This window comes from Erythranthe guttata, chromosome 1 (genome assembly GCF_056151865.1).
Source record: "Erythranthe guttata isolate IM_541 chromosome 1, IM_541, whole genome shotgun sequence".
In the NCBI taxonomy this organism is placed as follows: Eukaryota; Viridiplantae; Streptophyta; class Magnoliopsida; order Lamiales; family Phrymaceae; genus Erythranthe; species Erythranthe guttata.
The window spans coordinates 9,615,786-9,687,874 of NC_142533.1; the positions used below are offsets into that span (position 1 = coordinate 9,615,786).

General features: G+C 37.7%; 1 protein-coding gene, 1 long non-coding RNA gene and 1 pseudogene across 2 annotated transcripts; 1 reads left to right on the forward strand and 2 right to left on the reverse strand.

The window, feature by feature from the left end:
* Positions 1 to 13,756: 13,756 nt before the first annotated feature.
* On the reverse strand, positions 13,757 to 40,410 carry LOC148772810 (uncharacterized; annotated as a pseudogene).
* A 614-nt stretch (positions 40,411 to 41,024) lies between these two features.
* On the reverse strand, positions 41,025 to 41,899 carry LOC148772811 (uncharacterized). The gene is made up of 2 exons (XR_016032912.1): positions 41,417 to 41,899; positions 41,025 to 41,277 (listed from the first exon to the last, which is right to left on the reverse strand). It is a non-coding gene; the product is annotated as an uncharacterized LOC148772811 (long non-coding RNA).
* Positions 41,900 to 43,359: 1,460 nt separating this feature from the next.
* Positions 43,360 to 44,014, forward strand: LOC105954319 (3'-5' exonuclease). The gene has a single exon (XM_012977992.2). The coding sequence runs from the start codon at positions 43,382 to 43,384 to the stop codon at positions 44,012 to 44,014; it is 633 nt and encodes a 210-aa protein (XP_012833446.2). The 5' UTR covers positions 43,360 to 43,381.
* Positions 44,015 to 72,089: the final 28,075 nt, after the last annotated feature.

A 72,089-nucleotide genomic window follows, 5' to 3' on the forward strand; every position in this document is an offset into this window, starting at 1 on the left:
TCCTACCTCACGCTTCAAGAGGTAAATATACGAAACCCTAGTTTCGATTCGTTTATGTTTAAACTATGAATTCATGTTTGCTATCGTATGATTTTATGTGGTTATGTGTAATCGATTTAATCTTTGCAAGCATTTTAATTGGTTTAAACGCGAGCATGTTAATTGATTTAAATTCGGTTAAATTATTTAGCATGTATGTTGTTTTTAATTTCGCTGGAAGCGCAAAGGTACGCAATTAATTGATTTAATTGTTCGGGCATGTACTTGTGTGCTTTAAACTCGTTTAAATCGCATTAAATTTTTGTTTTCCGCTGCGTATGCGTGCCTGAAACCAAACAGTGGTATCAGAGCTCGTTGCGTAATTAATTGCGTTATATAATATGCTATGATTTTATGCATGTTCGATTTATTAAAGTAGTAATTGTTGTGTTATGTAATTGGGAGTTTTCGTAAGTTTAAAATATTTTTGAAATATTGTTTAGAATTTTTCCAGCTTTAAAATTGTTTAAAATGGGAAAATCGGATCTGAAATTATTTTTAAAACGTCGGTTTTTAATTGTTCGGATCGAACCGGTCGAACCGGTCGAACCGGCCGGTTCGATGGTTGTGTGCGATTTAGTTGACCGAATCCACGTGGATTCGGGTCGGTCAGACCGGTTCCCGGTCCGACTGACCCGGCCCACTGATTTGGGTCAGCTGGACCGGACAGAACCGGACCGCTTCGGTCCGAACCGGTCAGACCGGTTGGGCCGAACCGGTTCACTGAAAATAAAATAAAAAAAAAAAAAAAAAAAAAAAAAAAAAAAAAAAAAAATATTTCAGATTTCTAAAATTAAACTTAAAACAAATTGATTTTAATTTTTGGAAAATTATTTTCAATTAATCCCAATTAGATAATTGGATCAACAATCATCTATTTTAGTAAATAGGTGTTGGATTAATTAATTAATTTAAATTGTTAAATTGATTTCAATTAATAGAACACATATATAATATTGATTATAGTTCAACTTAATTAGTAGTACCTCAACATTATTTGAATGATTTATGCTAGTTGAGGTTCTATAATTATTTTGAAAACCCGATAATTAATTAATGTAATTAATTATGAAATTAGGTCGTATGTTCCTCTTAGGACAATATGCGTTTCCATATACCTTTAGAGAACATAGATGTAGGAATCACATAGACCAATCCAAAACCTTCTGATGAGATAAAACATTATAATAAAAATCCCTCATTCTTAATTTACTTAAGAATCATTTCAAGCTATAAAGAAAAACCCAATCTGTTGAGTTATTTCTTTCCTTCTGCCAACGGTTGGATTATGTGTAGCCCTTTACTGTAGTGCAGTAAGCCGTGTTAGCGGGGAGTGCTATGGTAGAGTAAGCTGTAATTCAATTGACATATTGATGAAGGTAGCCATAGAAAAGGGTTATGTTGGATTAACGTGGTCGGCTAGATTAACTAGGGACTGCATTAGTTTGGCATAATCAAGTTTTATGAGCATCTTTGATTGGTAGGTTAGACTTGACACACGACGATTTTGATATTCGCGAGATTAACTTAGGTCATTATCAAGTGTGAGGAAAATTAATTTAGGGTCATATTGTGGATATGATTGATTGTGATCTACCTTTGGGAAAATATAATCGGGCTAGATTAACTACGGGTTATATTTGTCTATTGGACCTAAAGCCCATTAAGAAAAATCAGTTTTCTCGTTTGTCTACTAGAGGGAAGTGGAACTCGATAAAATTAGTGGGAGAACAATTAAATAACATAAGTCCAAACATTTAATTGTAAACAATCATTTAACGCGAATCTCTAATAATCCTCTTCTCTATATGTCTCAGATAATCATGTCTAAGAATCCCATAATGTCAATCCTCGACAATAAACTCAATGGCCCTAATTACCTAGATTGGTTGCGTAGTCTTAAGCTTGTGCTAACTGTTGAGGGGCGTCTCTATGTTTTGAACGAGAGGCTTCCCGCCACTATACCTGCCACAGCGACTGATGCTGAAAAGGAAACTTATGAAGTTTGGAAGAAAGATGACACTCATGCTAGGTGCTATATGATAGCCGCCATGGAGCCCGCGCTTGCGAGGAAATATGAGTCTCACTTGCATGCTTTCGATATAAAGGCTCATCTCGATAGCATGTATAGTGAGAATATTAGGGCATCGAGGTACGCTGCTACAAAGGAGTTGATCACAGCGAGACTGCGCGAAGGGACTTCGGTCCACGAGCACTGTCTCAAAATGATCACTCTCCTTGAAAAGCTAGTGAATCTTGATGTCACCCTCCCGGCCGAGCTCTCGTTGGATTTGATCCTGTTGTCTCTTCCTAGTTCCTATGAATCGTTCATAGTGAACTTCAACATGAACAAACTAGATCCTCCCTTGGATGAGTTAATGAACATGTTGGTCAGCTTCGAGTCCACCATTAAGAAAGAGAAGTCTGTTCTCATTGCTGCTACTTCTGGAAAGAAGAGTTCTTTCCAAAAGAAGAGAAAGGAAAGAGTTCCCTTCCCAAACAGCAAGTTCCAAGTGGGTGAAAGTAGTAGGGGCCCCAAAGCAAAGGTTAGCAAGCAAGTTGATGATGCTTGCCATCACTGTGGAAAGAAATGACATTGGCGCCGCAACTGCAAGGCTTACCTAAAGCAGAAAGGTTCTGAAAAGGGTACGTATTTCATTGACGTAAATTTGTCTATTAACTCTTCTTCTTGGGTATTAGATACGGGCTGTGGCTCACATTTGTGCAATGATTTGCAGCTAATGACAAGAAGTCGAAGACTTAGAGCGGGTGAGACCTACCTAAGGATGGGGAATGGAGCAAGAGTTGCTGCTGAAGCCATCGGCACAATTTACTTAAATGTTTTGGATTCTAGTTTTCCTATTGTTTTGAACGATTGTTTATTTGTTCCGTCGCTCATTAGAAACCTTATTTCTATTCCTGTATTAGATATTGAAGGTTTTACTTTTGTTTTTGGAAATTCGATTTGCATTATACAAAAGAATGAAAATTTAATTTGCAAAGGACGACTATTAAACAACTTATATGAACTGAATCCAAATGAAATACCTATTAATGTTATATCAGCAAAACGTAAGGAGATAGATCAAAACCCCGCACAACTTTGGCACGCTAGATTAGGTCATGTCTCTTTAAGAAGGATGAACGATTTTGTCAGTGAAGGATTGTTCTCTTTGGAGGACGTGAAATCGCTACAAACTTGTGAATCTTGCCTTAAAGGGAAAATGACCAAGTCACCCTACAAAGGGAAAATGGAATGAGCCGAGGGTCTTTTGGATTTGATCCATACAGACGTATGTGGTCCACTAAGTGTTAGTGCGAAGGGTGGATATAACTACTTCGCTACCTTTACCGACGATTATTCTAGGTATGGGTATGTGTACTTGATGAAGTACAAGTCTGAAACATTTGAAAAGTTCAAAGATTTTAGACACGAAGTGGAAAAGCAACTCGGACGAAGTATTAAGAAGCTACGATCCGATCGTGGTGGAGAATACTTGAGCATCGAGTTCATTGACTATCTAAAAGAGAATGGGATACAATCCCAATGGACTCCACCGGGAACTCCTCAACTTAATGGAGTCTCCGAACGTTGGAATCGAACTTTATTAGATATGGTTCGATCCATGATGGGGTTCACAAACTTACCGGCATACTTATGGGGTCATGCACTTCGTACTGCCGCGTATTTGCTGAATAGAGTTAACACCAAAGCAGTTAAGTCCACACCTTATGAACTTTGGCATTCCCGGAAACCCAACTACAAACATATTAGGATATGGGGTTGTCCCGCTTATGTGAAGCGATTAGTGGGAGATAAGTTGGATAGTAAATCCGACTTGTGCTATTTTGTGGGGTATCCCGAAGACTCGATGGGATACGAGTTCTACTATGTCAAAGAAGCAAAGACGTTTGTTTCGAGAAATGCCAACTTTTTGGAAAGGGAGTTTCTATCCGATAGAAAGGGCAGCATGATAGAACTTGAAGTAGTTCAAGAACCACAAAGTGAAGTTCAAACGCAAGAACAAGTAATCGAACCAATACAACAAACCACTAATATACCTCCTGAACCTACGGTACGTAGATCCGAAAGAGTTCGGAAAATGCCGGATAGGTTATTCCTCCTCGAAAATGATGAAGATCATGTTGATCTTGGACGAGATCCAAGAACATACAATGAGGCCGTATCGGATGCGGACATGGGACATTGGCTAACTGCCATGAAATCCGAAATGGACTCCATGTACTCCAACAAGGTATGGACCTTGGTAGATCCACCCAAAGGAATTGTTCCTATAGGCTGCAAGTGGATCTATAAGAAGAAAATTGGAGTGGATGGAAAGGTGTCGACCTATAAAGCTAGATTGGTAGCGAAAGGATACACCCAAAGGCAAGGTGTTGACTATGAGGATACCTTTTCGCCAGTCGCGATGCTGAAGTCCATTAGGATTTTGCTGGCCATAGCTGCGTGGTACGACTACGAGATATGGCAAATGGATGTGAAGACCGCCTTCCTTAATGGAGATATTGAGGAAGAAATTTACATGGCGCAGCCGGAAGGCTTCATATCTTCTGGAAGTGAGCAAAAGGTTTGCAAGCTCCAGCGATCCATTTATGGATTGAAGCAAGCATCCCGTAGTTGGAACATTAGGTTCGACTCAACTATCAAAGAGTTTGATTTTGAGAAGAATCCGGAGGAACCTTGTGTATACAAGAAGGTTAGTGGGAGGGCAGTGATATTTTTAGTGCTTTACGTTGATGACATTCTACTCATTGGGAATGACGTAGGAATGTTACAGCAAACGAAAGCATGGTTGTCCACACGTTTCTCAATGAAGGATTTGGGAGAAGCATCTTACGTATTAGGAATACGCATCTATAGAGATAGAGCGAGGAAGATGCTTGGCTTATCCCAAAGCCTGTACATAGACACCGTTATGAAACGGTTTAGCATGGAAGAATCCAAGAAGGGATTCTTGCCAATGTCCCATGGGGTTCGTCTCTCGAAATCTATGTGTCCGCAAACACCTAGTGAAATCGAGGAGATGAAAAGGACGCCCTATGCTTCTGCCATAGGAAGCATAATGTATGGCATGCTATGTACGAGACCCGATATTGCGTATGCTGTGAGTGTCACAAGCAGATATCAGTCTAACCCCGGCCCGGCTCACTGGAAAGCCGTGAAAGATATCCTCAAGTACTTGCGAAGAACTAAGGATATATTTTTGGTCTATGGGGGTGCCGAGTTGAAATTAGAGGGTTTTACTGACTCTAGTTTTCAATCGGATGTGGACGACTCAAAGTCGAATTCTGGATTTATATTCACGCTTAATGGTGGTGCCGTGTGTTGGAAGAGTTCCAAGCAAAGCACGACGGCCGATTCCACTACCGAAGCGGAATACATTGCAGCGTCCGAAGCTGCAAAAGAAGGGACTTGGATAAGGAAATTCATCCAAGAGTTGGGTGTCATTCCTGATGCTAGTGATCCAGTACCGTTGTACTGTGATAACACCGGGGCCGTGGCGCAAGCTAAGGAGCCACGATCTCATCAGAAGTCGAAGCATATTCTGAGGAAGTATCACGTGATCCGAGAGATCATTGATAGAGGTGAAGTCAAGGTTGAACGAGTCACCTCGGAAGAGAACGTTGCAGACCCCTTCACGAAGCCTTTACCGAGATCGGTCCATGAGAAACATCGAGAGTCGATGGGATTGCGATTTATGGGTAGTTGGCTTTAGGTCAAGTGGGAGATTGTTAGAGTAGGTGACCAACAAGCCAACTTGTGGCTGTGGTCTTTCGTATTTATTATTGTAATAAACGAACCTTTATTCGTATTAATGATAAAACACATTGGCATTCTATATCCTTGTCCCTTTTGTCACAAGCCTAGATATAGTCCTTACAGTTATTACAAGTACTAGTAATTGATCGTTAGGATCGTGAGATATTTACTCAAGTATTATAACTGTTAAACGTGTTCCTAGTCGAAGGGTTACGCCACTAATGAGGATATCGGCCTTTCCCATTAAGACTAGCACTTAGTGTATGTGTACTGCATCTCATCAGTAAACGGTATTGTGATATCGGCATGCATAAGTGGGTGCTCGTAAGTTGACGAGTTCACTGAACTCCCTCACCCTAGAAATCTCTAAGTGGTTCCCAATAATCGAGTAGAGAAATCTATGGTATAGTTGTACACCATTAGTCCTTATGACCTAGACATCACCGTGACTTCACTAGAGGACCAGCTGTATCGTGACCTGTCCCTGAGTTCCACCGAGGACCATCCCAAGGGCCAGTGTTCGTGCAGTCCGAAATCTAGTGGGAGGTCTGTGCATTGTAGTCGGGGATTCGATCGCTAGAATAGTCTTGGATGTCCTGTGTGTTCTGAAAGTTTGTAATCATTCTAAGTCTCTGGCCAGAGCTGACTAAGTGATGATTAGAGAATTCGATTCTCTAAGTCATGCACGTGACGATTACAACACTTGGAACGATCGCACCGTCATCAAACATATAAAGAGGTCTCGATGAACCAATGCCTCTTGTTCGATCGGGACATATGAATCGAAGGGACCGTACTGTACGTTAACTATATCTGAAGGTTCTTGCAGGCACTTCATTTGTATCTAGGGAATCATGACGCGTAGTTGCTAGACGCCAATCTTGATTCGTTGGGTGATTAAGGTGAAACGAGCTTCGTCTTAATCGTAACTCTAAGGGACGAGTTTTGACCACAAAGAGTTGTGGGCCCACGGCTAGCTTACACCTGAACCATCGAGGGTCACACTGCTCGTGCACATGAGATCTTTGAATAAACGGTCAGAGATAAAATAGTTTATCTTTGCATGATTGGAAGTCAATATGATTGAGTCCAACATTCGTAATTTGGAATTATGAATGAGAATAAGAAAAGGAAAAGAATAGGCGAACGTATTAGTGAACTTTCTAAATCGGGAAGTTTCCAAATTTAGAAAGTGCACTGAACTAGGGTTTCCACTTTTGGAAAGTTGGAAAATGAGAGATGGCACTCGTAATGACGAGGAAGTTATAATGAATCCGAAAATGTAATCGTTGCAATTTTTCGGTCATTGAATTAAGAGAGACGAGCAAGTAAAGATGCTAACGGACTTAAGTTGTTGGGCCCGGTCCAACTTAAGCCCGCTAGGGTTTTATGCAAGACATATAAATACTTGATTTATAGGTCTTGCACAAACACACAACACAACCCTAACCCTAGCCGTCCACCCCTCTCTCTCGGCCTCTCTCTCCCACGGCCAACACCGCCGCCCACTCCGCCGTTTCGCCGGAATCGGCCGTTGATCGGCCGATTGGCTTGGTAGTCTCTTTCCTTCTCTTTTTCTTCCGTTTTTCTAACTATTACGTGTCTAGTGCCACGTGTTTAGTAGATCGAAGTATACGAGGTGAAATCCAAGAGGAGGAAGATCGAACATCGAGGAATCGAAGAGCAGCGCACGAGCCGAAGCCGCACGCTGCCCCACGCGCCGCCCCGGAAGACCGCGCGTGTAACTCACGCGCCGCCGTGGCCGATTTGCTGCTGCTACCGCTGCACCGCTGCTGCCCCGATTGTACGGATTGGTTTCCGTAGCAATCTCGACTTGCTAAACGCTCCTACCTCACGCTTTAAGAGGTAAATATACGAAACCCTAGTTTCGATTCGTTTATGTTTAAACTATGAATTCATGTTTGCTATCGTATGATTTTATGTGGTTATGTGTAATCGATTTAATCTTTGCAAGCATGTTAATTGGTTTAAACGCGAGCATGTTAATTGATTTAAATTCGGTTAAATTATTTAGCATGTATGTTGTTTTTAATTTCGCTGGAAGCGCAAAGGTACGCAATTAATTGATTTAATTGTTCGGGCATGTACTTGTGTGCTTTAAACTCGTTTAAATCGCATTAACTTTTTGTTTTCCGCTGCGTATGCGTGCCCGAAACCAAACATTCTTCCTGTAATGAATTGTGGAGGTTGAGTTTATTAACTCTTAATGAACATCTATAGCTCTTACGAGTGGGGTGTTAAAAATTACAGGTACGCCCTTGATAGAGTTCACCTATATGAGTGTGGAAGTAGGCCGCTTCCTATGAGAATGAGGCTTATTCTCAAAAAACACTTACGAAACCGGGATAACACAAGGCCATAATGTGCTGGCTAGTAAAGCTTATGTCAACACCTTGATTATTATGTGTGAGCAACTGTTCTTTATTTCCCTCAAGTAGTCATAGTTCAAGTCTGAGACTACTACAGACTCTGGAGTAAATATGGTTATTTTGCTAAATGGAGGTTCAATGCAGAGCACACCTTCACTATGCGTAATAGTCTCCCTTCAATTGGTAAACTCTCTTCACGTTTAATATTAAAATGAGTGGGGGATTGTTAGTGTGTGGGCATTTTAATATTAAATTAATTATTTGTGGCCTTTGGATAGCTCCTCCATACAATATGTTTGGCAGCCATTACATATAACCGTAGGATTAATATTGCCATAAATCTTGGAGTTATTGCCACATTTAAATTAGTAACGTATAATCTTAATTGCCCCACTAATTCTTATTAATTAAGAATTGAATCGTTTAGTCCTATAAATAGGTGCTAAAGCCTTGCTGTGAGGAACAGATTTTTCTCCATACACACATATACACACACAAAGAGAGTTTTGCTATTTGAAGGAAGGTGTTCTTGTGGTGAAGCTTTGGACTCAACAACTTGTCCAGAGTTCGTTTGAGTCATACGACGTTGTCGGGCTGTTGTATCCTGGAGGGGACAAGTCGAGAGATTACTGCTGGACCGGTGAAAATTACTTGCTGCAGTGGGCTTGAATCTCCTTAAAGAGAGCGAGATATCCGCGCCTCAGCCTGAGTTTTATTTCCTTGTTTTTTCAACTATAATTGTATTATCACCAACACATTTAACCACCATTTTTATATTCCAAAATAGTAATTTTTAATTCTAATAGAGTTATGAAATGAAGGATTTTGATATTTCATCTTTCAGAATGTAAAAATACATTATGCAATCATGCAGAATAAAATATCAAACATGAGCTATGAATTTAACCAGCTCAGTGTCCATTTAGAAAATAACATGTGGCAATTAGATATATTTAATTAACAACTATTTAATACCTATGGTTGGAGCAAATACATTTAGATAAATATCAAAATAAAATATTAAATAGCACATAAATATTTGCAAACTCATTTTGATACTTTTGGGTTGGAGTTGCTCTAGATATTTACTTAATTATATTTATTGGAGTTATAATGAAATACTTATTAGTGGAATACAATATATAGTATATACGATCATTATACATTTTAAACAAAACAATTGATATTCTTAATATTAGGCATTAAATAAAGTGGATAAACGAATATAATACCAAAGACTTGGAATAACATTATATTTTGAAATATATAAAATCAATTCGTTTTTTTATCAAGATTAAACTTAACTTAGGTTATTCAATTTATTAGCATAATCATGATAAAATTTGTATTTTAATTAGTATATAATTTAAAAACTTAAATCAATCGTAAAATATATTGTCAGTGGATTCAGTGAAGAAAAAATTATTGTTTACATAATAACATGAAATTCATATAGTATAATTTTCAATATGGTAAATAATTTGGAGTACATTACTCTACACATGGCATAACAAATAGTGTCAATTTTCGTAAGATAGTAAATTCAAACATGTATCTTTCTTTTTTTTACAGATAATATTAATATATAATATTAAATTAGTAAAAAAATACATATTCTCTAGACATGTTCATGTATAATATCAAATAATTTATTCTGAAAATCTTTTTTTAATATAAATCCAAGTTTATAAATTAAAATAAAAAAAATTCCGTAACACCACCAATCATGCAATTATAATAATGGAAGATTTTAAATCGAATTTAACTGAATTCAAATTAAATTAATTAATAAAATAAATTAAAAAATAAATTTATTTTGGGTTTCCAAGAAAATTGATATATTTAGAGCATTTTATAAATGGTAGGATATAAATATATTAATAAAATAATAAAATATATTTAATTACCTTTAATTTTGGAAAATGATGACATGTTTTTTGATGATTTATTTCCACCAATCAATTCGCCACATGGGATGAAATTGAATACACATCACCAATTGAAATTGCCAAATGTCAATCAATTAGGTGGAATTCAACTTTTATATATTATATAGATTAGATTTAATTGGTGTAGGACTAAATTAAAGAAAGATAATAAAAAAAAGTTGTTTGTATAAAAATGAAATGACAAATATACACATTAGTTAAATTATCTTTTGCTAATTCATGCAAGATCAAATAATAGAAAAAATATTTTGCAAAACTAAAAGAAAAATAGAAAAAAGAAAATTAAGAAAATCCTTCCCAGCGCCCAAACTCGTCGTCCAAGAACCACCACCGCCGCAAGCTTATCGCCTGACCGCCGTCGCTCACAGTACAACCATGAGCGACCTAATTCCTTATTTTGTTCAACCTTCAAAAAAAGAGGGGAAAATTAAAATTGAAATTGGTAATCGACATCAAGATGTCGAAAATATATGCTAAAAATCGATACTTAAGAGTCGAAATAAAGCACAAAAGATCGACATTAAGAATATGTTGAATTTTGCTGGAAAAAATTAACGTCGCAGTGTCGAATTTTGCAATATTACTATCTCAAACAGTAGTATAGTCGTTAACACAGTAAAATTACTGTTCGAGACATATGTACAAAATTGTTTTTGGTTTGAGCATATGTCCATTTGAGTCTGCACCTAAGCTTATACCCCTATTTGCCCATTTTAGTTATAACTTGTTATTTACAAAACATAACTAATATCAAAAAATTATATATTTAATATTTTCTCCCTCTCTTTCACCATGAACCCACCCGCCTTTACATCTGAACGTGGCATCATCCTTGGTTTTCATAAGAAAAGAAATCTCGTTTTTCTTCCATGTCCATTTTTTGTCTTCTTCTTCCTCTCACTTGTAGGCATTCAACATGAAATTTTTATTTACCTTGAAAAATATAGTATATTACAATTACGGTGCATTTAATATTCGATTTAATTGCATACAACCCCTGTGAAAATGTCTAATTGCCACAAAAGCCCCCATGTTAAAACAATTAGCTTTAACTCCCCTATAATGGGTTTTATTTAGCCCACAGCTCCTATTCAAATAAAATTCGTTGACTGACATGAAATGACTATAATGCCCTTGTCAAAAACCACTATTCTCCTAAATTATGAAACATACCAAAATTTTTTTTTTTTTACTAATTAATAAAAATAAAACATATACAAGAGAAACTTAATATTTGAAAAAACATAATTCAAATAATATATACTGAATAAGAAGTTTATATTTTTTACTTTTCAGAATTTTAATTTTTGTTTTAATAAAATATATAAAATACTGAAAAGAAAAGAAAAAAAGAAAATAAAAACTTTAAAAAATCCATTTTCTTCCCCTAACGAGCCAGCCAAACCCCAACCCCAACCACCCCCCACCCCACCCAAAATCCGTCCTCTTCTCCGCCATTCACCATCAACAATCCACCATTTCCGCCACCTTTCTCCACCGACCAAGAATTGAAGTCTGGAGATGGAAAGGGATGAGGCTGTCAATCGGTTGCATTAACGCAGCTGGCATGTGAGGGATGTTGGCAAGCTCTTGGCCGGTTTTACACCTCTGTACTAATTTTTCGCGTCTTCATGCATCGTTGGCCAGTAGTAACCTTGTCTCAATAGTTTGAGAGCCAAGATTCGACTGCTCAAATTATTTCCGCAAATGCCTTCATGTACCTCTCGAAGTACGTAATTTGTTGTAGTTGGGTCGAGGCATTTGATATAGGGGAATGAGAATCCTCGTCTGTAAAGTTCTTCTCCCACCATTACGAAGCGAGCGGCTCTCATTTTTAACTTACGTGATTGGGTGATGTCGGTTGGAAGTTCTCCCTCCTTGAGATAATTTATGATATGAGTGAACCAACATGGTTCCTCCTCCTCATTGTAATGCACTTCATCGATAGAAGTTATCTCTGGTTGAGGCAAGGTGAGAAGAGTAACTTTCCGACTGCCAATTCTTGCCATGGAGCTTCTGAGCCTAGCTAATTTATTTGCGTGGATGTTGTTGGAGCAAGGTACTTGTTTTATTTCGTAGCTCTAGAGCTTGGATAACAGAGTATGTGTGAGGGTTAAGTATTTGGCCATGGAGTCTCCTTTGGCCTCATAGGTTCCGAGTATTTGTTTAACGACGAGCTGAGAGTCGCTTTGTATTAGGAGCTTACGTGCTCCGGCTGCTAGGGCGAGGCGGATTCCACAATCAATGCTTCATATTCACCTATATTGTTTGAGGCTGTGAATTCGAATCGCTTAGCATATTCGAATTCATCTCCGTTGAGGTTCGTTAATACGATACCCGCGCCACCTCATGTGGCTGTGGAAGATCCATCAACGCTGACGGACCAAGTAGGTAGGGAGGTGCTCTCTTCGGCCGAGGTCATTTCTAGTAAGAAATCGGCCAATAATGCGCCTTCATGGCAGGGCGGGGTTTGAATTCTACCCCGTATTCACTCAGTTCTATTGTCCATTAGGCTAACCGCCCGGATGTCTCGGGACTCTTTAATATCTGCTTCAGGGGGTAGTTGGTGAGAACCACTACTTGATGTGATTGGAAGTAAGGTCGGAGCTTCCGAGCTGCATTGATGAGGGCGAGGGCGAGTTTTTCCATGTTGGTATAGCGCTGTTCAGCTCCTTGAAGGGCGCGACTTATATAGTATATTGGCTGGTGACCTTTCTCTCCATTGCGGATGAGGACCGTGCTGGTGGCATCAACTGAGGTCGCTAAGTATAGGAGGATGGTGTCTCGAGGTTGAGGTTTCGTGAGTAAGGGTGGATATGCGAGATATGACTTCAATTCGATGAAATATTTTTGACAAGATTCATCCCACTCAAACTTTTTTCCACCCCTTAGAATCTTGAAGAAGGGGAGACCTCTGTCCGCCGACCGAGAGATAAATCGGTTCAAAGATGACAAACAACCGTTAAGCTGTTAGACTTTCTCGATTGATGTTGGTAGGGCCATGGAGGTGATGGCTTCGATTTTGGTGGGATTAGCTTCGATTCCTCTCTGTGATATCATGTATCCCAATAATTTGCCTCCTCGAACGCCAAACAAAAATTTGAGGGGATTGAGTTTCATCTCATATTTTCGTAGCATGGCAAAGCATTGTCCTAAATCGGCTAGGTGGTCCGAGATCTTGATACTTTTTACGAGCATGTCGTCATGTATATCTCCATATTCATGTTGATTAGGTCTGCGAACATTGTGTTCACTAGACGTTGGTATGTAGCAGCCCCCGCATTTTTGAGGCCAAAAGGCATGACTTGGTAGCAGTAGACGCCTTGGTCTGTGACAAAACTGGCCCTCTCTTGATCTTCTTGGGCGAGCAAGATATGATTGTATCCTTGATACGCGTCAAGGAAGCTGAGGAGCTCGCATCCCGAGGCCGAGTCAATGAGTTGGTCAATCCTAGGCAAAGGAAAAGGGTCCTTCGGGCAAGCTCTGTTGAGGTCGGTGAAGTCCACGCACAACCTCTACTTGCCCCCGGGCTTGGAAACAAGTACTACGTTTTGACAACCATTCAGGATACTGAACTGGTCGGATATGACCTGCCTCTAGAAGTTTTGCAACTTCCGCTTGATGTGTTTGTTGCGTTCGGGACCAAATGTCCGCTTCCGTTGCTTGACCGGTTTCATCATTTTATCGATGTTGAGCCGATGTAGAGCCACCTTAGGGGGGATTCCCGACAAATCTTGGGCTTTCCAAGCGAACACGTCTCCATTGTGTCGCAGAAAGTTGGTTAGCTGATGTTCCATCTCTGGATCTAAAACGGATCCAATGCGTCGGAGTTTGGAATCATCTTCAGGTGTGAGCTCTATGAGCTTAAGCTCTTCGACGGCTGCTAGTTTGATGCTGTCATCTGGTACGCTGATGAGGATTTCTCTATCGGCCTTGATGACCGCGTTGACCCATTTTCGTTTGTCGGTTTTTTGGGTGTCATCTCCCCTTCCGGATGACTTGGGATTCTTAGATGTTTCACATAGGGCTCTCGCGTAGCATTCTCTCGTGAGTCTTCTGTCTCCAAGTACCTTTCCCATCCCATAGGGAGTAGGGAACTTCAATTTTTGGTGACAGATGGACAGAACTCCCTCCAAAGAGTGTATCGTAGGTCTTCCCAAGATGATGTTGTACGAAAATGGTGTATTAACTATTAGGAATTTCACCATATTCGTCACTCGGCATGGGCTATCTCCGAGTGATATGAGAAGTTCTACTTTACCATTTGAGTATATATCTTCTCTTGTGAATTCTTTCAGTGGAGTACTCACGGGGCAGAATCTGGCGTTGTCGATCCCCAACTGCTTGAACGCGTGAGTGTACATGATGTCGGTCGAGATCCCGTTGTCGACCAGTGTCTTCTTGACTAAAAAGTTGGCCACTGAGGCCGTGATCACTAGAGCGTCGTTACGAGCCTCAATTGGACCCTCTAAGTCTGATGAATTGAAGACGATGCTTGTGTCTTTGTTTGATTAGCCTCTCAATGGCTATCTTAAGTTGTGCATGTTCCTCGGTGTTGTGCCCTTTGTCCTTATGAAAACGACAGTATCGATCGGATTTCTCCCGTTTTGCGTTAGGGTGCATGGGGCGTGGAGGCTCCGTCAAATATTTTTGCTCTTTACGTGAAGGATTTCAGTGAGACGAGTGTTTAGTGGAGTGAATCGATTATAAGAGGAAGATGGTTGGATTTGAGGTGGGGGTGGACGTCGATCATCCCGTCTCCTAATGTCCTGTCGATCATCTTCCCTCTTCCTCTTGGGAGGGGCATGGGTAGAGGCTTCCTCTATGCGCACGTACTTCTCGTCTCGATTCAACAACTCATCTAGGTTGCCAGGAGGCCTTCCGGCGATAGATTCTTTGAACCTATCTGACTTCAAGTTTTGTTGCATGATCCCTGAGAGCATGTCTTGTCCTACGCTTGAAACTTCGTGGACAGCTTCCACAAAACGCCTGATACAATTTCGGAGTGTTTCGTTGTCTCTCTGTATGATAGAAAAATGGTGTGCCGGGGTTTTGGCTTATTTCTTGTCAATGGCAAATTGGTTGGTGAAGCGTTGCGATAATCGAGAGAAGGTGTCGATTGATCGTGTAGGTAAAGATTTGAACCAATTCATGGCCCTCTTGAAGAGAGTGGTGTGGAATATCTTGTACATTGATGCATCTGTCAGGCCATATAAATATGCCATGGCATGGAACTTCTCTATGTGTTCTTGTGTGTCGGTGGTTCTTTCGAATTGAGGTAAACCTGATATTTTCACTCCTTGAGGCAATACGTCGTTGAGGATGTCCATGGTGAAAGGATTGCGTCTGGCGGGGACTGACGCTCTTCCGCCATTTGGGTTGTTTGTCTCGTCTTCTCGTTCAATAAGGAGATGAGCTCTCTATAGCGACGCATTACCCCGTTGGGGTGAGCGTTGGCGTTGCTGTCTAGAATAGAGGCTTCTGCAATCATACGTAGGAGTGCTTCCTCGGTTATCTGAACCGTACAAGGAGCATGGAGTGGCGGATCCCGAGGGGGATTCACTTGGACATCGCGAGGGGGATCTGAGCACGGGGAGGAGGTGGAAAGCCAGAGCCTCCGCGGATTGGGAGGTTATTAGCTGTGTCATTTTCTCTTCGAGTGGATGATTCATGAGGATCTTGCTGGCTACGTGATCTGGTTTGCATTCTCACAGACGGCGCCAAAATGATGATGATAATTACTTAGATCACCTGGGGTAGTTTGATAAACGGGTTGGGAGAGCAAAGTGGATCACAAACTTGACAATCTGATGGTCCTGAGGTCTCTGCGAAAATAACACACGTGAACTAAGCCGGGGTTGATCCGGCGGAAACCCCTCCGACGCTCAAGTCAGATGTACGGATCGTGGAGATAGTTGTTAAGTGTATATTTTTACACTTAAGCATACCTTTTAATTGGATCTTTTGGTGTGTTTTAATGAAAATTGATGCTTAAAATGTTGATTTATTGTATTTTGGGTACAAAATGAAGAATTGGAAAAGTATGGGGTTAAAAAATTGCAATTTTGGAGAAAATATGGGCCAAAAGTGAAGAAGTAAAAAATCTGAAGATTTATAGCCCAGACTGCCGTTCGAGTTCTAATACAAAATTCAGGACGGTCGACCGAGATTATGAAGAGGCGCATTAAAGGGATTCTATTTGCACAAGGAAACTGTCTTCTTCTCCAAGTTTTCCACCCTATATAAAACCAAGCCAAGCACACAATTCAGAATCCATCTTCTACGCAATTTCAAGAGCAACGAAGCAATAACGAAGACGAAGAATTCGAAGATTACAAGCATAATTCATCTTTTTATGAATTATTATTTTGTTTTCACTTTAATCATGAGTAGCTAATTTACTTATTTCTAGGATTTTATTTTGAACCCTATGTGAGATTTATGAACCCAATTTTATGATTTTATGCAAGTTTTAATTCCGGATTATTTCTTCTAGTAGTTTTATTAAGTGCGTGAACTTGATCACCTTATGTGCTTTTATGTTATTGTTGATCGCATGAATCGGAAGATCGGGTTAATAATTAGACACTACAAGAAATTGTCAAATTGGCAACAATATATTTTGTTGACAAAAGACTTTAATTTCGTTGCCAATTCCTCTTGCAACAAAATTATTTTGTTGCCACCTTCGTTGCCATTTCCTTGTCACCAATAATGCATTATAGACAACATGGTTATGTCGTTGCTACATATTAATCGTTGCCAATGCATTAAGTAATAACAACAAGTCTATTTTGTTGCCATACATTTATCGTTGCAAATTCTTTTATTACTACCAACGAATTTATTTTGTTGCCACAAATCTATCGTTGCCAATACATTTATTAATAACAACGAATTTATGTCGTTGCAACACATAAATCGTTGCCAATACATTAATCATTAAGAACAAAATTGTATTTCGTTGCAACATATTTATTGTTGCCAATACATGACTTATTTTCGACCGCACCGGCCAGCCCGACCTTTGGACTACCGAACCGCATCTGCCGACCCGACCTTTGAACCGCCAACCCGCATTTGCGGACCCGACCTTTAGACCGCCGAACCGCTTCAGAGTCAGAATTGTTGGGTTAAACTCATGATTAGCCCAATAGGCTAAGCCGCTTGATAAATGTCAAATATATGGAGACATGACAATGGTAAGAGTCCAACTCTGGTTGATTTGAAGTTAGACACCCTTCTAACCGCTGGGGCAACACTACATTTGTGAAAACTGACTGAAAATAAATTTATAAAAACTAAATACACAAGATCAAATGATTAAAATAACTACATAAATAAATAATATGTCATAACAAATAATTTACTATATTTTATGTTCAAAAAATAATTTACAATAAAATTTAATTATAAATATAACATCTACCATTAATTATATATATAGTATTTTTTTAAAATCATATCAACAATTGACTTAACAAAAAAATTATGAGTTATTGTAGTTAATATAAACAAATAAGATTTTTCTTATCATATTATTATATAATATATATATATATATATATATATATATATATATATATATATATATATATATATATATAAAATAAAAATCAAGAAAAAGAGTTGGTTTTTAAATTTACAACGATTATATTTTGTTGTCAAATCACTTGGAGCATTTACAACAAAATATTTCGTTGTCTTTCGTCACTTACTCACAACAAAAATAAATTTGTTGCCATTGTAAATGTATTTACTACAATTTTATATCGTAGCAAAAAGAAATACTTTTTTGCAACAATAAAGTTGTTGTCTTACATTAAATTCGTTGTAAAATATATACGATACTATTCACGACAATATGTTTCGTTGCCTACGAGATTCAATGGCAACAAAAATATCTTGTTACAAAAACGTTATTCTTTAGCCACAAATACTATATTTCGTTGCTAAAATATAACTATTGGCAACGGAATTCATTTCCTCGATAAAGAAATCGTTGCCTATTTTGCATTTTCTTGTAGTGAGAACTGTGATAGAAGAACCTTTGTGGTATTAACATAGGAATATAGTTAATCTCTTAGGTAGCCATTATTGAGATTTGTGCTTAATGTTGTGTTCTAGAATTAATTGCGTAGGAATACAGTAATTGAATCTAGAGTATTAGAATCGTAATACACGCTGAAGCGGGTTATGATTAATTTAGCATCTCGGGTTAATAATCCGGGTTAATTGTTTAATTATCACATAGGGGGGGAGAATAAAATCCTAGGCTTGTTTACTTTGATTAATCTTCGTGTTTAAATTGTTTTCTTGTTTTGTCCTTTTAATTTTCTTTAATTTAGTTAATTCTCTCTAAAGTCGACTGTGTAGGGTGGACTTGATAGCAATTGTTAGGATTTAGTGTCTAGAATTAAATAGTTAAATATTATCTGTAGGATCGATATTCGGACTTTTCGTCCACTATATTACTTTTACGATACGTGTACTTGCGTGTAGGTATTACCACCAACAATAGTAGAGAGAATATGAATTCTAGATTTCTTGTGAATAAGAAAACATACCTTAACAAATGAGTAAAATACTATTTATATGTCGTTGATTGAGTTGGGTTTATTTTATTGGGCACAAACCTTATTTTAAAGGTATTTGGGCTTTCTTATAGTGGACCCAATTATTCGATAAATTATTGGTCCATTGAGTTGCTCCAATTAGGTATATAATATGTGAATCCTACTTTAATTCTTGGATAAATATTTTAATTATATTCCAAAATTATCGAAGGGTTCGCATGTTGGAAAAGTTTAATCAATACATAAATCTGATTCCAATTTATCACTAGCTCCTGGATACATATCCTAACAATAACATGGCTAATAACTTGATGATAATAATGATGTTTGATGGATATTTTTGTTGGGATTTACATGCATACGCAGCGAAAGGTTAAAAAAAATTTATCATGCGAATTTTATGAACAATAAATTCATCGCATCCAGTAATCAAATAATTATAATTAATCTAATTAATTATCGAGATTCGATTACATACACATTGAACGCGCGTAAGCTCCTTAGAACGCCGTCTCTCTGTCTCAATTACATATTTGTTTTGTTATGTTGGATTTTTTGATGGATATGTTATGTATGTTTGTTTCACTTGTAACATATTAATGTTCGTTTTATACCAAGCTATCTCAAATTTAGTGTGCATCAGGTACAGTCATAATTAGCAAACAATAGTCCTCGATTAAAGTTAAAGTAAAAACCAATGTTTTGAAAATCGGACCGGACATCGAACCGGACGCACCATCGGGTCACGGTTCGACCGGTTCAACCGGGGTTCAACCAGGTTTTTTACTTTTTTTACTTTTTTTTTCAAATATAATTATTTTATTAATTTAATACTTTAAATATAATATCTTACGTATACTTCACATTTTCTTCCAACTTTCTTCACTTCATTATACAACTTTAGTCCACTTTCTTTTTATAAAAAAAGAATTTATTCATTTCTTTCTTCTCTCTCCTATCCTCTCTCTCTCCCCTCTCCCCTCTCTCTTTCTTCTTCATTGTCAATTTTGACGCAGAAGCCTCCCATTCCTCTTCTATTCCTCTTCTTCCCTTCTTCTTTTCTTTTTCTTTGTCTTTCTCCCAAGTTTATCGTTTCTTCTCTACATCTCCACGCAAACATATAGTTTATTTTCTCCACTTCTTTTTTCTTTCTTTTCTTCAATCGAGAAATATGGCTGCCACCACTTGGATTGGGTGACATACGACCCAGATCCGTTCACCCACAGCCCTATCCGACAAGATTCAGTCACCCACTGCCCTTTTGTGCTAAAAACCGGTTCTCGGACCGGTTCGCGGGTTTCCCGGTTCTTACCGGTCCAACCGGTTTTTTGGTGATTAACCCGGGTTTTTGACCATTTTGGGTTTTCAGATCTAACCGGACCGGACATGGCCGCGGTTCGCGGTTGAACCGGTCGGACCGGCCGGTCCGGTCCGGTTTTCAAAACATTGGTAAAAACCATTGTACTAGAACCACACATTATTGAAGTTCGTCACTTGTTACTATGGATAGTGTTACAGCGGTTAATTTATAACCGAAAATTTTCCCACCGTACGGCCTGATTTACGCACTAAATCAGTCAGTCCACTCAACAATTCTTCACACAAACGTATGGCACCATTGTTGTATCAAATGAACATCAATAATCACAAGTATGCAGCGGAAATCGAACAACACAAGCAATTTACGAGCAAAGCTCAGCCTTTATTGATTCACTCATGCACAATACAAGGAAAGCCCTTGGTGCACACAAATAATCCTCACAACAGATACTAACAATTGCAATCTGAGTCCCTGTATCTGAATGGGTCGGATTTGTGTACACAAGGGCCTATAAATACAAGGTACAATGCAGTTTACACACTAAACTACCAAGGGACACATGGCGGCACGCAGACCAGCCACTTGGCTCACTAATACAACATAAAGGGATGGTTTTCTAAGCCATTGCTGATGCCAAACGCTCCGCAACTACCTTCCTGAACTTTCCGAGTCAATTAGCTGCCCGGCTTGCCCAATCGGCGCGCGCGCGCGCCCAAGGATCGAATCTGCCCGCACGCGTGCTATTCAGCCCGCTTGCCTTGCCCACACTTGCCATGCCTTTCTCGACCAAGCACCCCAATGCTTGCCCATCACTCGAAACCCTTGCCTTGTAATTCTCGGCCAAGCACCTCAATACTTGCCCAACTCTCGGCCACCGTTCGGCCCATGTATAGCTTGCCTTGTGCCAACATTTCTTGGCACCACTTCAACTATAACTCGGCCCCACTCGAGTTATAGTCGATATCACCGTCTAAGGGTGTAACAGACATCCCCCACCAACGTTGTTCGACGCCCTCGTCGAACTGTTCACCCGCTTCAGATTGTCCTAATACTTTGCCAACTCGTCTTCAAACTGCCACAGATTTACTGCCTTCTCCCAAGTAGCTGTTAGAGTAGGTGACAAACAAGCCAACATGTGGCTGCGGTCTTTCGTATTTATTATTGTAATAAACGAACCTTTATTCGTATTAATGATAAAAGATCTTGGCATTCTATATCTTTGTCCATTTGTCACAAGCATAGATATAGTCCTTACAGTTATTACAAGTACTAGTAATTGATCGTTAGGATCGTGAGATATTTACTCAAGTATTATAACTGTTAAACGTGTTCCTAGTCGAAGGGTTACGCCACTAATGAGGATATCGGCCTTTCCCATTAAGACTAGCACTTAGTGTATGTGTACTGCATCTCATCAGTAAACGGTATTGTGATATCGGCATGCATAAGTGGGTGCTCGTAAGTTGACGAGTTCACTGAACTCCCTCACCCTAGAAATCTCTAAGTGGTTCCCAATAATCGAGTAGAGAAATCTATGGTATAGTTGTACACCATTAGTCCTTATGACCTAGACATCACCGTGACTTCACTAGAGGACCAGCTGTATCGTGACCTGTCCCTGAGTTCCACCGAGGACCATCCCAAGGGCCAGTGTTCGTGCAATCTGAAATCTAGTGGGAGGTCTGTGCATTGTAGTCGGGGATTTGATCGCTCGAATAGTCTTGGATGTCCTCTGTGTTCTGAAAGTTTGTAATCATACTAAGTCTCTGGCCAGAGCTGACTAAGTGATGATTAGAGAATTTGATTCTCTAAGTCATGCACGTAACGATTACAACACTTAGAACGATCGCACGGTCATTGAACATATAAAGAGGTCTCGACGAACCAATGCCTCTAGTTCAATCGGGACATCTGTATCGTAGGGACCGTACTGTACGTTAACTATATGAAGGTTCTTGCAGGCACTTCATTTGTATCTAGGGAATCATGACGCGTAGTTGCTAGACGTCAATCTTGATTCGTTGGGTGATTAAGGTGAAACGAGCTTCATCTTAATCGTAACTTTAAGGGACGAGTTTTGACCACAAAGGGTTGTGGGGCCACGGCTAGCTTACACCTGAACCATCGAGGGTCACACTGCTCGTGCACATGAGATCTTTGAATAAACGGTCAAAGGTAAAATTGGTTTATCTTTGTATGATTGGAAGTCAATATGATTGGGTCCAACATTCGTAATTTAGAATTATGAATGAGAATAAGAAAAAGGAAAAGAATAGGCGAACATCGTAGTGGACTTTCTAAATCGGGAAGTTTCCAAATTTAGAAAATGCACTGAATTAGGGTTTCCACTTTTCGAAAGTTGGAAATCGAGAGTTGGCACTCGTAATGACGAGGACATTATAATGATTCCGAAAATGTAATCGTTACAATTTTCCGATCATTGAATTGAGAGAGACGAGCAAGTAAAAGAACTAACGAACTTAAGCTGTTGGGCCCGGTCCAACTTAAGCCCGTTAGGGTTTTATGCAAGACACTATAAATACTTGATTTATAGGTCTTGCACACACAACACAGAACCTAACCCTAACCCTAGCCGCTCTCTCTCTCCCTCTCGCTCGGCCGTCTCCACTCGGCCACCGCGCCGTCGCCGGAAAATCGTCGGAATCGGCCATCCGTTGGCCGATCCTTTTCCGTATCTCTTTCCTTCTTTCTTTTATTCCGTTTTTCTAACTATTACGTGTTTAGTGCCACGTGTTTAGTGGATCGAAGTATACGAGGTGAAATCGGAGAGGAGGAAGATCGAAGAATCGAGGAGCAGCACACGAGCCGAAGCCGCACGCATCCCCATGCGCCGCCTGAAGACCGCGCGTGAGTCACACGAGCCGCCGTGGCCCGTCTTGCCGCTGCTGCCGCTCCACCGCTGCTGCTGCGGATTGTACGGATTGGTTTCCGTAGCAATCCCGTCTTGCTTAGTGCGTCTACCTCACGCTTCAAGAGGTGAACCCTCGAATCAATTATCGATAGATTCGTTTACGTTTAAATTGAATATGTATGTTCGTTCTTGTATGATTTAATGTGATTACATGGAATCAATTATTTGTTGCAAGCATGTTATTTGATTTAAACGCGAGCATGCTAATTGATTTAAATTCGGTTAAATAATTAAGCATGTATGTTGTTTTTCAATTCGCCGGAAGCGCAAAGGTACGCAATTAATTGTTTTCAATTATCGGGCATGTGTTTATGTGTTTTAAATTGTTTAAATCGCATAAAATTTTTGTTTTCCGCTGCGTACATGTGCCTGTTGCCCAACAGTGGTATCAGAGCTCGTTGCGCAATTAATTGCGTTCGTTTTAATATGCTATGATTTTATGCATGTTCGATTTATTAAAGTAGTGATTGTTATTATGTAATTGGGAGTTTTCGTAAGTTTAAAATATTTTTGAAATATTGTTTAGAATTTTTCCAACTATAAAATTGTTTAAAATTGGAAAATCGGATCTGAAATAATTTTTAAAACGTCGGTTTTTAATTGTTCGGATCGAACCGGTCGAACCGGCCGGTTCGATGGTTGTGCACGATACCATTGACCGAATCCAAGTGGATTCGGGTCGGTCAGACTGGTTCTCGGTCCGACTGACCCGGCCCACTGATTTGGGTCAACTGGACCGGACAGAACCGGACCGCTTTGGTCCAAACCGGTCAGACCGGTTGGGCCGAACCGGTTGACTGAAAAAAAAAAAAAAAAAAAAATATTTCAGATTTCTAAAATTAAATTTTAAACAAATTGATTTTAATTTTTGGAAAATTATTTTCAATTAATCCCAATTAGATAATCGAGTCAACAATCATATGTTTTAGTAATTAGGTGTTGGATTAATTAATTAATTTAAATTGTTAAATTGATTTCCATTAATAGAACACAAATATGATATTGATTATAAGTTCAACTTAATTAGTAGTACCTCAACATTATATGAATGATTTATGCTAGTTGAGGTTCTATAATTATTTTGAAAAACCCGATGATTAATTAATGTAATTAATTATATAGGTAGGTCATATGTTCCTCTTAGGACAATATGTGTTTCCATATACCTTTAGAGAACATAGATGTAGGAATCACATAGACCAATCCGAACCTTCTGATGAGATAAAACTTTTTAATAAAAATCCCTCATTCTTAATCTAATTAAGAATCATTTCAAGCTATAAAGAAAAACCCAATATGTTGAATTTTTTCTTTCCTTCTGCCAACGGATGGATTATGTGTAGCCCTCAACTGTAGTGCAGTAAGCCGTGCTAGCGGGGAGTGCTATGGTAAAGTAAGCTGTAATTCAATTGACATTGCGATGAAGGTAGCCATAGAAAAGGGTTATGCTAGATTAACGTGGTCGGCTAGATTAACTAGGGACTGCATTAGTTTGGCATAATCAAGTTCTATGAGCATCTTTGATTGGTAGGTTAGACTTGACACACGACGATTTCGATATTCACGAGATTAACTTAGGTCATTATCAAGTGTGAGGAAAATTAATTTAGGGTCATATTGTGGATATGATTGATTGTGATCTACCTTTGGGCAAATATAATTGGGCTAGATTAACTGCGGGTTATATTTGTCTATTGGACCTAAAGCCCATTAAGAAAAATCATTTTTCTCGTTTGTCTACTAGAGGGAAGTGGAACTCGATAAAATTAGTGGGAGAAAAATTAAATAACATAAGGCCAAACATTTAATTGTAAACAATCATTTAACGCGAATCTCTAATAATCCTCTTCTTTATACCTCTCAGATAATCATGTCTAAGAATCCCATAATGTCAATCCTCGACAATAAACTCAATGGCCCTAATTACCTAGATTGGATGCTTGTCTTAAGCTTGTGCTAACCGTTGAGAGGCATCTCTATGTTTTGAACGAGAGACTTCCCGCCACTATACCTGCCACAGCGACTGATGTTGAAAAGGAAACTTATGAAGCATGGAAGAAAGATGACACACATGCTAGGTCCTATATGATAGCCGCCATGGAGCCCGCGCTTGCGAGGAAATATGAGTCTCACATGCATGCTTTCGATATAAAGGCTCATCTCGATAGCATGTACAGTGAGAATATTAGGGCATCGAGGTACGCTGCTACAAAGGAGTTGATCACAGCGAGACTGCGCGAAGGGACTTCGGTCCACGAGCACTGTCTCAAAATGATCAATCTCCTTGAAAAGCAAGTGAATCTCGATGTCACCCTCCCGGCCGAGCTCTCGTTGGATTTGATCATGTTGTCTCTTCCTAGTTCATATGAATCGTTCATAGTGAACTTCAACATGAACAAACAAGATCCTCCCTTTGATGAGTTGATGAACATGTTGGTCAGTTTCGAGTCCACCATTAAGAAAGAGAAGTCTGTTCTCATTGCTGCTACTTCTGGTAAGAAGAGTTCATCCCAAAAGAAGAGAAAGGAAAGAGTTCCCTTCCCAAACAGCAAGTTCGAAGTGGGTGAAGGTAGTGGGGGCCCCAAGGCAAAGGTCAGCAAGCAAGTTGATGATGCTTGCCATCATTGTGGAAAGAAAGGACATTGGCGCCGCAACTGCAAGGCTTACCTAAAGCAGAAAAGTTCTGAAAAGGGTACGTATTTCATTGACGTAAATTTATCTGTCAACTCTTCTTCTTGGGTATTGGATACGGGATGTGGCTCACATTTGTGCAATGATTTGCAGCTAATGACAAGAAGTCGAAAGTTTAGAGCGGGTGAGACCTACCTAAGGATGGGGAATGGAGCAAGAGTTGCTGCTGAAGCCATTGGCACGATTTACTTAAATGTTTTGGATTCTAGTTTTCCTATTATTTTGAACGATTGTTCATTTGCTCCGTCCCTCATTAGAAACCTTATTTCTATTCCTGTATTAGATATTGAAGGTTTTACTTTTGTTTTTGGAAATTCGATTTGCATTATACAAAAGAATGAGAATTTGATTTGCAAAGGACGACTGTTAAACAACTTGTATGAACTAAATCCAAATGAAATACCCATTAATGTTATATCAGCAAAACGTAAGGAGATAGAACAAAACCCCGCACAACTTTGGCACGCTAGATTAGGTCAAGTCTCTTTAAGAATGATGAACGATTTTGTTAGTGAAGGATTGTTCTCTTTGGAGGACGTGAAATCACTACAAACTTGTGAATCTTGCCTTAAAGGGAAAATGACCAAGTCACCCTACAAAGGGAAAATGGAACGAGCCGAGGGTCTTTTGGATTTGATCCATACAGACGTATGTGGTCCACTAAGTGTTAGTGCAAAGGGTGGATACAACTACTTCGCTACCTTTACCGACGATTATTCTATGTATGTGTATGTGTACTTGATGAAGTAAAAGTCCGAAACATTTGAAAGGTTCAAAGATTTTAGACACGAAGTAGAGAAGCAACTCGGACGAAGTATTAAGAAGCTGCGATCCGATCGTGGTGGAGAGTACTTGAGCATCGAGTTCATTGACTATCTAAAAGAGAATGGGATACAATCCCAATGGACTCCACCGGGAACTCCTCAACTTAATGGAGTTTCCGAACTTCGGAATCGAACTTTATTAGATATGGTTCGATCTATGATGGGGTTCACGAACTTACTGGCGTACTTGTGGGGTCATGCACTTCGCACTGCGGCGTATTTGCTGAATAGAGTTAACACCAAAGCAGTTAAATCCACACCTTATGAACTTTGGCATTCCCGGAAACCCAACTACAAACATATTAGGATATGGGGTTGTCTCGCTTATGTGAAGCGATTAGTGGGAGACAAGTTGGATAGTAAATCCGACTTATGCTATTTTGTGGGATATCCCATAGACTCGATGGGATACGAATTCTATTATGTCAAGGATGCAAAGACGTTTGTTTCGAGAAATGCCACCTTTTTGGAAAGGGAGTTTATATCCGATAGAAAAGGCAGCATGATAGAACTTGAAGTAGTTCAAGAACCACAAAGTGAAGTTCAAACGCAAGAACAAGCAATCGAACCAATACAACAATCCACTAATATACCTCATGAGCCTACGGTACGCAGATCCGAAAGAGTTTGGAAAATGCCGGATAGGTTATTCCTCCTCGAGAATGATGAAGATCATGTTGATCTTGGACGAGATCCAAGAACATACAATGAGGCCGTATCGGATGCGGACATGGGACATTGGCTAACTGCCATGAAATCCGAAATGGACTCCATGTACTCCAACAAGGTGTGGACCTTGGTAGATCCACCTAAGGGAATTGTTCTTATAGGCTGCAAGTGGATCTATAAGAAGAAAATTGGAGTTGATGGAAAGGTATCGACCTACAAAGCTAGATTGGTAGCGAAAGGATACACTCAAAGGCAAGGTGTTGACTATGAGGAAACCTTTTCGCCAGTCGCGATGCTGAAGTCCATTAGGATTTTGCTGGCCATAGCTGCGTGGTACGACTACGAGATATGGCAAATGGATGTGAAGACCGCCTTCCTTAATGGAGATATTGAGGAAGAAATTTACATGGCGCAGCCGGAAGGCTTCATATCTTCTGGAAGTGAGCAAAAGGTTTGCAAGCTCCAGCGATCCATTTATGGATTGAAACAAGCATCCCGAAGTTGGAACATTAGGTTCGACTCAACTATCAAAGAGTTTGATTTTGAGAAGAATCCGGAGGAACCTTGTGTATACAAGAAGGTTAGTGGGAGGGCAGTGATATTTTTAGTGCTTTACGTTGATGACATTCTACTCATTGGGAATGACGTAGGAATGCTGCAACAAACGAAAGCATGGTTGTCCACACGTTTCTCAATGAAGGATTTGGGAGAAGCATCTTATGTATTAGGAATACGCATCTATAGAGATAGAGCAAGAAAGATGCTTGGCTTATCCTAAAGCCTGTACATAGACACCGTTATGAAACGGTTTAGCATGGAAGAATCGAAGAAAGGATTCTTGCCAATGTCCCATGGGGTTCGTCTCTCGAAATCTATGTGTCCGCAATCACCTAGTGAAATCGAGGAGATGAAAAGGACGCCTTATGCTTCTGCCATAGGAAGCATAATGTATGGCATGCTATGTACGAGACCCGATATTGCGTATGTTGTGAGTGTCACAAGCAGATATCAGTCTAACCCCGGCCCGGCTCACTGGAAAGCCGTGAAAGATATCCTCAAGTACTTACGAATGACTAAGGATATATTTTTGGTCTATGGGGGTGCCGAGTTGAAATTATAGGGTTTTACCGACTCTAGTTTTCAATCGGATGTGGACGACTCAAAGTCGAATTCTGGATTTATATTCACGCTTAATGGTGGTGCCGTGTGTTGGAAGAGTTCCAAGCAAAGCACGACGGCTGATTCTACTACCGAAGCGGAATACATTGCAGCGTCCGAAGCTGCAAAAGAAGGGACTTGGATAAGGAAGTTCATCCAAGAGTTGGGTGTCGTTCCTAATGCTAGTGATCCAGTACCGTTGTACTATGATAACACCGGAGCCGTGGCGTAAGCTAAGGAGCCGCGATCTCATCAGAAGTCGAAGCATATTCTGAGGAAGTATCATGTGATCCGAGAGATCATTGATAGAGCTGAAGTTAAACTAGAACGAGTCACCTCAGAAGAGAACGTCGCAGACCCCTTCACGAAGCCTTTACCGAGATCGGTCCATGAGAAACATCGAGAGTCGATGGGATTGCGATTCATGGGTAGTTGGCTTTAGGTCAAGTGGGAGATTGTTAGAGTAGGCGACCAACAAGCCAACATGTGGCTGTGGTCTTTCGTATTTATTATTGTAATAAACGAACCTTTATTCGTATTAATGATAAAAGACCTTGGCATTCTATATCTTTGTCCCTTTGTCACAAGCATAGATATAGTCCTTACAGTTATGACAAGTACTAGTAATTGATCGTTAGGATCGTGAGATATTTACTCAAGTATTATAAGTGTTAAACGTGTTCCTAGTCGAAGGGTTACGCCACCAATGAGGATATCGGCCTTTCCCGTTAAGAGACTAGCACTTAGTGTATGTGTACTGCATCTCATCAGTAAACGGTATTGTGATATCGGCATGCATAAGTGGGTGCTCGTAAGTTGACGAGTTCACTGAACTCCCTCACCCTAGAAATCTCTAAGTGGTTCCCAATAATCGAGTAGAGATATCTACGGTATGGTTGTACACCATTAGTCCTTATGACCTAGACATCACCGTGACTTCACTAGAGGACCATCTGTATCGTGACCTGTCCCTAAGTTCCACCGAGGACCATCCCAAGGGTCAGTGTTCGTACAGTCCGAAATCTAATGGGAGGTCTGTGCATTGTAGTCGGGGATTTGATCGCTCGAATAGTCTTGGATGTCCTCTGTGTTCTGAAAGTTTGTAATCACACTAAGTCTCTGGCCAGAGCTGACTAAGTGATGATTAGAGAATTCGATTCTCTAAGTCATGCACGTAACGATTACAACACTTAGAACGATCGCACGGTCATTGAACATATAAAGAGGTCTCGACGAACCAATGCCTCTAGTTCAATCGGGACATATGTATCGAAGGGACCGTACTGTACCTTAACTATATCTGAAGGTTCTTGCAGGCACTTCATTTGTATCTAGGGAATCATGACGCGTAGTTGCTAGACGTCAATCTTGATTCGTTGGGTGATTAAGGTGAAACGAGCTTCATCTTAATCGTAACTTTAAGGGACGAGTTTTGACCACAAAGGGTTGTGGGGCCACGGCTAGCTTACACCTGAACCATCGAGGGTCACACTGCTCGTGCACATGAGATCTTTGAATAAACGGTCAAAGGTAAAATTGGTTTATCTTTGTATGATTGGAAGTCAATATGATTGGGTCCAACATTCGTAATTTAGAATTATGAATGAGAATAAGAAAAAGGAAAAGAATAGGCGAACATCGTAGTGGACTTTCTAAATCGGGAAGTTTCCAAATTTAGAAAGTGCACTGAATTAGGGTTTCCACTTTTGGAAAGTTGGAAATCGAGAGTTGGCACTCGTAATGACGAGGACATTATAATGATTCCGAAAATGTAATCGTTACAATTTTCCGATCATTGAATTGAGAGAGACGAGCAAGTAAAAGAACTAAGGAACTTAGGTTGTTAGGCCCGGTCCAACTTAAGCCCGTTAGGGTTTTATGCAAGACACTATAAATACTTGATTTATAGGTCTTGCACACACAACACAAAACATAACCCTAACCCTAGCCGCTCTCTCTCTCCCTCTCGCTCGGTCTTCTCCACTCGGCCACCGCGCCGTCGCCGGAAATCGCCGGTATCGGCCATCCGTTGGCCGATCCTTTTTGGTATCTCTTTCCTTCTTTTTTTCCTTCCGTTTTTCTAACTATTACGTTTCTAGTTCCACGTGTTTAGTGGATCAAATTATACGAGGTGAAATTCGAGAGGAGGAAGATCGAAGATCAAAGAATCGAGGAGCAGCACACGAGCCGAAGCCGCACGCATCCCCACGCGCTGCCCGAAGACCACGCGTGAGTCACACGCGCCGCCGTGGCCCCTCTTGCCGCTGCTGCCGCTCCACCACTGCTGCCCCGGATTGTACGGATTGGTTTCCGTAGCAATCCCGTGTTGCTTAGTGCGTCTACCTCACGCTTCAAGAGGTAAACCCTCGAATCAATTATCGATAGATTCGTTTACGTTTAAATTGAATATGTATGTTCGTTCTTGTATGATTTTATGTGATTACATGGAATCAATTTATTTGTTGCGAGCATATTATTTGATTTAAACGTGAGCATTCTAATTGATTTAAATTCGGTTAAATAATTAACTATGTATGTTGTTTTTAATTTCGCTGGAAGCGCAAAGGTACGCAATTAATTGTTTTCAATAATCGGGCATGTGCTTATGTGTTTTAAATTGTTTAAATCGCATAAAATTTTTGTTTTCCGTTGCGTACACGTGCCTGTTGCCCAACATTAGCATCGGCCACCTCTGAATTTTTCCAATGTATTAAAAATTCAGTCCGCCGATTCTTCTTGCTTTGACCTTGGGTCTTGTGGTCCAGAATTTGTTGAATTTCTCTCTCAAATTCCTTTCGGACCACGCGGGTGGGGCTCTCTTCGTTTGCTTCCGACTTTCATCGAGCAAATCTTGGTTGAAATTCTTCAAAAAGCTCACATGAAACGTAGGATGCACTTTCAATCTGTCGGGCAACTTCAAACGATAGGCAACTCGACCAACTTTTGACACCACTTTAAAAGGATCGACCGTCGTATTTTGGCACCAGCCCACGCTGCACTGATTTGGAACTGATCTTCTTCCAAATTTGAGGCGTTAATTTCAGCAACACGTGATCACCAACTTGAAATTCCACGTCTCTACGATGAGCATCAGCTTACTTCTTCATCCTCGCTTGTGCTTTCATCAAACTATCCTTTGCCTCGTCTAGCAATTCTTGTCTAGCACGAGCAAAGCGATATGCAGCAGGACACTTCCCTCTGGTTCGCTGCAATGCCACCTCATGCGGCACCGTTGGTTGCTTTATGTACACCAACTCAAACGAGCTCATCCCCGTAGCTGAAGACTTGTGAAGATTGTAGCAGAATTGGGCTATATCAAGCAAACCGACCCAATCCTTCTGGCTCGCGTTAACATAATGCCGAAGATAATCTTCCAACACGGCATTCATTCGCTCCGTCTTTCCATCCGTCTACGGATGATTTGCCGTAGAAAACTTCAACTCAGTCCCCAACATGTTGAAGAGCGCTGTCCAGAAACGGCCCGTAAACCGAGTGTCCCGATCGCTGATAATGTCTTCGGGAATTCCAAAATACTTCACAACGTTCTTAAAAAATAACTCAACAGCTAGTTCGGCCGGACAAGCCATTGGTGCAGCAATAAAAATCCCATACTTTGAGAAACGGTCAACGATCACAAAGATGGAAGCGTTACCGTTCACTTTCGAAAATCCCGACACAAAGTTGTAAAGTGTATATTTTTACACTTTATCGAATCTTTTTATTTGAGCTTTTGGTGTGTTTTAACGATAATTGGTGCTTAAAAAGTTGTTTTATTGTATTTTAGGTACAAATTGAAGAATTGGAAAAGTATGGGGTCAAAACTGCAATTTTAGCGTAAATATGGGTCAAAAGTGAAAATATCAAAATTCTGAAGATTTAAGGCTCGGACCCCCGTCCCAGTTTTAGTGCAAATTGTGGGACCCCCGTCCGAGACTCCGAAACTGCGCAGTAAAGGGATTTTAATTGCACAAGGAAACTGCCTTCTTCTCCAAGTTCTTCACCCTATATAAGACCAAGCCAAGCACACAATTGGGGATCTATATTTTTACGCAAATTCAAGAGCAAAGAAGAACAACGAAGATTCAAGCATAGTTTTTCTTATTTAATTTATTTATTTTATTTTATTTATCATAAGAATTACGAGTAGCTAAGTCTTTATTTCTAGGATTTTATTTGGAACCCTATGTGGGATTTATGAACCATTTTCTATGATTTTATACAAGTTTTAATTCCGGATTATTTCTTCTACTTGTTTTATTAAGTGAATGAACTTGACCAACTTATGTTCTTTTATGTTATTGTTCATCGCATGAATCGGAAGATCGGGTTAATAATTAGAACTGTGGTAGAAGAGCCTTTGTGGTATTAACATAGGAATATAGTTAATCTCTTAGGTAGCCATTATTGAGATTTGTGCTTAATGTTGTGTTCTAGAATTAATTGCATAGGAATATAGTAATTGAATCTAGAGTATTAGAATCGTAATACACGCGGAAGCGGGTTATGATTATTTTAGCATCTCAGGTTAATAATCCAGGTTAATTGCTTGCATAATTGAAACAATTGGGGGAATAATAATCACATAGGGGGGGAGAATAAAATCCTAGGCTCGTTTTCTCTGATTAAATCTTTGTTTTAACTTGCTTTCTTGTTTTTGCTTGCTTTTTAATTTAGTTTAATTTAGTTAATTCTCTCTAAAATTCGACTGTGTAGGGTGGGCTTGATAATAATTGGTAGAATTTAGCGTCTAGGATTAGATAATTAAATATTCCCTGTGGGTTTGATATCCGGACTTAATTGTCCACTATATTACTTGTACGATACGTGCACTTGCGTGTAGGTTTTCGGCCAACAAGTTTTTGGCGCCGTTGCCGGGGAATATTTGAATTATTTATTTTAGTCTAGCTCTAGATTTGAACAATTTTCACGATTCACCCAAATTAATTTTTCTTTTTATTTTTTTCGTTTTATTTTTATTTTTTTTAATATTTTTTTTCTTTTCTTTGGTTACATGTCAGGTTACAATTTTCGCGAAACTCAAACGGGATATGAATGGCTTCCGTCTGGCGAATACCTCCAAAATACCTATAATATGCCGTTACTTTGTTCAAGATGTGGTGGAGATCATTACACTAACCAATGTTGGTATGCACCGAAAGCGAATAATTTCATAGATAACACCAACGGCGGTTATTGGAACACATACACCAACACGCCACGAGAGCCCACTGTTCAGGAGTGTTATTTGAATTCCGTCCTTGATGAATTTATGAAATCCACTCAAGCATCTATCGGGAGACTGGAGTTACAGTTGGAAGAATTCAAGCCCCAAAGGTCTCTTGAAAATATTTCAGACAATATCGAGAATGGTTGCAACAAAGAAATTCCGTCTACAACTTGTAGTGAGAAAAATCCTTTAGACCTAGAAAATATTGTCGATGAGAAGGAAAAGGAACTTACGAAGACGCTTAAGGATGATGAATATGAGAATGCAATCGAGCTCAACTCCAAAGATGTCTCGGAACAAGAGAAGAAGGGGATGGATGTGGTTAGTGCAAATATTCAAATTGATGATCTTATTGTTATTCCTGACGTGGCTTTGAAGGCATCAATAGAGGTTGATGAGAAGACGAATATGTTTGAAGTGGAGGTTATACGCGGACGTGAAGTTTTTGTGTACCGATTTGAGGGAGCGGGTGATGAAGATCCCATCTTGGCTTCGTACCGATTGATTACAACTAAGAAAGACTACAAGCTAAGGTGGACCCTGACATACTGCAATCCTATCCCTGTATCGGTTGCAATTGAAGTGACAAAGCTCATGGATGGATGCGCAATCTACAAGGCTTTGGATTGGACATAACAATTTCAAGAAGCAAAGTCTGGCTGAAGACTTTAAACTTAGCGCTTCTCGGGAGGCAACCCGAGCTTTACTGTTTTTTATATTTTTCTTTAATTTTATGTTTTATTTTTATTTTCATAGGCATGCATTCTAATTAATTTATTTGATTTCTTATTTTTAAGGTCGGAATTGCGATCGGGACGGTCATCCGAGAGACAAAGAGGGCATCTTCGCAAGAGGAAAATCAATTTTCTTTCCCACAAATTCTCACACCCCGAAGACATCGACTCCGACTAAATCAGGTGTTTTCTATCCTTAAAATTTGTGCTAATTTCGTTGAGGGCAACGAAAATTTTAAGTTTGGGGGTGAAAAACATATGTTTATGCTTATTTGTTTTAGTTTGCATGCATTAGGCTTTATTTGTTTTTATTGTTTTTATTGCTTTTATCGTTTTTTTTTTCGGAATATAAAAAAAAAAAAAAAAAAAAATTGCTTGAGTTGAATGCATCGATGATTTATGATGATGAGAGATGATTAATGTTTGATGATGAGATTGCTTGTTTTGTGTGATAAGGATTTGATGTTTGTTTAGCTTTCGATTCAACGGAACTTAGAAGCGAATTATTGCTAGGAATCACACTTTGTGCATTGCTTTGGTTGAATGTCTTGTATTTTAATTTGGAATTAATTTGTACTAGATCATGCTATTTTCGGTTTTAGAACTCACCTTAGGAAATTTATGATACGAAGTATTGAGTAGTGAGTGATTTGGGATATGATTTGGGCCTTCTTTGAAACGTTTGAGCCTTTCAAGCCGACCTTTTTATCGAAATTATCCTTAGAACCTTGATTTGAGCCTCAGAGAAAAGGTGTTCTTTCTTTTAGCCAATGTGTAAGGTAGAATAGGTGGAGATTCGTGAAAATTACCCCTTGGAGTTCGGTCGAAAATTGTTATAAGGTCCTTCTTCTTCTTCGAAAAAAAAAAAGAAAAAAAAAAAAGAAAAAAAAATAAAGAAGACAAATATCTATGCTTCTACGTATATATATATATATATAAAAAAAAAAGAGAAAAATAGAAGAAGAAGAGACTAGAAGGGAGAAATAAGGACTAGTTGTTGAATTATTTTTGAAAACTCGATCCATTGTCTCAAAAGCAAAAGTGGAGACTTTTGAACTTTTGAAAATCGAGTTTATTAAAGTCCGTACAGGTGAATTCATTGTTTCAAACGCCTATCTTTCAAATTTTGGCGTAATCACCTAAATTCAAGAAGAATAGCCACATATACCCATATTTCCTACCTCGAACCAAAGAGCATAACAATTGAAAGCCACAAAGCCCCAATGACCCCAATAGCTTAATGTTCGATATTAGTAGAGTAGAATAATTTTGTGAGTATTTGGAGTCAAGCATATGCATGTAAGTATAAATTCTTTCTATCTTTAATTTCCAAATATTGGATACTTGAAGAAATTGTATGAATTGTGGTTTTTGGTAATGGTGAGTGACTAAGTGTTGTTGAATTTTGAGCTTGCGAATGCCTAAGAATAGTCATTATAATTACAAGTTCAGAAAACGTGAAGTTGACCATTGATCTATGTGATGAGATGTTATCGTTGAGTTATTTGCTTATTGGTAGATTTTGCTTGAGGACAAGCAAAAGTTCAAGTTTGGGGGTGTGTAAAGTGTATATTTTTACACTTTATCGTATCTTTTTATTTGAGCTTTTGGTGTGTTTTAACGATTATTGGTGCTTAAAAAGTTGATTTATTGTATTTTAGGTACAAATTGAAGAATTGGAAAAGTATGGGGTCAAAACTGCAATTTTAGCGAAAATATGGGTCAAAAGTGAAAATATCAAAATTCTGAAGATTTAAGGCTCGGACCCCCGTCCCAGTTTTAGTGCAAATTGTGGGACCCCCGTCCGAGACTCCGAAGCTGCGCAGTAAAGGGATTTTAATTGCACAAGGAAACTGCCTTCTTCCCCAAGTTCTTCACCCTATATAAGACCAAGCCAAGCACCCAATTGGGGATCTGTATTTTTACGCAAATTCAAAAGCAAAGAAGATCAACGAAGATTCAAGCATAGTTTTTCTTATTTAATTTATTTATTTTATTTTATTTATCATAAGAATTACGAGTAGCTAAGTCTTTATTTCTAGGATTTTATTTGGAACCCTATGTGGGATTTATGAACCCTTTTCTATGATTTTATACAAGTTTTAATTCCGGGTTATTTCTTCTACTTGTTTTATTATGTGCATGAACTTGATCAACTTATGTTCTTTTATGTTATTGTTAATCGCATGAATCGGAAGATCGGGTTAATAATTAGAACTGTGGTAGAAGAGCCTTTGTGGTATTAACATAGGAATATAGTTAATCTCTTAGGTAGCCATTATTGAGATTTGTGCTTAATGTTGTGTTCTAGAATTAATTGCATAGGAATATAGTAATTGAATCTAGAGTATTAGAATCGTAATACACGCGGAAGCGGGTTATGATTATTTTAGCATCTTAGGTTAATAATCCAGGTTAATTGCTTGCATAATTGAAAGAATTGGGGGAATAATAATCACATAGGGGGAGAATAAAATCCTAGGCTCGTTTTCTCTGATTAAATCTTTGTTTTAACTTGCTTTCTTGTTTTTGCTTGCTTTTTAATTTAGTTTAATTTAGTTAATTCTCTCTAAAATTCGACTATGTAGGGTGGGCTTGATAATAATTGGTAGAATTTAGCGTCTAGGATTAGATAATTAAATATTCCCTGTGGGTTCGATATCCGGACTTAATTCTCCACTATATTACTTGTACGATACGTGCACTTGCGTGTAGGTTTTTGGCCAACAAAAGTCCATCGAAACCGATTGGGAAGGCCTCTCCGGAATGGGTAGAGGCTGCAACAGACCGGCCTCTTCTTCTTCTCGGTCTTGTCTAGTTGACAAACTAGACAATTCTTGGCGTATGCCTCAACGTCAAACTCCATCTTTGGCCAATAGTACGATCGTGCTAGAAGGGCCAACATTCTGTCAATTCCGGGATGACCGGCCCACGTCGGATCATGTGTTTCCCGCAATAGTTCACGCCTAAGAGAGCTGCTTGGCACATAAGCACGACCACCCTTAGCGAACAACAACCCATCCTCTAGCCAATATTTCTGAATCTGCCCAGCCCGAACTTGCTCAGCCATCTTTTGGTAGACCAAATCAGTCTTGGCTACCTCTCGAACCCGTTCAAGAAAATCAGACTCCACACGAGTCAATGCACTAACGTAGGATTCAACGACTTTCCTACTTAGTGCATCAGCCACGTCGTTATGCTTTCCCGGTCGATGTACCCACTCGAAATCGAATTCACCCAAGAATTCTTGCCATCTTGCTTGTTTCGGTGACAATTTCTTTTGAGTCTTGAAGTATGTGTTTGCCACATTGTCGGTGACAACCACAAACTTTGTACCCAGCAAGTAATGCTTCCAAGCATCAAAACAATGCACCACTGCTGTCATTTCCTTCTCATGAGTACTGTACCGAAACGGGATGCTTGTCTTGCACCAACACACCCCCGATAGTACGGTCAGAAGCATCCGTTTGCAACATAAATGGCTTGTCGAACTCAGGCAACTTCAGTACTGGTTCCGAAGATATAGCACCCTTCAATTTCTCAAACGAACCATCACAATCCGAAGTCCATTCCCATTTCTGATCCTTCTTCAAAAGGTTGGTCAAAGGATTCACGATCTTTGAATACCCTTTGATAAACCTTCGATAGTAGTTTGCCAAACCCAAAAACGAACGCAACTCGACCACTTTCGAAGGAGCGGGCCAATCAGTCACAGCCCGTACCTTCTTCATATCCATCTTGATCTTTCTTTGGCTAATAATGTGGCAAAGGAATGAGATTTCTTCCCGACAGAAATCACACTTCTCTTTCTTGGCATACAACTTGTATTCCCTCAACTTCAAGAATACAGCCCGCATATGCCCAACAATATCATCAAGATATACCACCACAAAACGATCAAGAAACTCGTACAACACATCATTCATGAGGTTGCAAAAAGTTGCGGGGGCATTGGTTAAGCCGAAAGGCATAACCAAGAAATCGTACGATCCATATCTCGTCACACAAGTTGTCTTTGCCTCATCACCTTGTGCCACACGAACTTGCCAATATCCAGCCCGAAGATCAATCTTTGTGTAAAACCGTGCCCTTGCCAACTTGTCGAAAAGATCCAGCGCATTAGGAATAGGATACTTATTTTTGATAGTAACCTTATTCAATGCCCGTCTACACACATCCTCACTGAACCGTTCTGCTTCTTTTGGAACAGAACCGGCGACCAATAAGGAGCTTTAGAAGGTTGCACGAGACCCGCACTCAGCAAATCGTCCAATTGTCTCTAAGTTCAGCTAAATCCGACGGACCCATCCGATACGGTGCTTGTGCTGGCGGCCTGGCCACCGGTTCCAACTCTATCTTATGGTCAATGGCTCGTCGAGACGGCAACTCTCTCGCTAATTCATGAGGCATCACATCCTCGAATTCAGCCAGCAATTCAGCAACTGCATCCGGCATTTCTTGGTACACATCCGGCTTGATTTCGACCAATGCAGCCAGGCAGGTTGGCTCACCATGTCTTAGACCTGCCTTTAGTTGCAATGCCGACAATAAGCCCTCAGATTTCTTCTATTTGGCCTTTTCCACGAACGTTCCTTTCACGAAACATGGACAACTAGGATCCATGAACAACAATCCACTCAGGAAAGGTATGACACCAACACGAGCCGACAACAAAAAGTCCTTCCCCAAAATCACGTCAAAATCGTCTAGTGGTACAACAGTAAATGAACACTGCCCACACCAAGGACCATTGCATAATTCTACATTGGTCACACCCCTCACCGGCTTGGCTTCTGAGTTCACGGCTTTAATTCTACTTGCATGTTGTGAGAGATTCAAATCCAGCTTTCCAATCTCTCGAACGACAACAAAGTTGTGCGTTGCACCCGAATCCACCATGGCCATCACTTTCTTCCCGTTCAGCAAGGTTTCGACATACATCAAACCTTTGGGGTTGCTAGGTACCTTCTCGACCGTCAAGGCACTCAACAACTGGATGGGATTGACTTGCTTAGGGTCATCACTATCTCCATCCGATTCCAGCATCAAAGCATTCAATTTGCTTCGTTTAGGGCAGTCCCTCATTCGATGGTCACCGTTACACAAGAAACAACCTTTGTTTTCCTTGTTCACGGACAATTGCCCCGCGGGTTTGGCCGTCCCCGTGGGCTTCTCGAAATTCTTCTGGGCCTTGAATTTCCCATCTCGACCAAACTTTCCAACCGACTTCTTGGTCTTGCCCTTATCCTTCCCAGATTCCTTCTTTTCAGTATCCTTGGCACCAACCGTCTTGTAATCAACAAGGCGATATGCAGCGGCAATTGCTCCCGGCAGATCCTTCACGCCTTGTCTTCGCAACTCAGATTGTGCCCAAGGTTGCAAACCAGCCATGAAGTTAAAGATCTTGTCCTCCTCCGACATATCCCTAATGTCAAGCATCAAGGAACTGAAGTCATTCACGTACTCACGAACGGACCCCTTAGGGATTCCCTTGCCAACCAACTCGTGTTGCAAGGTAGGGATTGTTCTTTCAACTCCTTCTTCAGCGTTTCCCAGGTTTCAATTTTATCCCGATTGGCACTAGCATCGTCGGAAAGACGTGCTCGCCACCACAACTTTGCATCACCCGAGAAGTACATGCTTGTAATGGTCACCTCTCTTGGTCCGACACATTTGCTGCCTGGAAATAGTTCTCCATGTCCCAAAGGAAGTTTTCTAACTCCTTCGCGCTATGTGCGCCACCAAACGTAGCGGGTTCAGGCACCCGTACTTTGGACGACGAGGATCTGCTCTCAACAGCACTCGACGTCCCCTCACGAATCGCCCGCTTCACCACAGCCAAATCCGTCAAAAACGTCTCAAACTTGGCCTCAACCGCATCACTTAGCAACCCGAGATCTTCTGCAGCACTAGTCTCCACAAATTCTGGGAGATCGACTATAGATTTGGATAGCCGTTCGAACGCTTGTTGCCCATCAACAAGTTGTTGGAGAATAGGGGCTGCTCTCAGATCAACGGGCGGCCCAACAAGAGTCTCAAGACGTTGCAATCTTGCTTCCAAATCGAGCAACGCTGCCCGCGTAGGATGCATCATTGAGGAAGAACCCGAATCTTCCATGTCGAAGAACACCGTTCAGAACCCGAGAACCGGGCTCTGATACCAACTGGTGCAGGGGTTAATTTATAACCGAATTTTTTCCCACCATACAGCCTGATTTATGCACTAAATCAGTCAGCCCACTCAACAATTCTTCACACAAACGTATGGCACCATTGTTGTATCAAATGAACAGCAACAATCACAAGTATGCAGCGGAAATCGAACAACACAAGCAATTTACGAGCAACGCTCAACCTTATATTGATTCACTCACGAACAATACAAGGAAAGCCCTTGGTGCACACAAAAAATCCTCACAACAGATGCTAGGGGTGGGCATTCGGGTCGGGTCGGGTTATTCGGGTTATTCGGGTCGGGTTATTCGGGTTTTTTGCAAAAAAGATAGTACCCGAACCCGACCCGAAATAAACCGGGTACCCGGCAACCGGGTACCCGGTTATTTCGGGTCGGGTTCGGGTCGGGTTCGGGTTTTGCTGTTCTGATTTTTTTTTTTTTTTTTTTTTTTTTTTTTACATCCAAATCTACATATGAAATCACACTTCATAATTCCCAAACAGTTTCACACTCCACACTCCACAGGACCACAACAATTAAAAAATACACAACATAAGTTAAAAACAAAGTCAGTTCAAACTTCCAAAATCCAGACAACTTCAAATATTCAACGGTCCAAAATCAACAAAAGAAAAATATTACATCCTTAAATAAGTTATAAGTCACCAAAATCAATCAAAATATTCAAATCCAACAGTCACAAAATCAACCAAAACAAAACAGATAAAAAATAACCAACCCTTCAATATGTTACCAAATCACCAAATCAATCCTCAGTTCTTAATGATCCTACTTCCAATTGTGCTAGTTCTACACAAAAACAAAAAATAGAGAGCGAAGAATGGTGATTAGATATCGTTTTTTCTTGCCCTAGAATGGTGAAGAACTAATTGGAAAAATAAAATAATAAGATTCCAAATTGGGGAAAATCAAAGAGTGAAGAACTCACCAATTCAGAGAAGTGAGGACCGTCGTTCGGCCTTTAGTCCACCGGAGAAAAAATTGGAAATTGAAATTTGTGGAGAAGCCGAGAAGGAGAAGATGGGATATTTTTCGTTCAGTGGGGTTCTGCATTATTTTGTTTATGTGTTTTATGTTTTTTTTTTTCTATTTTTACTTTATTTTCTTATAAAATTATAAATATAAGATTTATTGCAAAAAAAAAATGGGCTTGGAATGGGCTAGTGGGCAGTGGGCTTAGGTGCAACTGTAAATTACAAAGTGGGCCAAATTTGTGAGATTTTTTTTTTTTTAAGCCGGGTACCCGATCGGGTACCCGGGTGGAATTCCCAATACCCGGACCCGACCCGATATATTAGCACCGGGTACCCGAAACCCGGTAAAACCCGGTTGAGTAAAAAATTACCCGACCCGGCCGGGTAAAACCCGACCGGGTCGGGTCATAACCCGAATAACCCGACCCGAATGCCCACCCCTAACAGATGCTAACAATTGCAATATGAGTCCCTGTATCTGAATGGGTCGGATTTGTGCACTCAAGGGCCTATAAATACAAGGTACAATGCAGTTTACACACTAAACTGCCAAGGGACACATGGCGGCACGCAGACCAGCCACTTGGCTCACTAATACAACATAAAGGGACGGTTTTCTAAGCCATTGCTGATGCCAACCGCTCCGCAACTGCCTTCCTTAACTTCCCGAGTCAATTAGCTGCCCGGCTTGCCCAATCGGCGCGCGCGCGCCCAAGGATCGAATCTGCCCGCACGCGTGCTATTCCCGCTTGCCTTGCCCACACTTGTCATGCCTTTCTCGACCAAGCACCTCAATGCTTGCCCATCACTCGAAACCCTTGCCTTGTAATTCTCGGGCAAGCACCTCAATACTTGCCCAACTCTCAGCCACCGTTTGGCCCATGTGTAGCTTGCCTTGTGCCAACATTTCTTGGCACCACTTCAACTATAACTCGGCCACACTCGAATTATAGTCGATATCACCGTCTAAGGGGTAACAGATAGTCACTTGTTACTATGGATAATTATAATCGACTGCAGTTGACTATAATTAACTATATTCTAGTTCAATATAGTATAGACAAAACATCAAAAAAAATTATGTAATAAAAAAAGATAAAAGAAAAAATCAACGAAAATGATTAATACATAAACAAAAAGTTTAAATGCAAAACCAAAATGATAAATGCAAATGGAATATGATATATATAGTAAACAAAATTGACCGTATATATGAGACAATATTCTTTGAATGAAATTAGCAAGATATAGTGTAGTAAAAATTTAATTGGGCTTAAGAGTTAGTTCTGATAAGAAAATGTGTAAGAATGTACTATCGAATAGGACCGTCAATTGATCCGGGCATAACCAAAACCCGATGGCTCGACTCGATTTGTCAAGTGTGTAATTTATGTGTTGCTCGATATAAAACTGAAGTCCGAAAAAATAAATGGGCCGAACTTTCGCCTATAACCATAAAGCCGAATGATATTTGAGTTTGAGCCTAAAGTTTCGAAAACCGATAATATTTGAGCTTGAGCCAACGACCTGCAAGCACGGCTTACATGCCCGACCCCTAAAATAAATAATTGATGGGGCCCTCTTACTATTATCATAAATTTAAAAAACCAATTAGTTAATGGCTACTAGTATCCCTTCACTGATCTTCCAAACGCCAAACGACCATTCATATCATCTTAAATGAGAAGCAATTTCGATGCATGAAATCAAGATAAAGACTTCGAAAGTCTAAAAGCCTATAATCTCGTTAACTTCATCTTCCTATGCACATACATGCACACATTAATTTCAAATATTTTTATTATTATTATTATTCGTAACTAATAATCAAAATGGACTTATAAATAGAGGAACCATGGAGTAGATTTCTTCATGCTAATTCTAAAAGCATCATCATTATTAATATTAGAAACAAAAAAATGTACTCATCAACATCTTCTTCGGGCGGCATCATAACGTTCAACCCCACAGTCTCGAAGTACTACGTAACATTCGGGGGAACCAGAATCGAAACAACAGTGACAGATAAGGCAGCCACCGCTACTGAATGGGTTAGAGAAATTATGGCCGAGTACGGAAGAAGGCCCACCGCTGTGGGCTTAGATGTGGAGTGGCTGCCGCACCCCATCCGCCACATGAGCAACAAATCAGCCACTCTCCAACTCTGCATAGACAAAAAGTGCTTAATCCTTCAGCTTTTCTACATGGATGAAATCCCACAATCAATCAAGTCCTTTCTTCTGAACCCTAATTTTACATTTGTTGGGATTGAAGTTGAAGATGATGTTACTAAGCTGAAGAATGAGTACGGTCTTGACTGCGCTAGGAATATGGATGTTAGGGCTGCAGCCAAGAATCGATGGCCCGGAAGATTCTCGAGGCCCGGGCTAAAGGATCTTGCAATGGAAGTGTGTGGGCTTAATATGAAGAAGCCGAAGCATGTTTGCATGAGTAATTGGCAGGCAAGAGTGCTTACTGAAGCTCAGATTGAGTATGCTTGCATTGATGCTTTTGCTTCTTACAAGCTTGGTCATAAGCTGCTTAATTATTGAGATAATAATATGAAATAATTATGAATGTGATAATTAATGTATGTTGTTTCTGGCTCTTTAATTATATTATTATTGTCAGGCCAGCTACTAATTAAATCAACTTAAATAAAGTTCTTGGTTCCTAGTATAACTAGTACTTCACCCGTGCGTTGCACGGGAAATTCATTATAAAAATAAATATTTAATTTTAAAAAGTTCTCAAAATAGTAAGATCAATGTGCAATACAAAGTTTAAAAAAATTTATTTCATGTAAATAACAAATTCAGCCAAAATAAGTGAAAAAAAGCTAAATATTGAAGGTTTAATTTCCGTATACAAATAGCGAGTACATTACCGTTACCATTACTATTACCATTACCAATATTACCAACACTAATACCAATACCGTTACCATTACCATTACCATTATCATTGCTATTATCATTACGATACCAATATTGATATAGATACCGATACTCATACCAATACCAATCATTACCATTACAACTACCGTCACCATTATCATTATCATTACCTACCATTGCTAATACTAATACTAATATAGTAATACTAATACTAATCTGATAATAATACTATTACTAATAGTAATCCTAATGCTAATCTTAATCATAACGTTAACGCTAATCCTAACCATAATCCTAATCCTAGTACTACACCCAATCATTATTCTAATCGAAATTATAATCATAATCCTAATACTAATATTAATGTTAATCTTAATTCTAATACTAATTCTAATTCTAATTATAATCCTAATCCTAATAATAATACGAATCATAATTCTAATCCTTAAAGAAATGCAAATATGCTATTGCTAACACTAATTTTAATATTATTCTTAATATTCTAATGCTAATGGTAATATTAATCCTAATTCTAATCATAATTCTAATTATAATGCTAGTAATATTAATAATCAAAATTCTAATATATCGCAATACTAATATTCATACTAATATGCTAATAATAATGCTAATGCTCATCATAATACTAAACTAATACTTATATGCTAATGCTAATCATAATATACTAATGCTAATGATAACCGTAATTCTAGTTCTACTCCTATTTCTAGTACTAATATTAGTCCTAAACTAATGCTACTATTCCTAGTCATAATGCTAGTGCTAATATTAATCATAATCCTAATCTTACGTATAATCATAATGTTAATTCAAATGCTAATGCTAATGCTAATTCTAATTATAATTCTAATGTCAGTGCTAATTCTAATAATAATAATAATCATATTCCTAATCATAATCATAATAATAATCATAATCGTAATTCAATCCAAATCCTAGTAGAAATAATCATAATACTTACTAATACAAATACTAATACTAATGTCAATACTTACTAATACAAATACTAATACTAATGTTAATACTCATGGCCGTTCCTGAGAATTCAAGGGCCCTAGGCGAGATTTAAAAAACAACTTAAAACCGGGGTCCCTATCTGACAAATCAATTTTATTAAAGGGTGTTCAAAATTAAATATAATAAAAACATATAAATAATATTTTCTAAAAATGATGAAATAAAGATTACGGGGGTTCAAGGGTAGTGCCCCCGAAACATTTTTTGAAATGTATGAACATAAAATAACTTCAAATATGGAAAAAAAAAATCAAAATTAACAGGATGATTTGCTGGTTCACTTCCTCCCGTGACGTATACTCTTTATAGAAAATAAACTTCATAAATATTTATAAAACTTAAATAGATTAATGAATAATGATTCTTATTTTAGGTATAATAATAAATAATTAAGACATTATAAATTTAATATTTAGGGGCCCCAAGGTTAAGAAAATTGAAAAAAATATTTATTGATCATTTATATTAAATTTATTTTAGAATTGATGTTCCAAAATATTATATATAATAAATTTTAAAAAATAAGTATTCATTTATAAAGTGTATGTAACATAATTTTGGGGCCTAAATTTTCTTAAAAATCCGGGGGCCCTAGGCGACCGCCTACTTCGCCTCCCCCAAAACCGGCCCCGTTAATACTAATACTAATACTAATACTAATACTAATACTAATACTAATATTAATATTATAGTCATATTAAAAATAATATTAATACTAATACTAAACTAATACTAATATACTAATCCTAATATATTAATGCTAATCCTAATATATTAATGCGAATTCTAATGTCATTATTAATATTAATGCTACTTCTAATTATAATACTAATGTTAATACCAATCTTAATGCTAATGCTAATACGGAACTAATCTTAATCCTAAGACTAAATATAATCCTAATATTAATACTAATTATAATTCTTATCATAATCATAATCCTAATACTAATTCTAAAATGGTAATGCTAATACTAATGATAATGCTAATGTTGATGATAATATTGATGTTGATGCTAATGCTAATGCTAATGTTAATACTAATGGTAATGCTAATGATAATCTTAATACTCATGTGAATACTAATATTAATATAAATCGTAACATTAAATAAAATCAGACATTTATTCCATAATTAATTAATATTTCCTTTTAATAGTGCACAAAAAATAATTAGGAGTACAAAAAATCCGTTTACTCCAGTTAAAACATATCTCTATGAAGTAATATATGGAAAATGAATTGATGACATGTTTACTTTATAATTTATTTCCATTATAAATTGCCGTTTATCCTTTTTCTTTTTAAATCTAGTAGTTAGTAATATTAACAAAATAGATATTTTATAAATAATTTATCAATATTTAAATGAGTTTAGGTTAGTTAAAATAACTAAAATCGTTGAACACATCTAATTCACTAAACAATTACTTATTGTAAATTTTCGTTTATCCATTTTTTAAATTATTTGTCCAATGATAATAACAAAATAGATATTTTAAATTTAATTTATATATTTGTGGTTTTATGTTATTCAGAGAAATTAATATCGTTCAATGCACATAATTCACCGAACAATAACCTAAAATTTTAAAATAATTATTTCACTATGAAATAAATAAACAATTATTACTTTTCCAGTATGAAATGTCATTTAATCATTTTTAAAAATATTTTATCTAGTGTTGGTAACAACATGGGTATTTCGAAAATTATTTTCCAAAATTTGAATGGGTTTATTTTAGTTGAGGCAACTAAAATAGTTAAAAACACAAAATTCATCGAACTATAACTTACAATTAAAAATTTTATTTTCCCATAATAAAATATCGTTTACCATTTTCTTAAATGTTGTTTCTAGTAATGCGAACAGTATAAATATTTTAAAAATTATTTATCCCTATTTAAATAAGTTTCAGATTTTGTCAAGACAATGAAAATAGTACAACACACATATATAATTCACCAAACAATAATTAAAAATGTTACCCAATTTTTACTTTTCTATCTAGTTGCAATAAGAAAAATAATATTCTAAAACTACTTATCCCAATTTAAGTGAAATTAGGTTTATCAAAACAATTAAAATAGTACTACACATAGTTCACTAAACACAATTAAAAAGTAAAATTATTTGTTCACCCAATTTTTAAATATTGTATTATTGTTTATGGTTTAGCGGAAAAAAGTAAAAAAGAAAAAAAAAACATGTCGCAACTTGTATATTAGGATAATTGATAAGTGTTCATTTTGCATGATTTTTACTTATCAATTCTTCGAGTTTTGGTCTTCGTTTGTCCGAGTTTTCGGCTTTATTTGTATATATTATGTTGTTTTTGTTTTATTTATATTTTAGGTAAAGAGAAGTTATTTTTGCCGATTCGAAACGATTTTGGAAGCGAAGCCGAAAATCAAACCAAACACGTGCAAAAGTGCATTATCGCGGGTGTGGCACTGTTTCGTATTTCAAGCATAACTTTTGCATACGACCTCCGATTGAGCTGATTCAAGTGGCCTTAGAAAGCTCACTTCAAGATCTACAACTTTAGTGAAATGAAAAATTGTCAAATTCGGGCTACAAAAGGGTCAAAACAGTGTTTTAAGTTGGTGCAGAAGCCCAGATCGCGATCCAGCCTTGCTGGATCGCGATCTGGGGGGTCTTACAGAGAGCAAATTGGGGTCAGATCCAGATCGCGATCCAGCCTTCCTGAATCGCGATCTGGGGGGTCTCACAGTACATTTTTTGATGAAGAACCAGATCGCGATCCACCATTCCGTATCGCGATCTGGAAAGGCGGTGCGCAGTTTCCAAGGCTGCCAGATCGCGATCCAAGAAGCCCAGATCGCGATCTGGGCACAAAATTCGAGACGAGATATTTTTAAATGATTTCTTACTATAAATAGAAGGTCTCTTATTCATTTTAGAAAATATGGACCAACTCTCGATTAACTCTCGACTTTTTCTTCGGTTTTCGCCAGTTCTTCGCGGGAAGCTTCGACGAGGGTTTCGACTCGGGTTTTTCATAAGCTTTTCTTTATGTTTAGTTTATAATTTCTCGTGTTCTTCATTTTGATGCTATGTTTGTAATGAACTGAGCATTTTCTTTTGGGGAAATGAAACCTTGTATATATTGATTTTGATTTCCAGATCTGTGATCTATTTGTCGTTCTTTGATTATGTTTATGTTTTCCTGTATTAAATGCTTTCGATTGTTTGGCCAACAGTTGAATTGATTCTAAATGTGAATGAACTCGAGAGAGGATTTCTCGTTTGATTTTAGGAAAACATAGCTCGGGTTGTGGAAATGGAGACGTGATGCACCTCGGGTAGCCCTTAAGGACTTGACCTAAATGCTCTCTTAATATCGGGTTCTGAACGGAGACGTCGGACTTGTGGGTAGACTCTAACTACACTGGAGACGGGGGTTAGGGTACTTTAGTGTCTGGGTTAGCGAATATAGAATTGACATTAGATTCGGATTTGTAGATCTTTATCGATAGTACACTGGTGGATTTTACCCTAAAAGCCATCACACGTCGGAATTCCTCGCTTGTCCTGGCAGACCGTTGTTTTTATTTTTGTTTCCTTTTGGCTTCATGTCATCCCCCATTCTTTCGTTCGTCTAGATAAAGTTTAGGATAGTATAATTACGGTACTTGGTAGATTTATGAACTTAATTCCCCGTGGATCGATATCCGGAATTCACTATTCTGCAAAACGCGATACTGTACACTTGCGGTTATTCATACGTAGGTTTTACGCATATCAAGTTTTTGGCGCCGTTGCCGGGGAATTAGTTAATCTTGAATTTACTAATATCGTTACCAACTATCCTTGCTTTACTTTAGACATTTTGTTTTTATTTTTTTTTTCTCTTTGATTTATTTTATTTATTTTCACAGATTTGTATACATTGATGGCCTCGATTTATGATCTCTCTCTTGGCGAGATTCAATCCAGAGCTGATTACATTCAACAAGAGTTGGAGGATATTGAAAGACATCGAAGGTTGAACCCAGAAAATGGATTTGCACAGACAAATGAGCACTTGTGCTATTTACAAGACGAACTCCAGTTTCTGGCAAATATTTTCAAAAAATTTCAGAGATGTCACATTCACAAACCACATCCGACCATCCTATATGAAGACAACGAGGTATTTACAGATTTTCGTATGAACGATGAGGTTGAACACCTTGAGGGAATTATTCATCCCAGTTCTGTAGATACTTTTGCGTGTGATGTGAGTGGGATGAAGATGATGGTAGAGGAACTTGACGAACAAAATCCTATCCACATTGCTACTCCGGATTTGAGTGTGAGCGAGGAGACGAGTTTCAAATTTGAGGTAGAGCTTTCTCCAAAGCTCGAGTATCTTGTATACGAGTTTGAGAGATCGGTAGGCAAGCAACCCATCCTAGTCTCCTACCGACTGATTTCCAAAGCAAACGAAAAGTACCATGGGTTGGGATGGTCATTACAAGATTGCAATCTAGTCCATGATATGATTGCAAAGTATGTATCAAGACTGACGGATGGATGCACAATCTACAAGGCTTTGGATTGGACATAATCCGTCCAAATCGTGTCGAGCCGTCGACTGTAAAAAAGGCGCTGAATGGGAGGCAACCCATTACTTATTTTTCGTCATTTATTTTGTTAGTTTTCTTTTATTTTTGCATTTTTTGGTTTAAAGTTTAATTTCACCCATTTTTCTTAATTTTTGCCGGTATCTCGTCCCCAAGGAAAGAAGAGTAAGAAGTCGGGAAGTCTAGACAATTCCGGCAAGACGCCCTCGGTGCCAAAATCCACGGCACCCCGTGCAACCAAAGAACACTTTCGCAACCGTAGAACACTGATCAATCTGCGGCACGATTGTTCATGGCGTATTTCTTTCTCCTTTCTTTTATTTTTCGCATTGAGGGCAATGCATGATTTAAGTTTGGGGGGAGTTTAGCTAATTTTGATTTGGTCTTTTGCATGCATATCATATAATTAGTTTTATTTATGTATTTCGATTTACGTAATTGTGTTATGTTTGTCACATGCTTTTCATATAGGATCGAGTGTAAGTTGCATTTCCGGATTCTATTGAAGCAAAGCAATTAATGAATTAGTAGATGGGCTAGTTGATTTTAAAATTGAAATTATGGATAACCGGCTAATTATAGATGTACCTTCCGACTGCGTTTTTGCAACTTGTGTGGATAGCCTTTCGAATCCTTTGCGATTAAGCTTGAGCGCACTTTTCTGAGGGGTATAATAGTCTGAGGTTTGGGGGGCGAGTTAGAATTGAATTATGTGTTCACAATTTCCAGTTGTTGGCTAAAAGTTCTATCAATAGTCTTTACGTTTTTATTTTATGTTCGATGTTAAAAAAAAAAAAAGAAGAGAGAAAAATAATAATTTGTGGTATTGTTGTGATTCACGCTCTGATTTCCCCGCCTTTCTGACTCGAGCTTAACCCGTTGGGTGCACCTCGTCGCCTAAGTCTCCCGAGCTGTCGAGCTTGGGGGTTTCTTGGACTAAAGTTCGATAAATGGGTCAGGGAGATAACACAGTGGTGTCGGGCCTTGCACGAGTCACGATTATGCCCGTTTCAAAAAAAATGAAAAAAGGAAAAACTTGTGATGAAAATCACCAAAAATATTGTAGTTGTCATTTCTTTTATTTGAATAAATAGACCTACTTATGCCCGACTCGAGTTTTTGAATTTCAGAATCAAAACTTACTTTTCACCCACATTTCTACTCAAAACCCTCGATGATTGTGTTTATTGTTTAATTACGGATTCTTGAGTCTATCTTTCATTTTGGTGTAGAAACAACTAATTGCGTCGGTAGGAAAGTCGAATACCTTAAGCCGTATGCCATTCTAAGATTTTAAGTTATCTAGCTCGTTTTATCTTTGGAATTAATTGCACTGCTTTGACCAATCCGGCAACTTTGTGGGTGTGTTGTCTGAAAACCCTCACGAGACACAACTCGTCCTTTGGGGGTACCCAGGGGTTCAACGGCTTGTTGCATACGCTAAATGCAATCGTGTTTCCCTACGTTAGTGGCCTAGTTTATTTTGTGTTTTTATTTCATTTTTGTTGTAGTTTCGTTTTGATTTACTCGGGACGAGTAAAGATCTAAGTTTGAGGGTGTGATAAGTGTTCATTTTGCATGATTTTTACTTATCAATTCTTCGAGTTTTGGTCTTCGTTTGTCCGAGTTTTCGGCTTTATTTGTATATATTATGTTGTTTTTGTTTTATTTATATTTTAGGTAAAGAGAAGCTATTTTTGCCGATTCGAAACGATTTTGGAAGCGAAGCCGAAAATCAAACCAAACACGTGCAAAAGTGCATTATCGCGGGTGTGGCACTATTTCGTATTTCAAGCATAACTTTTGCATACGACCTCCGATTGAGCTGATTCAAGTGGCCGTAGAAAGCTCACTTCAAGATCTACAACTTTTGTGAAATGCAAAATTGTCAAATTCGGGCTACAAAAGGGTCAAAACAGTGTTTTAAGTTGGTGCAGAAGCCCAGATCGCGATCCAGCCTTCCTTGATCGCGATCTGGGGGGTCTTACAGAGAGCAAATTGGGGTTAGATCCAGATCGCGATCCAGCCTTCCTGGATCGCGATCTGGGGGGTCTCACAGTACATTTTTTTATGAAGAACCAGATCGCGATCCACCATTCCGTATCGCGATCTGGAAAGGCGGTGCGCAGTTTCCAAGGCTGCCAGATCGCGATCCAAGAAGCCCAGATCGTGATCTGGGCACAAAATTCGAGACGGGATATTTTTCAATGATTTCTTACTATAAATAGAAGGTCTCTTATTCATTTTAGAAAATCTGGACCAACTCTCGATTAACTCTCGACTTCTTCTTCGGTTTTCGCCAGTTCTTCGCGGGAAGCTTCGACGAGGGTTTCGACGAGGGTTTTTCATAAGCTTTTCTTTACGTTTAGTTTATAATTTCTCGTGTTCTTCATTTTGATGCTATGTTTGTAATGAACTGAGCATTTTCTTTTAGGGAAATGAAACCTTGTATATATTGATTTTGATTTCCAGATCTGTGTGATCTATTTGTCGTTCTTTGATTATGTTTATGTTTTCCTGTATTAAATGCTTTCGATTGTTTGGCCAACAGTTGAATTGATTCTAAATGTGAATGAACTCGAGAGAGGATTTGTCGTTTGATTTTAGGAAAACATAGCTCGGGTTGTGGAAACGGAGACGTGATGCACCTCGGGTAGCCCTTAAGGACTTGACCTAAATGCTCTCTTAATATCAGGTTTTGAACGGAGACGTCGGACCTGTGGGTAGACTCTAACTACACTGGAGACGGGGGTTAGGGTACTTTAGTGTCTGGGTTAGCGAATATAGAATTGACATTAGATTCGGATTTGTAGATCTTTATCGATAGTACACTGGTGGATTTTACCCTAAAAGCCATCACACGTCGGAATTCCTCGCTTGTCCTGGCAGACCGTTGTTTTTATTTTTGTTTCCTTTTGGCTTCATATCATCCCCCATTCTTTCGTTCGTCTAGATAAAGTTTAGGATAGTATAATTACGGTACTTGGTAGATTTAGGAACTTAATTCCCTGTGGATCGATATCCGGAATTCACTATTCTGCAAAACGCGATACTGTACACTTGCGGTTATTCATACGTAGGTTTTACGCGTATCAATAATTCATTAGATAATTGAAATTATATTGCAAGAATACCTATTAGGATGTCAAAGAAAAATATATGAGATAAAGGTATTTGAGGATAAATTGTACGTGTATAAATAAAAAAGGAACAAATAAGTTAAAATTGAAAATGCATAATTAATGGGATTGTCATTGAATGAATGAAACATAGAGTGTAGAATTTATATTTTTAGAAACAAACTTACATGTTAAGTATTGACCACATTTGATTGGTGGTTTTCTAGTAAGTAAATCAAAGTAAGTCTTAATTAGACTTAATTTTTACTCAAAAAAAAAATTAGACTTAAATTTGAATAATTCAATTGAAATAAATAAATAAACAACGTAGTTATTTGTTTTATATGTATTTATCCGTTTAGAAAACTCAAAATAAAATATTAAAAATTAACCTAAGTTGAATGGTGGTTGTATCCAAATTAAGCAATAGTTAAACTATTTTGAATATTTCAATTGGAACAAATTAATAAATAAATAATTTATTTATTATTTGTTATGAATAAATGGTTAATTATAAATATGTAGATATGTAATTGATTGTCACATTTAGAGGTGAAAGTCGGATCGAATGCATTAGAATTATCCTTTTCGAGAAATTTTCATTTCTGGATGTATGAAAATCAATTGCAATTTCAGTTTTAATTTTTAGTACGTAGTTTGTTTCAACGAATATTGATGAAAATCAATTAGTAAAAAAAATATATGAAAGGAGTTTTTATATGGGTGAAGGGTGTGCAAAATAGGTAAGACAATGAATCAAATAAATTATTAATATCATTGTTTTTGAATTTTAATATCTAATTTCATGAAAATATTGAAAACAGGGTAAAATACTTTTTTTAAACAAATCATTGTGAAATCCATTGATATAAACAGTAACCGAGGAAAGAAATCACCAAGAAAATAAATCTGGTTTAAAATACGGTATATTAGTCTACTTTTTGCTACTATTTAAAATATACATGAATACCATAAAATCGTGAAATATTTAGAAAATGAAAATAAATTAAAAAAAATAAAGAATGGATTTCCACTTTTATATAAATATATAAATATGATTCAAAGTCGTTAAACATTTGAACAAACTTTTGAATGAAATTATTAAAAAATAGAAATTAAAATGAATAGTGAATCGAATTTTATATTAAAAATAATGGAAAACAATAATAAAATGCTACAAAATTATTGAAATAAAATTATATGAAAATAAATAGCATTAACATTAGGGGTTGTTTAAAATATGAAAATAAAACCAAAACTAAAAGAACATAATATATAAAAAGAATAATTCAAACTTACTAAAAAAATGTATAAAGATTTGAATGGATATATTAAAAAAATTGAAATAAAATAGAATGGTAATCTAAAATATCTTTTGAAAGCAATAGAAATAAATAAGTAAATAAAAATAATAAAACATCATTGAAATAAAATTGTATAGAAATTATAATAATAAAAACGGAAAAAACAAGACTAACAAAGTATCATCAGCCAACTTTTTTCTTCTTTCATTTCTTGCTTCTGCGTCGGAGTGAGGTGAAGATGAAGATAAAAAAGGGTGGACAATTTTGATTTGGTGTTGGATGGGAAATGTGGTTTTATACTTGTATTGAGTATCATAATTAAGTTAAATATGTATAAATAAGGAAATAACCATTTATTATATAATTAACATAAATGTTGATATTCAAATTTGTAAGAAAAAATAAAAGATGTGATTGGCCAAATCAAAGGAAATTCGAAATTTTCTTATTAAATATCAATATAATATTTATTTTATAATTAACATAAATGTAATAAAGAAATCATTTTTTTGAAATAAGTCAAATAATAAATATGACAAAATTTAATAAAGACTAATTAAAGAAAGAAGTCCACAAATAAAAGAAATGAAAAGATTTAGGATCAAAATTGAAGATGTCAAAACTTCAATTGCGTATTCTCCCTTTATATATTATATAGATATAGATAATGTTGATCTCTAGATACAATGAATTCTTTGAATTTTTATTTATTTTAATAGCAAGAATTAATCTATGAATTAAATAATGGGGCAATTTGCTATGGGATCTAAAATAATACTTTCACTCATTCCCATAATACCTGGAATTGTTTTTGTTCCATATTATCTTTAACTTTAGAATTCCAAAACTTCATTAATTACATATTTTTCAATTATTCCCATATTAATTCTTCAACACTCTCTCGGCAGTAATTAATAAATAAGGGTATTTGTGTCTAACAATATCTATTAAGTTTCTTAAGATTTGTGTAAATATGAAAAACGACTATTATTTAGGAACGAAGGAAATAGCTTCTAGTTTTATAAATCCAATCCATAAGTTCCAATTTTCAGTAAATATTTTAATTTTCATTTGTTAACAATACCCCTAATAGAAATGGAAATAAAAATATCTAGAATAATAATTACACAACTTGCTCTTCCAAAAACACCCATAAGTTGGTATTTGGATTAAGTTTGCTTTATATTGTTTGCTGGTTGGAAAGATTTTCGGTTCTTCGTTTGTTATCGATTTCTATAATGGTTAAGACACGTAGTAAAGAACAAAATATTGAAATATTCAATCTTCGGTTCAATTATAATACTCAGGTTGGTTTTCCAATCTCTCCCAAAAAAGTCGCATATTTTGTTTGTCAAGCGTCTCTTACACATACTCTCCTCAATCAAGGTGGTTAATGAGATTTGTTTCCGAACTTAATATACACTAGGAGTACTTATGTCTATATATAATAAGTTTTATTTATTTTATATTATTTTTTTAGGTGATAGGACTAAGCATATGTCCATTAGTAAATAGGATCTCCACTCATATAACTTCAAAAAATTGGATCTCTAAGCCTATTTCCCCTTAAATATTTCCTAATTAAATACCAAATGTCGTGTTTGGTCTGATTATTAAAATTAAAAGTTCATTAATAAACTTTTAAAATACAATCACAAACATCAAATTAGGGTATTAAATATAACCCTTCATTGTTACATTTTGTTTTGCAGAACTCTACTTCTAGTGGGTTCTAATTATATGGTCCAAAAAAAACATTTTTCATGTTCATTTGTAATACAAATTTAATTGTTGTCTTAATTAAAACATGTCAAACCTTTTACTAGCTAAGTAGTTTTTGTAGTTTAACTTTAGTTGGTGTTTGCAAAAGTTTTTGTACGTAGTTTTTGTCAAACATTTTTCATTGTTACATTTTCTTTTGATTCTAGTTCTTCTGGTTCTAATATGGTTTGCAAGTTGAATAACTCTATATATGGTTTAAAACAAGCTTACAGATAGGGGAATGCTAACTTTACCGAAGCTGTCATTGATTTGGGTTTTGTTCAGTCCAAGTCTGATTATTCCAATTTTACTAGAGGCTCAGCTGATTCTTTTATTGCTTTATTAGTCTATGTTGATGATTTGATTATAACAAGTCCTTTCACTGCTCCCATTGTTAAGCTTAAAATTGATTTGAGCAATAAATTCAAATTGAAAGATTTAGATCCTTTAAGATTTTTGGGACAGGAAATTGCTCAGTCTACAGCCGGTATAACTGTTTCTCAAGGCTGTACACTTTTAAATTGCTGGATGACTATGTATGCATATTGCAAGCCTATGAATCTTCCCATGGATGTCAAAGGTAAGGGCATCTCCAAAGTGGAGAGGTAAATACATACATGTTATATCTATTATACCTTATGAACAATGTTTTACCATCCTTATTTTTACTCACCTACTTCAACCATATCATTTATATTTTAGCATTCTATAATATTTAATTATTTTTCAACTATTCTACATATGTGTAATTAATTTATTGTATTATATAGATTTTCCTCCTCTGCATTCTCCCACACTCTCAGCCGTGGGTTTTCTTTTTTCTCCCTCCAATTTTTCATTTCTTTTTTTGGTATGTTTCTATCATAAATCAAAACCTTGAACATTTTCTCTCAAACAAATACAGTTCAGATCATATTCAATGGCTCACTTTTTTAACATTTTTTTATATAAACCCCAAGATTTTGATGATGATGATGATGATATAAATTTTGGTGTCATAGCTGCCATTGTGACCCATTTCATTTTTCTCTAACTTTTCAATTGAAGAAAAAATAGGGCAAATAAAATACATCTTTCAGAAGAACAACAAAAAAATGGAGTTTGCCAGAATATCAGGAAAAAGGGCGACGGCGTGAAAGCAGGGGAGAAATAAACCTCAAAATTTTTTGATTTTTTTTCTATCTGATTGTTCCTTTTTGCTTGAAGGCTTTTTTTATTGTGTTTTTAATCCATAAATTATTTTATTTTTTTTAATAGAAAAATTCATCAACCACCCAATTTAATTTTTACAGTTGGGAGATTTGTAATTATTTTTTTAACTGTTCATGATTATTTTAATATTTTTTGCATTTAGCTTCTATGAACAGTTGATGGTATATATAGCTGTTGGGTGCTAAATACCTAACACGCAAGTGCACGTATCGCAAACAAGTAGTAAAAGTGGACTCGTGAGAGTCGGATGTCGATCCCACAGGGAATACTCAAATTATCTAATCCTAAGTACCAAATTCTAACAACTATGATTTTTATCCAGCCTACGCAAGTTTGTCAAATTAAATCAATTAAACAATTAAACTAATTATGAAAGCAAATAAACACGAGAAAATATCAATAAAACGGACCTATGATTTTATCTTCCCCTATGCAAGAATTGCTCACCCAAAACCCCTCAATTATGAAATATATGATTCATGATTATTAACCCGAGACACTAATTTACTCATAACCCGTTGTCGCGTGTATTATGAGTCTATTATTCATAAACGGTTCACTATATGTCTATGCAAACAAATTATGAATAAAGAATTAACTAACAAGTCTCGTAATCGGCTACCTAATGTGATATCTGTATGTCTACGACACCACATGCAATTGACACACTCATCCGGTGAAAACTACTCGAAGGCTCTTCTACTTACCGTCTAATTATCAAAATAGCTATGTCGAGTCAATCCCAATAATCACAGATAAAACACATAAATTGATCAAGTTCATCCACTAACAATCATAACAAGTATAAGAAATAATCATAAAATCATAATTGCATAATCTCAAGAAAACGGGTTCACCATCCCCACATAGGGTTCCAACAAAATCCTAGATTAAAAACTTAGCTACTCATGTTCTCTACGAAAAACATAATAAAAATATAAAAAGACATAGATTAAGAAAAGATAGATAAAAGAAGAATTGTGATGAAGATTTGTCAATTCTCCGTCTTCGATTCTTCGTTCTCTCGCTCCTCTCGCTCCAAGGTTGTGTCGAAAGTCGTGTGAAAGTCCTTTAATTCGTGCTTGGTTTGCCCTTAAATAGATGTCCCAACTTGGTAGATGATTCTAGGTTTCCTTGTGTGATTAAAAGTCCAAAATTGTCTCCAGCGTGTTTTGGCACGGCCGCGCGAAAATCAGTGTAATTATCACACGGCCGCGCGAGAATCGCCGAAACCTTCTGCCCAAGTTCTGCAGCTGGCACGGCCGTCCCAGTTTTAAGTGTAAATCTGGGACGGCCGTCCTGTGCCAATTTCTTCAGATTTTTGATTATTTCACTTTTGGCCCATATTTTCTCCAAAATTGCAGTTTTGACCCCAAACTTTTCCAATTCTTCAATTTGTACCTAAAATACAATAAATCAACTTTTTAAACACCAATTATCGTTAAATCACACCAAAAGCTCAAATAAAAAGATACGATAAAGTGTAAAAATATACACTTAACAATAGCTGATGGGGATTTAATTTTAGCAGGTGAGGTAAAATTTACCTCTCCCGTTGAAGACGAATTTTTTTTTGGAGAAATGGTATATTTTCACTTTTTTAGCATATAGCAGGCCATTTTTTTTATGGTTGGAGATGCTCTAAGTTGAGAACAGAATATGGAGAATTGTTGACTGACCCATCTCAATAGAGTAGATTAATTGGTCAACTTCTTTATCTTACAATTACTACGTGTAATAATACCTTTTTGTACATAAACTTAATATGTTTCCCAGCATAGAAGTACTCATTTGCAAGCAACTCATCACATTTTAAGATATTTAAAAGCTGCTCCAGGTCAAGTTTTTGTCTATTCTTCCAAATCTGACAATGTTTTGAAAGGTTTTTCTGATGCAGATTGGATTTCTTGTCATGATACTAGAAAGTCTACAACTAGTTTTTGCATCGGCGACCCCCTTCTCTCTTCGAAGTACAAGAAGCAAGTCACCTCTAGGTCTTCAGTAGAAGTACAGGGATCCTGCAGCTAGGGGTGGGTTTGGTAGGGCAGCAGTACCAAACCCCTTGAATCACTACTATTAACGAAGTTTTGGTAATATGAAATTAATTACCATTGTCGTACCAAAAAAATCGGTATACCAAAATTCGGTACGGTACAATTTGGTAATGGTAATTGCCAATTTACATTATCTACTATTTGTGTCAAAACTGAATATCATTTATTGAAAACAATTCATGGCATATACTTATTTAAAATTCTCAAAACTAGTTTAACATATAAGTATTCTAAATATATGTTCTTAACTTATCTAATATGAAATACTTCTTAAATAAAATTATAACATAAAAAATCTTAACGTAAATTATTTCATTATTAATAAAAGCATTTCAAGTATTATTGACATGCCTAAACATTACAACTAAATTTTAACTAGTTAACTACTAATAATTACTTAGCTACTATCTTCACTTTTTATATAAAATGAGTTAATTATTAAAATAAAATTTTAATTATTAATAATATTTCAATACGGTACGGTAATCTCGTTTGAATAATTTTGAGTACCGGTGCCCTACCAAAGTATTTCGATACGGTACGGTATGGAACAATAATTATTCGGTAGAAACATTTCGGTAGAATGATGGTAGGGTTCGCTAAGGCAACAGGTTAGTACGGTAATATGATTAGGAAAAAAAAAATCCACCCCGACTTGCAGCTGCTTCAAGTGAACTCACTTGCTCCAACTTTTTCAAGCATTCCATATCAAGCCTACATCTACACTTTTGTTTTGTGATAATCTGGCAGCTGTCCACATAGCCTTTAATCCTACATATCATGAAAGGACAAAACATATAGAGATAGATTGCCACTTTGTGAGAGATCAAGTCACTCAAGGCAGAATCAGGCTCATACCAATAAAAGGACAAGATCAAATAGCTGACATATCACCAAGGCCTTGTCTCTTCCTATTCTCTCATTTACTCTCCAAGATGTCCTTAATCAATACCTACAGTTCATTTTTTTTTGGGGCACTTTTATTAATTAGTAAGTAGCACTTTTACTGTTAGACAAATTAATTTTGAATTTGAATTTCAACAGTCAAACAAATTAATTTCGAATTTATTTTCTCATTTAATCACATAATTACACCATCTAATTTTTCATCTATAAAAAAGGCATGTATGCCTCATTTTTTCCCACTTCAGAAACAATCATTCATCTATTTCTCTCTAAAAATCATCTCTCTATAATTCCGAATTCTTATGAGTGTTGGGGTGCAAGTTTTTGCTATACTTGATAGTTGATACTGTGCCTTTCGGCGAAGTTACAACAACGAGATAAGTTGGGTTGTCATATCCAATATGCGACATGATTGCGACCTTACTGCATCTCTTCGATAAGGGATCGTGAAATTCGTCTTAAGGGAATGACCAAGTCCGCGCCTTACCGTGCCTATCCGACGAGTCCTTTTTGATTTTCAACAGCTGATTTCTAACGATTTAAGACAAAATTTCATTCCTAATGGAGAGGCATGATGTTGTTGTAACTTTTGTTGCTCCTGTTGGAACAAACGAGCTCCACTAACCATTCCGCTTCAATGGGCAGTTCTTCCGACGATAGGCTACGAAAGTACTGTTCTACCTGAAAATCATGAAGGTGGCATGAATTATTACTGATGATACAAAAACACCGCTGCATTTGACGAACAACAAAAACATGATCATGAAACATTGCTAAAAAAGTGGGTCAATGATGAGGAAGATTGTAGGAATTATATACTCAATTGTCTTTCGGGGGATTATAATTTATGTTCCAATTTTCATTCATCCGTAAGGAAGATTTGGGCGGCCTTGGAGGATAAATATGATTCCATAAATACTGGCTCTAAGAAGTACGTATGTAGCCGCTATTTCAACTTCCGAATGGTGGAAGAGAGACAGGTGCTCGAACAAATCCATGATGTCCGAATGATCGTCCACGATATCGAGACGAAGGGCATAAAGATCGACGAACAAATGCAAGTTGCTGCCATCATTGACAAGCTGCGTGAGTCGTGGAAGGAGTTATTCTTGGTATATATATATATATATATATATATATATATATATATATATATATATATATATATATATATATATATATATATATATAACAATCTGTGTAAACGAACGAAAATACTTAGTTGTTTGTCGAAAAGAGGAATTGTGAAAACACAAATAATGATTGAGGCTTGCCAAAGCAATTCCCGTAAGACAATATTTACGGGCTGTCAGCAGTGCACAATTTCTTCCCGGTAGTCTCCCAAAGTACAACGATCGGTTGTCAAATATATGCACGAATATTCGACCCACGGCGAACTTGAACAACAAACGAAACTTTGACGAAGGGAAAGAAGAATATGAAGAACTATCTCGTAATTGCCCATTAAATTCCGTACCGAATTGGCCAGATTCTGCCTTAATTTATAGACGGTAAAGATCCATTCATAGAGGGTTGCAATGGTTGGAAAAAGAAGCAGAAGGTTGTGTATGTTCTTTTTACCGAGTTCAAAACGTAGAAAAATTAATTAATCATGGGCCAATTAATTAAATATTTGATTTTGGCCAAATATTTTATTATTTAGATTTTGGTTCAACTAATTTGACTAATTATTAAATGTCCCCAAAAGTAGTATTTGTGGACACATAATCGCAAACTAGTCCTATCACTCGATCACATCGAGCGCACATCTTTTGAACTTTAACCATTTAATCAAGACAATTTTCATTCACTTTACTTCATGATTATGATCAAGTAAATAAATAAAATTAATCTTTACATAATTTAATTAATATTACTCAATATTAATTATTGGAAATCATGAAAAAGTTCCAACAATCGCCCACATGAATAAAATTGTTCTTCCAATCTTATCACATAAGATCTATTTGTCTAAATTTCTTAGTGAATAGTGCAACATCGGGATAGGTGAAATATTTCATCTTGAACCTTCCCCAGTTAAAGCTTATCGGATTCACTTAGCCAATCGGTGAATTATTTCATCTTGAACTGTCGGCTGTTTGTGTAAACCAAGACAATAAAATTAACACCATACTAGACGAACTTGTTCAAGTTCTCGGTTGTGTTCGTTTTGGCCCTGAACATTCTCGGGTTCTGCGACTGCTTTAGAGAATTCCAACCTTTAAGAATTCTAAACGAACCGACCCAACTCACACTAACATTGGTAACCGCATCTATAAAGAGTATCCTACTATACCCACTTGTAATTTACAAGATATAGACGTCATTAAAAGCAATATCTTAACATTTTTTAACGTCGTAGGTTGCACTTATTGCATCATAGGAATAAGATGGAGTTAAACTTCTAAGTGCTCCATTCATTTAAGTTACACAGAATTGGTTGTCCTATTGAACTTAGTCCGTGGGATCTCCAGTCGCCAAGTTAGGTTTCCGTATAAGGTAACTTAGTTATTTAGGCTTTAAACTTATTCCCCTCAATGCACATTTAACTCTCTCGCTAGATAAACCTTATTAAATGGATCCGCTAGGTTATCTTTGGACTTCTCAAAATCAATGGAAATTTATTCCATTAGAGAGTAAATGTATCGCGTTATATTTCTACGACGAATATGTCGAGACTTACTATAGTAAAGTATGAGAGCAATTGTTAATTGATTTTTTTTAAATCGAATATCTAATTATATTGCCTCGCTATATCCCTTAAGGACATATACAAACATATTTAACTTGTAATCAAATACCCCACATTTTAAGATATTTATAGCTCAATTTTATATATTTCCATAACTCATACGGAATGTTCATCTTGTGTGAAACTCTATTCAATATGTTATTAGACATATAAGGAGCTTCCCCCACAAGTTGTTCAAAGAAGTCAAGTTTAATCGTGTTTTTAAATCCTGATTTTTCCATTTGACTACCCCATTCGATGTGAATAGAGTGCAATGATTTTTCCTTGCACACAACCAAGTTACTCATATTATCCGCTCTATCGAATTTAAGAAGTTTTTTATCTTCTTATTTTGTATTTCTCGAATACACATTTGCTTCCTTTTTATTAAACTTGAAATTTAAGAACTTTATTTTTGTTAAGAAAATACTCACAATATGATTGGACATAATCATATTGCACCTTTTTTTTTTCTTTTTTCCAAGAGCTAACTTACAAAGTTTTGAAAACAGAAAAATCAAGCACCCCTCACATGAATGCTTATTTGAAGTATAACAAAATAATTGATTCTGCCTAAATTCAACTCATAGTTTAAATTAATAAGCAGACTTACAAAATAGGGGAATTTTAATGAAAATATTACTCGTCAAAACTTTTTGGAATCAAACTCTTTATTTTATATACCCTCACATATATAGACATTTTATAAAGATAATAAGTTCTTACAATTCATATCACAAAAGAAAATACACTAAATATTACTAATATTATTTAAAACTTAGTTCTTGCCGATAACGGCTACGTTCGCTATAAAGAGACCGTCACATAGGTATCCCTTTCCTACGTAAAACCCTCCTTTTGTTAGCACTAATTTGTCCGACTCAAAATCTAACTTGAAACCTTTCTTGGTTAGGATTAGCACATTATTCAAAGTGACATCTTTTTCGGAAGTGAATTTTAGGACCACTTGTCCTTGTCCTTCAACCACCGAATAAGTAACATTTCCCATAAATAACTTTTGTTCTTGTTCCAACTTTTTGTAGTAGGAGAACATGCTCTTGTTGTTGGGTAACGGGCACGTGTACGCAGCGGAAAACAAAATTTTATGCGATTTAAACAACTTTAAAACACATAAACACATGTCCGATAATTAAAAGCAATTAATTGCGTACCTTTGCGCTTCCAGCGAAATTAAAAACAACATGCATGCTTAATAATTTAACCGAATTTAAATCAATTAGCATGCTCACGTTTAAACCAAATAACATGCTCGTAACATATAAATCAATTTCATGTATCCACATAAAATCATACAAGAACGAACATACATATTTAATTTAAACATAATCGAATTCATCGATAATTGATTCGAAAGGTTTACCTCTTGAAGCGTGAGGTAGGAGCGCTAAGCAAGACGAGATTGCTACAGAAACCAATCCGTACAATCCGGGGCAGCGGCGGTGGAGCGGCAGCAGCGGCAAGAAGGGCCACGGCGGCGCGTGCAACTCACGCGCGGTCTTCGGGCGGCGCGTGGGGATGCGTGCGGCTTCGGCTCGTGTGCTGCTCCTCGATTCTTCGGTCTTCGATTCTTCGATTCTTCGATCTTCGATTCTTCCATGCTAAACCGTTTCATAATGGTGTCTATGTACAGGCTTTGGGATAAGCCAAGCATCTTTCTTGCTCTATCTCTATAGATGCGTATTCCTAATACATAAGATGCTTCTCCCAAATCCTTCATTGAGAAACGTGTCGACAACCATGCTTTCGTTTGTTGCAGCATTCCTACGTCATTCCCAATGAGTAGAATGTCATCAACGTAAAGCACTAAAAATATCACTGCCCTCCCACTAACCTTCTTGTATACACAAGGTTCCTCCGGATTCTTCTCAAAATCAAACTCTTTGATAGTTGAGTCGAACCTAATGTTCCAACTTCGGGATGCTTGTTTCAATACATAAATGGATCGCTGGAGCTTGCAAACTTTTTGCTCACTTCCAGAAGATATGAAGCCTTCCGGTTGCGCCATGTAAATTTCTTCCTCAATATCTCCATTAAGGAAGGCGGTCTTCACATCCATTTGCCATATCTCGTAGTCGTACCACGCAGCTATGGCCAGCAAAATCCTAATGGACTTCAGCATCGCGACTGGCGAAAAGGTTTCCTCATAGTCAACACCTTGCCTTTGAGTGTATCCCTTCGCTACCAATCTAGCTTTATAGGTCGATACCTTTCCATCAACTCCAATTTTCTTCTTATAGATCCACTTGCAGCCTATAGGAACAATTCCCTTAGGTGGATCTACCAAGGTCCACACCTTGTTGGAGTACATGGAGTCCATCTCGGATTTCATGGCAGTCAGTCAATGTCCCATGTCCGCATCCGATACGACCTCATTGTATGTTCTTGGATCTTGTCCAAGATCAACATGATCTTCATCATTCTCGAGGAGGAATAACCTATCCGGCATTTTCCGAACTCTTTCGGATCTACGTACCGTAGGTTCAAGAGGTATATTAGTGGTTTGTTGTATTGGTTCGCTTATTTGTTCTTGCGTTTGAACTTCACTTTGTGGTTCTTGAACTTCTTCAAGTTCTATCATGTTGCATTTTCTATCGGATGGAAACTCCCTTTCCAAAAAGGTGGCATTTCTTGAAACAAACGTCTTTGCTTCCTTGACATAACAGAATTCGTATCCCATTGAGTCTTCGGGATACCCCACAAAATAGCACAAGTCGGATTTACTATCTAACTTGTCTCTCACTAATCGCTTCACATAAGCGGGACAACCCCATATCCTAATATGTTTGTAGTTGGGTTTCCGGGAATGCCAAAGTTCATAAGGTGTGGATTTAACTGCTTTGGTGTTAACTCTATTCAGCAAATACGCGGCAGTGCGAAGTGCATGACCCCACAAGTATGCCGGTAAGTTTGTGAACCCCATCATAGATCGAACCATATCCAATAAAGTTCGATTCCGACATTCGGAGACTCCATTAAGTTGAGGAGTTCCCGGTGGAGTCCATTGGGATTGTATCCCATTCTCTTTTAGATAATCAATGAACTCGATGCTCAAGTACTCTCCACCACGATCGGATCGCAGCTTCTTAATACTTCGTCCGAGTTGCTTCTCTACTTCGTGTCTAAAATCTTTGAACCTTTCAAATGTTTCAGACTTGTACTTCATCAAGTACACATACCCATACCTAGAATAATCGTCGGTAAAGGTAGCGAAGTAGTTGTATCCACCCTTCGCACTAACACTTAGTGGACCACATACGTCTGTATGGATCAAATCCAAAAGACCCTCGGCTCGTTCCATTCTCCCTTTGTAGGGTGACTTGGTCATTTTCCCTTTAAGACAAGATTCACAAGTTTGTAGTGATTTTACGTCCTCTAAAGAGAACAATCCCTTCACTAACAAAATCGGTCATCCTTCTTAAAGAGACATGACCTAATCTAGCGTGCCAAAGTTGTGCGGGGTTTTGACCTATCTCCTTACGTTTTGCTGATATAACATTAACAGGTATTTCATTTGGATTTAGTTCATACAAGTTGTTTAATAGTCGTCCTTTGCAAATAAAATTCTCATTCTTTTGTATAATGCAAATAGAATTTCCAAAAACAAAAGTAAAACCTTCAATATCTAATACAGGAATAGAAATAAGGTTTCTAATGAGGGACGGAAAAAATAAACAATCGTTCAAAACAATAGGAAAACTAGAATCCAAAACATTTAAGTAAATCGTGCCAATGGCTTCAGCAGCAACTCTTGCTCCATTCCCCATCCTTAAGTAGGTCTCACCCGCTCTAAGCTTTCGACTTCTTGTCATTAGCTGCAAATCAATGCATAAATGTGAGCCACAACCCGTATCCAATACCCAAGAAGAAGAATTGACAGACAAATTTACGTCAATGAAATACGTACCCTTTTCAGAACTTTTCTCCTTTAGGTAAGCCTTGCAGTTGCGGCGCCAATGTCCTTTCTTTCCACAATGATGGCAAGCATCATCAACTTGCTTGCTGACCTTTGCCTTGGGGCCCCCACTACCTTCACCCACTTCGAACTTGGTGTTTGGGAAGGGAACTCTTTCCTTTCTCTTCTTTTGGGAAAAACTCTTCTTACCAGAAGTAGCAGCAATGAGAACAGACTTCTCTTTCTTAATGGTGGACCCGAAACTGACCAACATGTTCATCAACTCATCCAAAGGAGGATCTAGTTTATTCATGTTGAAGTTCACTATGAACGATTCATACGAACTAGGAAGAGACAACAGGATCAAATCCAACGAGAGTTCGGCCGGGAGGGTGACGTCGAGATTCACTAGCTTTTCAAGGAGAGTGATCATTTTAAGACAGTGCTCGTGGACCGAAGTCCCTTCGCGCAGTCTTGCCGTGATCAACTCCTTTGTAGCAGCGTACCTCGATGCCCTAATATTCTCACTATGCATGCTATCGAGATGAGCCTTTATATCGAAGGCATGCATGTGAAACTCATATTTCCTCGCAAGCGCGGGCTCCATGGCGGCTATCATATAGCACCTAGCATGTGTGTCATCTTTCTTCCATACTTCATAAGTTTCCTTTTCAGCATCAGTCGTTGTGGCAGGTATAGAGGCGGGAAGTCTCTCGTTCAAAACATAGAGACGCCCCTCAACGGTTAGCACAAGCTTAAGACTACGCAACCAATCTAGGTAATTAGGGCCATTGAGTTTATTGTCGAGGATTGACATTATGGGATTCTTAGACATGATTATCTGAGAGGTATAGAGAAGACGATTATTAGAGATTCGCGTTAAATGATTGTTACAATTAAATGTTTGGACTTATGTTATTTAATTGTTCTCCCACTAATTTTATCGAGTTCCACTTCCCTTTAGTAGACAAACGAGAAAACTGATTTTTCTTAATGGGCTTTAGGTCCAATAGACAAATATAACCCGTAGTTAATCTAGCCCGATTATATTTGCCCAAAGGTAGATCACAATCAATCATATCCACAATATGACCCTAAATTAATTTTACTCACACTTGATAATGACCTAAGTTAATCTCGCGAATATCAAAATCGTCGTGTGTCAAGTCTAACCTACCAATCAAAGATGCTCATAGAACTTGATTATGCCAAACTAATGCAGTCCCTAGTTAATCTAGCCGACCACGTTAATCCAGCATAACCCTTTTCTATGGCTACCTTCATCGCTATGTCAATTGAATTACAGCTTACTCTACCATAGCACTCCCCGCTAACACGGCTTACTGCACTACAGTAAAGGGCTACACATAATCCAACCGTTGGCAGAAGGAAAGAAATAACTCAACAGATTGGGTTTTTCTTTATAGCTTGAAATGATTCTTAATTAGATTAAGAATGAGGGATTTTTATTAAAAAAATTTATCTCATCAGAAGGTTCGGATTGGTCTATGTGATTCCTACATCTATGTTCACTAAAGGTATATAGAAACGCATATTGTCCTAAGATGAACATACGACCTAACTTCATAATTAATTACCTTAATTAATTATCGGGTTTTTCAAAATAATTATAGAACCTCAACTAGCATAAATCATTCAAATAATGTTGAGGTACTACTAATTAAATTGAACTATAATCAATATTATATTTATGTTCTATTAATTGGAATTAATTTAACAATTTAAATTAATTAATTAATCTAACACCTATTTACTAAAATAGATGATTGTTCACTCGATTATCTAATTGGGATTAATTGAAAATAATTTTCCAAAAATTAAAATCAATTTGTTTTAAGTTTAATTTTAGAAATCTGAAATAATTTTTTTTTTTTCAGTGAACCGGTTCGGCCAACCGGTCTGACCGGTTCGGACCGAAACGGTCTGGTTCTGCCCGGTCCAGTTGACCCAAATCAGTGGGCCGGGTCAGTCGGACCGAGAACCGATCTGACCGACCCGAATCCACGTGGATTCGGTCAATTGGATCGTGCATAACCATCGAACCGGCCGGTCCGATCGGTTCGATACGAACAAATTAAAAACCGACGTTTTAAAAATAATTTCAGATCCGATTTTCCAATTTTAAACAATTTTAAAGCTGGAAAAATTCTAAACAATATTTCAAAAATATTTTAAACTTACGAAAACTCCCAATTACATAATACAACAATCGCTACTTTAATAAATCGAACATGCATAAAATCATAGCATATTAAAACGAACGCAATTAATTGCGCAACGAGCTCTGATACCACTGTTGGGTAACGGGCACGTGTACGCAGCGGAAAACAAAAAAATTATGCGATTTAAACAACTTTAAAACACATAAACACATGCCCGATAATTAAAAGCAATTAATTGCGTACCTTTGCGCTTCCAGCGAAATTAAAAACAACATGCATGCTTAATAATTTAACCGAATTTAAATCAATTAGCATGCTCGCGTTTAAATTAAATAACATTCTCGTAACATATAAATCAATTTCATGTATCCACATAAAATCATACAAGAACGAACATACATATTTAATTTAAACATAATCGAATTCATCGATAATTGATTCGAAAGGTTTACCTCTTGAAGCGTGAGGTAGGAGCGCTAAGCAAGACGAGGTTGCTACGGAAACCAATCCGTACAATCCGGGGCAGCAGCGGTGGAGCGGCAGCAGCGGCAAGAAGGGCCACGGCGGCGCGTGCAACTCACGCGCGGTCTTCGGGCGGCGCGTGGGGATGCGTGCGGCTTCGGCTCGTGTGCTGCTCCTCGATTCTTCGATCTTCGATCTTCCTCCTCTCGGATTTCACCTCGTATACTTTGATCTACTAAACACGTGGCACTAGACACGTAATAGTTAGAAATAACGGAAGAAAAGAAAGAAAGGAATACCGAAGGAGATCGGCCAACGGATGGCCGATTCCTGCGAGACGGCGGCGGCGACGGCGGTGGTGGCCGCGGGAGAGAGTGGCCGAGAGAGAGAGGGACGGCTAGGGTTAGGGTTAGGTCTTGTGTATTTGTGCAAGACCGATAAATCATGTATTTATAGTGTCTTGCATAAAACCCTTACGGGCTTAAGTTGGACCGGGCCCAACAGCTTAAGTTCGTTAGTTCTTTTACTTGCTCATCTCTTTCAATTCAATGATCGGAAAATTGTAACGATTATATTTTCGGAATCATTATAATGTCCTCGTCACTACCAGTGCCAATTCTCAATTTCCAACTTTCCAAAAGTGGAAACCCTAATTCAGTGCACTTTCTAAATTTGGAAACTTCCCGATTTAGAAAGTCCACTAAGATGTTCGCCTATTCTTTTCCTTTTCTTATTCTCATTCATAATTCCAAATTACGAATGTTGGACCCAATCATATTAACTTCGAATCATGCAAAGATAAACCATTTTATCTTTGACCGTTTATTCAAAGATCTCATGTGCACGAGCAGTGTGACCCTCGATGGTTCAGGTGTAAGCTAGCCGTGGGCCCACAACCCTTTGTGGTCAAAACTCGTCCCTTAGAGTTACGATTAAGATGAAGCTCGTTTCACCTAAATCACCCAACGAATCAAGATTGGCGTCTAGCAACTACGCGTCATGATTCCCTAGATACAAATGAAGTGCCTGCAAGAACCTTCAGATATAGTTAACGTACAGTACGGTCCCTTCGATACATATGTCCCGATCGAACTAGAGGCATTGGTTCGTCGAGACCTCTTTATCTGTTCAATGACGGTGCGATCGTTCTAAGTGGTGTAATCGTTACGTGCATGACTTAGAGAATCAGATTCCCTAATCATCACTTAGTCAGCTCTGGCCAGAGACTTAGAATGATTACAAACTTTCAGAACACACAGGACATCCAAGACTATTCTAGCGATCGAATCCCCGACTACAATGCACAGACCTCCCACTAGATTTCGGACTGCACGAACACTGGCCCTTGGGATGGTCCTCGGTGGAACTCAGGGACAGGTCACGATACAGTTGGTCCTCTAGTGAGGTCACGGTGATGTCTAGGTCATAAGGACTAATGGTGTACAACTATACCATAGATATCTCTACTCGATTATTGGGAACCACTTAGAGATTTCTAGGGTGAGGGAGTTTAGTGAACTCGTCAACTTACGAGCACCCACTTATGCATGCCGATATCACAATACTGTTTACTGATGAGATGCAGTACACATACACTAAGTGCTAGTCTCTTAATGGGAAAGGCCGATATCCTTATTGGTGGCGTAACCCTTCGACTAGGAACATGTTTAACAGTTATAATACTAAAGTAAATATCTCACGATCCTAACGATCATTTACTCGTACTTGTAATAACTGTAAGGACTATATCTATGCTTGTGTCGAATGGACAAAGATATAGAATGCCAAGTTGTTTTATCATTAATACGAATAAAGGTTCGTTTATTACAATAATAAATACGAAAGACCACAGCCACATGTTGGCTTGTTGGTCACCTACTCTAACACTTGTCATAGAAAATGTGACGTGTAGCTCTGGTGTCTACCCACCATTCTCGAGTATCGCTCAATAGGTAGGCCTCTGTTACAACTGCTAAAAAGTGCATGTTGTCTTTCTCGGAAGCGGCTAAGTCTACGGTGATGTTAGCTTCATTTTTATTATTTTCTTTGCGGTGGCGGCAATTCTTCGCAAGGTGTCCATTCTTTCCACAAACGAAGAACGCCCCCATGAACCTCTTGTTCTTCTTGTTATTTGTTCATTTCTTGAATGTAAGACCCTTCTGTGTGTTGCTCTGCTTCGAACTCTCCACTACGTGTGTGTTAGCCACGAATTGACCACCCTTGTCGGTAATTTTATTATCCTCCTCGGTCTTATAAGCCTTGCTATCAGTTCCTCTGTCGTCCATTTGGCAACCGATTTCTTGTGCCTTAGGTAGTGTTTGAACTCCGTTCAAATCGGTGGAAGCTTTCCAATTATGGCAGCAACTTGATAAGATTCACTCACCTCATGATCCTCGGCGAGAATATCGTAGATCATGAGTTGGAGTTCATTCACTTGCTCACTCACAATTTTGCAATC

What these genes read in the sequence shown, in the direction of transcription:
- LOC105954319 (XM_012977992.2), top strand. Translation starts at nt 43,382, where the DNA reads ATGTACTCATCAACATCTTCTTCGGGCGGCATCATAACGTTCAACCCC.